Source organism: Hevea brasiliensis, chromosome 15 (genome assembly GCF_030052815.1).
Source record: "Hevea brasiliensis isolate MT/VB/25A 57/8 chromosome 15, ASM3005281v1, whole genome shotgun sequence".
Classification (NCBI taxonomy): Eukaryota; Viridiplantae; Streptophyta; class Magnoliopsida; order Malpighiales; family Euphorbiaceae; genus Hevea; species Hevea brasiliensis.
In genome coordinates this window covers 49039887-49111975 of record NC_079507.1, presented here as the reverse complement: position 1 = coordinate 49111975, position 72089 = coordinate 49039887, and the positions used below count along the sequence as shown (strand labels likewise).

The 72089-nt window shown below is 34.0% G+C and overlaps 2 protein-coding genes across 6 annotated transcripts in view; one reads left to right on the top strand and one right to left on the bottom strand.

Moving 5' to 3' along the window:
• The window catches only part of LOC110649278 (regulator of nonsense transcripts 1 homolog), a 14688-nt gene extending 3246 nt beyond the window's left edge, over positions 1-11442 (bottom strand). Inside the window, exons 1-24 of one of the 3 annotated variants that reach the window (XM_058136948.1) lie at positions 10729-11442; positions 9310-9561; positions 9061-9231; positions 8905-8955; positions 8620-8712; positions 8348-8443; positions 8142-8192; positions 7908-8026; positions 7202-7310; positions 6573-6695; positions 6420-6491; positions 5301-5372; positions 5140-5218; positions 4520-4662; positions 4371-4442; positions 4162-4290; positions 3199-3354; positions 2684-2797; positions 2505-2603; positions 2347-2424; positions 1168-1302; positions 540-614; positions 263-380; positions 1-43 (exon numbers count right to left, since the gene is read on the bottom strand). The exon at positions 1-43 is cut by the window's left edge and continues 328 nt beyond it. In XM_058136948.1, the coding sequence (XP_057992931.1) occupies positions 1-43; positions 263-380; positions 540-614; positions 1168-1302; positions 2347-2424; positions 2505-2603; positions 2684-2797; positions 3199-3354; positions 4162-4290; positions 4371-4442; positions 4520-4662; positions 5140-5218; positions 5301-5372; positions 6420-6491; positions 6573-6695; positions 7202-7310; positions 7908-8026; positions 8142-8192; positions 8348-8443; positions 8620-8712; positions 8905-8955; positions 9061-9231; positions 9310-9561; positions 10729-11244 (2966 nt within the window). In that variant the 5' untranslated portion in view covers positions 11245-11442. The remainder of the gene's footprint in view (positions 44-262; positions 381-539; positions 615-1167; positions 1303-2346; positions 2425-2504; positions 2604-2683; positions 2798-3198; positions 3355-4161; positions 4291-4370; positions 4443-4519; positions 4663-5139; positions 5219-5300; positions 5373-6419; positions 6492-6572; positions 6696-7201; positions 7311-7907; positions 8027-8141; positions 8193-8347; positions 8444-8619; positions 8713-8904; positions 8956-9060; positions 9232-9309; positions 9562-10728) is intronic. The other 2 variants (XM_058136945.1, XM_058136947.1) reach the window with 2 other exon arrangements.
• An 18512-nt stretch (positions 11443-29954) lies between these two features.
• Positions 29955-55766, top strand: LOC110645205 (uncharacterized). Of its 3 annotated transcripts, XM_058137233.1 has the most exons (24): positions 29994-30107; positions 30833-30959; positions 31409-32436; positions 36239-36354; positions 36996-37204; positions 39705-39824; positions 40337-40465; positions 40591-40716; positions 41621-41676; positions 41781-41880; positions 45550-45667; positions 45839-46048; positions 46329-46653; positions 47054-47147; positions 47700-47808; positions 47930-48195; positions 48294-48418; positions 49013-49247; positions 51453-51641; positions 51709-51995; positions 52834-53041; positions 53128-53367; positions 53612-53697; positions 55296-55766. In XM_058137233.1, exons 3-24 carry the CDS (start codon positions 31595-31597, stop codon positions 55453-55455), a joined length of 4350 nt encoding a protein of 1449 aa, XP_057993216.1. In that variant the 5' UTR covers positions 29994-30107; positions 30833-30959; positions 31409-31594; the 3' UTR covers positions 55456-55766. The 3 variants fall into 3 exon arrangements, with proteins under 3 accessions (XP_057993215.1, XP_057993216.1, XP_057993217.1); XM_058137232.1 differs by lacking the exon at positions 30833-30959 and having other exon boundaries at positions 29955-30107; XM_058137234.1 differs by lacking the exons at positions 29994-30107; positions 30833-30959; positions 31409-32436 and adding an exon at positions 36012-36109.
• Positions 55767-72089: the final 16323 nt, after the last annotated feature.

Sequence of the window (72089 nt, the reverse complement as noted above, 5' to 3'; positions counted from 1 at the left end):
GGCTTATGGGTACCATTAGGCGGCCCAGGTGGCATATATGAACCTGTATTTGGGACAACAAAAGCTGGTTCATATACTAATAGAAGTCAACAGAACATCAATGGTGCAGATAAACATGTCAATACTGAATTAATGATTGTCCCCATGTCATACCCTATTGTAATTTTCCTATACAGTGCAATCCTGGGACTCAATTTACAACAATGCTGTTATGGAAAAAAAAACTTGGAGCTTCTAACAAAATAGGCCAGCTAAAGCATACCCCTGCCACGAGAGCTTCTTCTATCAGCATTTGGGCTGGATGAGGCAACAGAACCAAAACTGTCATTAGATACAATTCCTGGTCCACCACCAAAGAAGAGCCTCCTATCATTATAGATCTGTGTCAAAATATTAACAACCAGATGAGTTCACATTTGTGCTCAAGCACGTTTTAGCTGAGAACCACAAAAGAAAAACAAAAAACTAGCAAAATCAAAACATAAATAAGAATTATCACAGGTCAACCACTGCTGCTGTTCTCTCCATGAAAACCATACCTTCCTGGGCTTCTGAAATTGAACCATACTCTGCTTCAAGTTATTTAGAGGTCCTTCAACCAAGCATTCATGTTCCTGATGAAACATTTATGGAAAAGAAAAGCAGGCACATAAGAATTAAGAAGTACTAAGCAGCAAATATAAGTTAAAATTGAGAAAGAAATAACAGAATTTTGTTTTAGCAGCTTCCACCACATAATTACCAACATTAGTGCATTCCACCAAACAATGCAGATTTTGGGTTAAAATCATTCAAAGTCACTAAACATGCCAAAGAATTTCATCAGTCAATTTTAATCACTCACAAAAATACTCAACTTTAGTTAGTGTTTCATAAGGTGACCTTGCCAAATTTATATAGAAATTTGTCTAGATTATGATGTAGTGAATACAAAAGAATCTAATCGCCCATGTTAACAGTAGAATTGGATAAAATAATATTATTGAATTATCATGTTCAAACTTCAAGTGAATTGTTGTCAAAATCCAATAATAATGACCTTATTATGAACATATATGGCATTATGCTTAGCAATGGCATTGAAATTCAGTAATAAGTACAGCTACCATGGATGAAATTAAGCAATTTTAGTAAAATGCCTAAATTCAATAGATAATAGAGACATACCTTGTAGTGTGTCAATAAGCTATTCCACAGAGGTTGTTTGCTCAGAACTTTAGGATTACCAAGGATGACAATCCCGTATCTAGCTCGTGTTAGAGCAACATTAAGCCTTCGAGGATCATTTAGAAATCCAATACCCTGAAAATAAGAGGTCCAGAAGTGAAGCAGAAGGTGTTATCATAAAAAAGAACCCTGGAAGCATATAAATGAGTAAAAGCTAAAACTACAGTCTCAGAATTTCTATGACCTTGAAAAGTTTTATACCAAAATTGAATAGAACTAGAATCGTAGAATTCTCTTATCGTCTATTTGATAGTGTTGTTGAGAAAAACACCCTCTAAAATATGCTGACTGAAAGCAATTAAAATATGCTTTTTAAGGTATTTTTGGAATGGCCATAAAAAAATCTTGAACAGCTCAAAAACAATTAAAAGATGCTTTTTGGAAAAGCATCTACAATGGTGCTTCAAATGCTTTTCAGAAGCAATGCCATTTAGACCATTAGAGCAACAACTTGACACTTCCATGCATAACATGAACTGTAAAAAATAGTTGTACAGAACAAGAACTATCATGCCAGAGCTTCTAATAATAAATGAGATAAATAACAGAACAAAGACTTGAAGGTAAATGATAAACAAAGAATCTTGGAAATACATAGTGTAAAACCACATGGCTTCAAAGTTAACTATGAACAGTCAAAATGTTACACTCTAGCTCTCAAAGCATTAATCATGAGTAAATTCAACAGGCCCAGTAAATTTTTGTTTCCTTAATTTTATGATCCTTTGAAGTACGTCTAAGTGGAATGAAAAAAAAAAAGGATCTATTTAGCAGACTCTAACTAGAAAGGGATTAGTACTCAATTGCGTTATTCTTTACGTATACCAATAATGTATCTGACACTAATCATGAATATTCTTTTTCGCCATTGCCTTGACACTAATCATGCATAGTAGTGTCAAGACAATGGCGAAAAAGAATCCATATAGCCGACCCCAACTAATTTGAGATTAAGGCTTAGTTGTTGTTGTTCCCAGTATCAAAATGAAAACAAAAAACAAGACTATTTAATGCTCAGGCTCTGGGCTGAATAAATATTCAGACTTGCTGTTAAAGCCAATCATATATTTTCAATTTTCTATTTCATCAATTTTTTTTAAACAAGCATGTGAAACAAACCTGATGTTCATTGCTCCTAACACAAGACAAAATAATGTAATCTTTTTCCCTCCCTTGAAATGAATCAACACTTGCAACCTGTGACAAACTTAAACCATGAATTAATGTAAACAAAGATCAAATAGAATCCACATTCAGATAATCAAATCTATAAATACCTCAATTTCCTTGTACAGTTGCTGTCTGAGAGCACCATTTCTTGACATATAGTTCACGATATATGCTCGCTGCCCCTCATATGGTGTTATTACCCCAATCTACAAAATGCTTAACTACATTAAAACACATAGATCATAAAACAGAACAGCAATGATAGAAAAAGTGGACAACAAAGTACCTGACCAGGGACCACACCACTCCTCAAGAAAGTAGTTACAATTTTTTCAACATTTGCTGCCTCTGTACGGTTTAGATAGGATGTCCCACTGGCACTTATTTCTTCTTGTCCCATCTAAAGAACACCCATCTAGTTACAAAAGATGCCTTCAAAAATATAAGAAAAGTACAACAGAAAATGACAGCTTAACTGGTAGCGCAAAAAAAGCAATTACTGGTACATTCTTTAAGTTGTTTTTGTATTTCTGAAAACATCAGAATAATTACTTTCTAATGATACTTGGCTAGCAAATCGTAGACCATTTTCTTGATCTATTAGGAGACCAGCAGGCCTGGGCTACAGAATGGGGCACTTGAAGTACTAAGCCAATATCTAAGTTCAGAGAAATGTAATTTTACACAAAAGAAAAACTAAACAAGCTTAATGCATAGCAGTGAAAGTGACAGGGATTTTATTCCAAAGGTTCAGATCAACCATGACATAACAATTACATAGATCATAGTCAGATACGGTACCTGGACATAAAAGAACATGGGACGATTAGGCACAGGCCAGGGGAAATCGATTCCTGATGACTGCCTCTCATTCACAGTCACACCATTTTGCAGGGTACCTTCATAAAAGTTGTTAGATGGAAATTCCGAGAGAGATGGATGCATGCGGTATTGAACCTGAAATTTCACAGGAGAAAACATGACACATCACGTTTGCAACATTCTTCAACAAACAAGTTTAAGAAATAAAAGTTGACAAAAAAAACTGCAGAATATTTTGACCTTCAAAGATTCTATGCACATCAGTATTAACAAAGTAAAAATAACTGGCATCATTAATAATATGTTTACATATCTCTGACAAAAAAAATCACCACCACAACTAGCAGAGGATAACATAAATGTTATGATTTTTTTTTTTTTATCATCAAGATTAACATCTATATCAGAACTAAAAATGTATCAATGACCCATTCATGCTTAAGGAAAGCAGACAATTACAAATGCTAACATTTGCATCATAACTATCTTAAATATGCACCAACATCTAATCTGAACTGTCTTATCAATATCAACATTTACATCAGCATCTAAATTGAACTATACAGAACAATATTGCACACGCTTTAGAAGCATTTTAACCTAGACATCACACAAAGTATATCTATAGACTAGAGACCATGATCAAATCAATATCTCAAGATTTTTCACCTCAATAACAAATTCTTACCTAAAGAAATATAAAAACTGCCATCTCATCAACGTCTATGCTGAATAAAGAAACATAACACTCTTACAGATAGTTCAGATGTATTTCTCCCACACATCAAACAAGAGTAGATTTACATACCAGAAACCATGACCAATATCTAAGATGCACACACACACACACGCACGCACACAAATGCACATAAGGAAAGCCAAAAGCGAGAGAGAGAGAGAGAGAGAGAGAGAGGAGGGAGGGGGGGGGGGAGGGAGCAGTACCTGCAATCTAATAGGTTTCACACCAAGCAAAACAAGTCGTTCAAAAAGAGACTGAGCTAGCCCAGCACGAGCTGCTTTCTTGCACATAATGACTGGACCAAGCTGACAATGATCACCAACAAGAACAACCTAATAGAGAAATTTGCATTAGGAAAAAAGAGAATGTGATGGTCATGCAAGCTAGCATGTTCAAGTGTTATCTCGAGTACCTGCTTTGCCCCAAGAACTAAAGGAATAAGACACTCAGGTTCTGTTGCCTGAGTAGACTCGTCAATAAGCACCTAAAAACAGGATAAAAGGTATAAAAACTTCTGAATGCTCAACAATAACCAAAGGTTCACAAAAGATGCATTTCAACCTGGCGAAACCTAAAATTTGCCAGTCGAGGATCTCCAGCACCAACACAAGTGCAACAAATTACATCAGCACTTTGAGAAATCTCCCTCTCTGTCGCTCGCTTCAGTGCTTTGTATTTTTTCTCATCACTGCTGGATAGTTCTCCTGTTAATATGGTCAGTGAAGACCGAGAAAAGGTAAAAAGTAAACAGAACTTCGTTAGAACAGATCAAAACTCCACATTAGAACTTTCAATTGAAAATCAGATTTCCAACAAAACTAAAGTCAAATCTAGAACACCAATTGCAATGGAAAGTATAGCATCTCCAGACAAGGAGTGAAATTTTTAAAAGCACTACTACTCTAAAAGCAAATAAAAATTTTTATTGAAGTTTTCCAAATAATTAGTGAGAAATGATTAAAACAAATCAACAAAGAAACAAGCCAACAATCTCCCACATCAGGATTTTTATCCAGTCCATTGCAATTAATGTCCCAACCAAGCTAACAAATTCTCCAATGAAACAGGTCTGATTAACAAGCTGTAAATAATGACAACAAAGATTTTAATATTATGAAGACCAAAATCACAAATACAAAAAAAGAATTTCAAAAAAAAAAAAAAAAAGAATAAAGACACACCTTGTTCATCTTTCAATTGTTGTAACTTGTGAAGTTCACTCTTCTCAGAAGTGTCGAGATGCCTAACCTGAAAAAACCACTACTGACGTGAACCATTGCAGAAAAAACATAAACATAAGAGCAAATATTAAAATCAGTAAGATGCCTACAAATCAGCAAACCTGATAGTGAAGGGTTAGATGCTCAACAGGGGAACTCACAGCTTCCCTTGATTTAGCACAAAGGCGAACAACCTTAGTTGAGGGAAAAAGAAATGAAGATCAAGAAAAACTGATGTGATGTTTAAAACACTCATTAATTTTTAACTAATAAGGCTTAAGCACACTTTGGTGTTACACTACTATAGGAAGTGGAAATAAATATGAAGCATAAAATAGTACATCTAAGAATATAAATCCGTTAAAACTAGAAGATATATATGATTATAAAATAAATATAAGGACTACTTACCACGAGCATATTGCTATGAACAAACCGCAAACCAGAGACTTTCAGCAAATCTATAATTAAGAGGTTCTCCCATAGGAAAAAGAAGGCACAAAACTGATTTGCATAAAATTGATTTCTTTCCTTAGTTATTCAGATTTCTGTCCTTTCCTTAGTTTATACGGATTTCTGTCTTTTCCTTATCTAGTTTTCCAAATTCAAGTAGTATTTGATTTTCCTAGTTATGGTAGTATTAGTTGCCCAGGAAAAAAAACTTGTTTAGGGCATATACTTGTAATTGATAAATGAGTATATTCTTGTTTAGACGCCAGTTAGGAATCAGTGTTTTTAAGCACTTTATTCAGAAATAAAATTTATTAAGTCTGGTCTTATTCAAGTTTGAGTTCCTAAATGCTCAGTCGGAAGGTTCTCTCTAACAAGCCTTCATTTTTCATTCACAATAGATAACAAAGGGAAAGGTCGCAAAACTAACAAACTGCAATCCAGCAATTTCTTATTAGATTTATCTGTGAATCATCTGTGTAGTTGATTTCAAACTAAACACAGTAACACATATGAGAAGGATATTTTACAAGTTGCCAGTGATATCAATGAATACAAGAAATTCATACTCAGAAAGGGCAGCATCAGGTCCTCTCACACGAAAGAAATATTAGCATTTCAGAGAAAATTGCATGTAAAAGATCATCCCACGAGCATATTTTAACGTCGATTATATAATCTAGGCAACAACATTAAGACAAATTATTATGATTGGGTTAAAAATAACGTAACAAGCCTTCACAAGCCACTCTACTACTTTCACTTCATAAGCAAGTGCTTTGCACTTTTACCTTTAAGCCAGTGGCACTTATCTTCTCAGCTAGTTGATCTACAGCCACATTACTTGGTGCACATACCAAAACCTGATATGAGAATGCAAGTAACGTAAGGAAGTGCGATCAAATATTAGGACATGAATTACAAAAAACATTTCAGAGAACTACCTGTCCCTGGCCCTGTTTGGCCATGTGATAAACAATGGCAGCAGAAGTGACAGTTTTTCCAGTGCCAGGTGGACCTTGAATCAAGCTTATAGGTCTTTGAAGAACACTTTTTACAGCAAAAACCTATCAACAGAGGAAGGCAAGAATTACTCATGGCAATACCACTTAACAAGGGATTTCTATTCAAATTTGAAATTACAGAATATTACTAAAAACATTACTGTCGCAAAGAAACATAAACAACTCCAACAGGGTCGTTCATGCACTGAACTTGAATGGTTAGGAAAACCAAAAACATGTCATTATTTTCATACTCAAGGCAAAAAATATTTCAAATTTGTTCGCAATAAGGAAATGATACATGGGCAAGAACATTTTCATGCGGCTGCAATTGAATAGCATAAGCCAAGGGAATGCAGGTTTAAATAAGATGCAATTTAAAGTACAAGATATGAAGATTATAAACATGTTTGTATGACTTCCCCTCTAAAAGTGCTAAGATTTTTAGGTGTTCAAGAATAAAAGTATTTGGGCATAATCAAGTCACAAAGAAAGAAGTTTGATTAACTCCATCTTCAGAACCAGAATGAGTCAGAACAACACAATCACAGCCAAAGAAGATAGCATACTTGAGATGCATTCAGCTCTGGAAGACCAGGTGCACCAAAACGACGCGGGAGTGTATTACGAACATTTTGACTCTCAACCTCATGGCCCAACAAATGGTGATATATATATCTACATCGAGAGCAGAAATATTATATATATATATAAAAAAAAAAATAAAAAGCATTGTCCAAATTCATGACAAGTAAAAACTCTATAATGAACTTCCCACATTAATGAGAGAAAAACAAAACATATTGGCCCAGAGTTAGCCAGCAGTAGAAAGCATAAGGGAAGGTTGAGCTCAGTCTCAGATCCAAAGTCAAGTTTAATTTTAAAATACCATACATAAAATGAGAATTGAAAAGACAGGCTGACAAATATATTGTTGTTCACATTTGTGATAATTCAAGCAATGACATTATAAATAAATCATAATTGCACTTTAATCATTTGCTTGCACATGATGGTCAGTTTGATTATGGCAAGGAATTTGTGCCTCGTCTGAAAATAAACAGTAACAGATGGCACTGACATCAACATTATGGGCATGTGAGATACAGTTGTGTGCATCCTTACTATTCACATTCTCTTCTTATTGTCCTAAATCTAGCAAGTATAGATAGGTGCAAACAAGACTAAAATAGTCAACACAAGACAATAAATTTCTGCCAAGAATCTGAATCATGTATTAAGAGGCACAAAGCAGGTCTGAAGCAGCCAACCTACCCACTAACACTTGTTTCATCCACTGCAAAAGTTTTCATTGCCCCTTGCATCCGATCAAAGCTTGTACTTTTCCACACAAAATCAACACTGATGCCATGGTTTACATCAACAGGAACCCCCTGCATACAACAGTAGTGTTTGGCAGTGGTATCAACTCACTTCCTGAAAGCCAGAAGTAAACAAATAAAAAATAATAACAATAATAATAATAAATAAGCATGCTAAAATAACTACCTGACTAGCACGAAGCTCAAGTGCTACTTCCTCCTGTGCAGTTAACTTGATCTGAAATAATAGAAAAGTAACTTAAGCATATGGCTATTTGCATTTTGCAATGTATAAGTTGTAGAAAAGAGAAAAACACTTAACTCTGAATTAACAACAATATTGAATTCAAAAAGAACGAAACATCAAATTTAAGAGAGGAAGCGAGGACATACCACATGCCCAACTGACTGCCAAGCTGGATGAGCAGCATCTCCAGAATAACGCAGTCGCAACTCATCACCAGGTACAAGACGTAGCTCATTGTCCTCCTACAATGTCAGAATAACCAGTTCAGCGTTCAAGAATAAACATGTAATCAACAAAATTGAACAGCAACTGGAAAATAACAAAACAAAATTGAACAGAAACCGGAAAATAACAAAGCGCCGACATTATTAACCAATAAAAAATTAAAAACCGAATAACAGAAGCAAGAGTAAAGCACCTTTGGAAAAACAAAATATGCAATGCGCTTCTTGTTAAGACCAATATCCCATCGAATAGTGACATTGTCCTTGCTTTGAGACTCTTTCATCATCTATAAGAAATTAAAGTGATGAGATGATGGCATGGCTCACAATATTTAAAGAGGAAGGAACATAAAAAATGCATGATTTACAGGAGAGAGACAAATGGCTTACTCTATCAAAGACACTAAAACATTATCATAAATAAATAAAGCCCTAGAGAAGGGTTATGAAGAGAAGAACTGCAAAGATACGATGCATACTTTATCATAATCTGCCTCAAGCTTAATTAGTGGAGCAAACACATTTTGATACTGCAAGAGAAGAAATCACCATTATTTCCACAGAACAACAGTTATGTCATCTACAATACATTTTATAATCATACTAAATTTGGCAATAGTCATTACAACAGGTACCTGATATGCATCTTCATACTTCAGTGCTACAGGCTGAGGCTCATCATCAACACCGGGCTTCTCAAGATCTTCAAGGGTAGCATCAGGATTTGTTTTCCAAAGTTCTTCTACTTTATTTATCTGCTGAGCACTTATTTGACGTGCCCTCAGCTGCTCCTGTTCAGAAGGGATCTACAACATACAATTGTCCAACAAATTAAAAAATTCAGAAAACTTAAAAATTGTAATAATAATAATAATGCCACCAACCTTGACAAGCCACTGTAGAAAGCACCTATCATCGATAAGGGGACACCATTGAGTCAGATCCCAGTTCATGTCCTTCAATGCATTAACATTTAAGCAAGGTTCCCTACACAGGAGAACAACAACACTTTCTGTCTTGGCGGATATAAATCCAAGAAGGAATACATTTCGACATCCACAGTTGTAGCATTCAAGTATCGTTTCCCCTAGAGGACTGTCTTTATGGAGACAGACTTCCTTATGTTTTGCACGAACCTACAAAAGTTCCAACAAAATGAGCATTTCTTGTAATGCTATGAAAAATTGACTACATCAGATCCAGCCAGAAAGTAGATTAAAAAGAAAATTGCTACTACATCATGCATTCAGTCATTCTAATATACATTAAGAAATTGTTGCAAACACGAAATTAAATCCCTGCATTATAGGGATTATATTTATTCCTTTTTTGTATATCTTGTTTCCTATTTGTATTAGTTTCCTATTGATTTAGGCTTCGTTATATAGTTAGGATTCTTGTGTATAAATAGCAGAATATACAAAGTATTCTTACATTGAGAAATATACTAGAAAATTCCCTCCAAAACCTCTGATTTCATCAGAAACTGACAACATATATTTCCGTATCAGGAGAGTAAAATTAAAACATGGATGGGCATGAGATGACCCATAGAATTGGCAAGTTGGAATTGTATTGCAATTGTTTTATTAGGATACATTAATAACCACGCTGCAGTCAATCCAAACAGGGTGTAAAATTTTCCCTCTTTGTTTGTTGTATTTCCACTATACTTTTTCTCAGATTAGCACTTCCATAGATGCTTCATAAAAAAAACTCAACCACATAAACATTACAGTGCAACATTATATCCACAATAAGCAAAACCCAATAAATTTCCTAAATCTACTTGCCAAAAAAAATTCCCCAAAAACAAAAGCAGAAACTTCAGACTAAATAATGCAAAAAATTCCAAATGAATTTGCCAGTTGTTTCCCTCCGCATTTGCATTTAACCATTTTTCACAATCATGCATCCATCCCAACTAGAGTGCAGCTAATATAGGCGGGGGCTAATCTGAGAAAGAGCTTAACAAGATTAAATTTTTGTATCTAGATGTAGAATTAATTAAAATGTGTATATAGAGTGCACTAATCCACATGCAAATATTTAATTTTACTGTTGATGAGTTCATTCTCATTCTCATGTAGCTCGAGCTCAGTATAGCAGCGCCCTCCCAACTATTCAACCATTGCGAACTAGTCGCTTCAATTCTAATTACACACGTTCTTCAAAAAGCCATTAAAATAATCAATACTCCCTCACCCTTCAGAATAATTAAAAAAAAAAAAATCAAGATACATACACATACAGCAGAATAAGGAACCCCATACCAAAACAAACAAACAAGATGAAATACATACCAGGTGATTGACGATATGCGACCCGGACGTGTTCCCTCTAGAATTACAAAACCATTTCCTACACGAAGGAACATTACACCTCACAACACAAGCCGGGTTCGAAACCCCACAGTACCTACACGCATGTTCCGTAAAATCCCCTTTCCCGAACTCATATGCATCCTCGTCCCCCGTCTCCTCGAAATTCAACCCTCCCATACCAGCCACTATCCCATCGACCCCCTGACTGTTGCTTCCAACCCCTCTGCGCGACACAGGAGAGACCGCAGGGGAATCAGAGTGATGATCAGAGGAGGAAGCAGCGGCACGGTGGTCTGAAGTGGCGGGGTCAACAGCTGATAAGGAGGAAGTGGGCGCAAGAGAATCGGAGGGGGTCGGCCAAGCCACGGGTGAGCGGAATTCGGGATATTCAAAGTCAGATTCGCCTTGGGTGTTGAATTCTAGGAAGGTATAGGCGTCAGTCGCCGTGTCGGGCTGCGACGCCGTTTCATAGAGGTTGCTCTGCTCCGAATCCATGATTTTTAGGGCAAACAGGTTTCGTGGAGTTAATTTTCCGTCGAATTGCAGATTATGGAATAGGTTTGCAGGTGTTTTGAGATTGGAAGAGAAGAACCAAAAAGCAGAAGGTTAGGGTTAGGGTTAGGGTTTGGCGAGCGAAACGAAGGAAGTAGAGGGAGAGTAATTGGTGCGAGAATGTAAGATGTCAAGAAGGAAAAGAAAGTGACGGAACGCGCTGCAAGCGCGATGATGATTCGGTGAAGGTCTTTGGTCATAGCACGTGAGACACAAGGTTTTGTAAGATGAACAGGCACGTGAGAATGCGAGGGATATTTGGATATGCGGTAAGTTGTTGTGGGCGCGTGAGACACGTGCTTTGCCAATGTAATTATAATTATTGTCTATTTAGACTACAATTATATTTTTTTATTTTAAGCTCAAGTTTACCTAATTGCTTAAAAAATTTAAAATTTATTTTTATTACTAATAAATAAATAAATTATTTGTAATTAGAAACCAACAAGAAAATCATAATGCTTTAAAACTAATTGTGTTATTTTTTAAAATTAAGATTTTATAAAAAATAATTTATATATAAAAAATATATTTTATGAAAAAAAAAATTTTAAAATTATTAAAATATTTTTTATTATTTAATTATAATATTAAATTAATAATTTATGTTTTATATTATATATATAATTATTTATATATTTTAATAAGGTTATTAAAGTTTAAAAAATAAAAATAATAATTTTTTTTAAATAAAATTATTTTTTAAAAATAATTTATCTTTTAATTAAAAAATATTTTTAACTAATTTATTTTAATGAATATTTAAATATTATAAAATATAATAAATATTTTTTAAAAAATATATTTTCGATATAACAAATGAAACCTAAAAATAAGCGAAAGAAGCAAAATCCTAACAACTCAAGCACCAAAGTACAGTGATAGAGCTAACAAACAAACCATATCAGTACACGTTAAGTCTATTTAATATTGTTATTAAAAAATTTATTTTTTAAAAATATATTAATTAAAAAATATTATTATAAAAATATTAAAATAATAAAATAATTTTTATCAAATTATTTTTATTAACAGCATTTAAAATAATATTTTTATTCAAAAAAATAATTTTAAACTCTAAAATTCAATACAAATAAAATTTCAACTGTTTTTAAGTCCAATAAAAACTTGTTTAAAAATAAAAAATAAAATTTAAAAAGTACAGTGGAAAAATGGTTGTCTCAATGTTAGGCAATATAAGGTGAACATCGCTCCATTTGGCTCGATTTAGAAAATTAAAAATTACATAAGTTAGAGTTTTTAATAGATTAATTAAATTAAATTAAATTAAATTTAAAAAAATTAAATTAAATACATCAAAATTTTTAATATACCAAATTAAAAACGAATCAAATAGAATTACTTTGGTTCGGATTCATTTAAACTTTATGTTAGACTTCTTTAAATTTTTTTATTCAGTTCAAGCTCGATTGTAATTATATTTTTTATTCATAACTCTAATTTAAAACTTAATAATAATTAATTAAAATAAATAAATTATTTGATTCGATTAGGTTCAATTGAGTTTTCTTAAAAAATGAATCAAACCAAATAAACTAAATTTCTTAAAATCAAAAATTGAATTAAACTAAATTATTGAAAAATCAAACATAATTTCTAAATTAAATAGGTTCAGCTAAATTTTTTCGGTTTGAGCTAAATTTTACTCACCCTATGGCAACCTACATATGTTTATTTTTATAAATTTTATGTTTCAAATGTTTAATACTAAGTATAAGAGAAGTGTATTATCCCAAATAAATCAAGTACACGACAATTATGTTTTATATAGAATTTGATTAATCTTTCCTTCAAAGAGTATTTTTAAAGATGGAATTAAGTTGGATTTATTTCATCATCAACATGATTCAAATGAATGAATGGTGAAATAGAGGCAGTGGGTTGCTTTAATCAATAATAAGAGAAAGGAAAATTTTATATTAGAGAGAGGCGAGGCATGATGTGAAATGATAAAAACAAAAAATACAAGCGGAAAATGAATAAAGGAAAAAAATGGTTATTTTCACTGAAAAAGTAGAAAATAAAAGGCAATTATGATAGGATTTTACTACTCTTAAATGTTATATATATATAATTTTTTTAATTTATAAATAAATTATTTTTAATAATATTTTATTGATAACATTAATTACCCTAAAAGATAATAAATTTATTTTAGACGATGTTTGACTTAATTTATAAAAATCAACTTGTAAGTACATAATGTTTATAAAGTTAATTTGAACTTATAAGCATTTAAAATTTTAAATAATTATGCGTTTAGTTAAAGTACTTATAAATGACTGATAAAAAGTTAATGTGTTTGATAAAAAGTAGCTTATAAATATATCTATTATTAGATAGACTAAAAATGATATGCTGAAATTTTAAAAATTAAATTAGAATAATATAATAAAATATTTAGTTAAAGTATCTTATAAGCACAAAAATGAAAAGCTGGATCCTCTATTTTTTTTTTTTAAACTTATAAGCCAAAAAATTGTTATAAATGAATAAATCAGCATATTTTTAGAGCTTATAAATACCCCTTTAACTGGACACCAAAGTTGATTTTAGCCGAACTTAACTAATAAGAAAGATTATAGCCAACTTAAATTTTATGTTGATATAGGAAATTCTTGCTCATTTATGATACATTAATAGACATATTATATACGAGATTTACTAATTTTATAGGCCAAGCTCATTTTCTTTATATCTTAATCTTTTATAAATTAATACAAACAAAAATAGAAATAAAATAATATTTAGTCTATGAATTATGTCAAAATTAAGGATTTGATTATTATATTTTTAAAAATACACTATTGAGTCATTTACATTTAATTTATTTTGTTTAACTAATTGATCCGTCTATCTATTTTAAATGAGACGTTTTGTTAGTCAATAGGTATGTGGACCGATCAAAGATGAGAGATTTTTTTTTAAATACCAAAACCACCTTAACCATGTTTTCCTTTCTATTTCCCTCTCTTCCTCTCTTCCTTTTGGTTATTGTCTATCTCCCTCCCCCGCCCCCCCCCCCTTGTGCCCACCCTTTTTTCTCTTGGTCTCCCCCTCTCTTTTCCTCTCCCTTCTCTTTATCCTTTTGTCCATGTTTATGTCTCTTGCTTGTCCCCCTCTCTTTATCCCTTTGTCCATGTTTATCTCCATGTTTAAATTAAATAATTATTTTATGTAAAAATTATAATATTTTAATGTATTAAATAATATAATATTTAATTTGAATTTTTTGAGTTTTCAAAATCTGGTTTTCATTTTTCGAGACAATTAATTTGGATGATTTTTATTAATTAATTTAAAGACCATATGACAAATCTAAAAATATATTTGAACTCCACAAATTTTTTTTTAGTTTTCTATAATTTTTTCAAAATTTTCGAATCTCGTTTTGGATTCCAAGATAGAGCAAAAATTTAATTTCAGGTACTTATTGGACCAGCCGAATCGAATAGGAATGAATTAGACCGTTTGAATCAAACTGCCCTTTTCTTTTTCTTCCCTCCCCTTTCCCCTGTCGCACCACCACCCTCTCTTCTCTTCTTTTTCTCTCTCTCCTCCCCTCCCCACCGCCGGTCGCCCCTTCCCCCAGCTCCCCCACACGCCAACGCACCTCCGGCCACCCTCCCCTGCCGGTGCCGTGGCCCCCAGCCGGCCAAAAAATTACCCCAAAGTTCTCTCTTTTCCCACGTGCTGTTTCATCTTCCTAGGTCGATTCTGGCCGATCCGGCCATCAATTGGATCGGATCCAGTTCTCTTCATGTTATACTCCTCGAGAGCTTTCCATAGACATCTATTTCATCCATTTTTATTGGGCGGTTTGTGCAAATTAAACCCGAAAAGTTTTAGTCTATTTCAATTTTTGGGCTAGATTTCTTCCAAACCGTAAACCCTAATGAGATTTTGAAACCACCAGCATGCTCCACTCGTTGAGAGTTTTGTAATGACACAAATTTCAAATTTTCCTAACACTAAAAATCTAATGGGTCCCATGATCTTAACAGTAATTTTTCAAATTTTTAATGAATTTGTTTAATTAAATAAAAATTATATTCTAACTCCTGGTAGTGGATCAATATTACAGTGCTTCCCACTATTTTCAAATGTCCCAGACGCTTTCCAGGAGTCAGAATTAGCGTAAGTGAGCCCGAACTCCAATTTGCTTTTTTATCCTAATGCTAGCTTTAGAATAAAATTCATAAAATATTCGTGAGTAACCAGAAAATTGTAATTCCTTTTGCAATAGTATAACAATATTGTTAAAGACTGTGAGGCATGTTTATAAAATTTTTGGGGTTAATTTGGTTGGTTTTTGCAGAATATTAGTGTAACACTCCTACATGCATAGTCATGTACAAATCACTGTTCTGGTGACCGATGTCGGTTCGGACAATTAAGAGGATTAGAATCATATTTAAGTCACTGAGAAAAGCTCTGAATGAAAATAAATAGTGATTACCAGAAGGTCAAGTATAAATAAGAAAAACAGAGCATAAAAAGTTAAATGAGCCGGAGGTCACAACGATGGGTGACCGCATCGGAAAGTGACTGCGAGATCAGTCAAAACCCTAATTTCGTACTGGGCATTGTGACACCATAGGCCTAAGAAAAATTACGAAGTTAGGGGAAATGTGAAAATCACAGAAAAAAGTTGATAAGTAGGTCAAATAATTAGGTTAGAGTTCCGAAAGAAATATAGCGTTATTGAAAAATCGGATCAGACCGGTGAAGGGCAAATTGGTCAATTCACCCTAGAGGTGACTCATGACCTAACTGTCCAACAAAATCTGAGAAATGAAATTTTTGAAATATAGATTTAAATTAAAGAACTATGGAAAAAAAAAAAGAAAAGAAATTAAATAAAGGAATTATGACATCATTAAAATGAGGTAAGCATGACACCATTAAACATTTTAATTTCCAATTATCTAAATTATGGGATAATTACAAATTAAACAAAAAATAATAATGATATAAAAAGTGGTCTTCTTTCCCATGTTGTCATCCTTGTCCCTCTCTCTCATTTCTTTCTTTTTCTTTCAAAACCTCCATGTAAGCTTATCACCAAGCTTTCTAACCTCAAATTTCACCATAAATTTCTTGGAAAAAATAGCATAAAATTCAAATTGAACCTCAAGAGTAAGATTGAAGAAGGAAGAAGAAGGAAAAAGTGAGGAATTAAGGAACTAGAAAAATCTTCAATTGAGGTAAGTGTAATTTAATTTCAAATTAATTGTTTGATTTGTGAGAACAAGTTGAAGTTAGTTGAAATTATGAAGAAAAAATTAAAGAAAACATGCCTAAAGGTTAAGAAGCAAATTTGGCCAGCCTAGTTTGAAGGAAAAATTGATGTATTTTGTTAGATTAAAACTTGAATGTAAGTTTGGATATTGATATGTATATGATTGGTCACTTTGGTTGACATGTACTGTATGTAGCATGAATTAGAAATTGAGAATTAGGGTTATGACCATTGAAAATTAGGGGAAAGATTAGGGCTTTTTGATATTGAATGAGTTTAGTTTTGGAAAATGAAATTAATTATCATTTTATTTTGTTATGAATTGAATGAAACTGGTTTCGGAAAAATTTTGATTGAAATACGTTTACATGTACAAGGAAAATTTGATTTGAAAAACTGTTTATACTTAACATAGGAAATGAATTAAATATGTTTTGAATTGTGATGGGCATAAAAAAATTATTAGATATTGGAATTGACTTTGAATTTAATTGTGTTGTGATTTATGTTCACAAAAAGGACAAAAAGATTCATGATATATTTTATATCTCACTATAGATGCTTGACTAGGTTATTACCCGTCTCTCTCATTTATTGAGGAGACAATGGAGTTAGCTTTGTTTTGATTACCATAGTACGAGCACAGGCTCAGATTTTCCTCTTATTAGAGGTTAGATCTAAGTTTTTCATTGGCTCTTTCTGAAGTTTCATTACTATGGTGTGTATTGTGCACAATGATTCGACCTCCCGACCATAGGGAGTTAGAATCCCAATTCGATCTCCCCAACCATACGGAGTTAGAATCGCTCCGAAGATAGCTCTTACGAATTAGTCTTGCATAGTTAGTAAGATAAAGAATGAGTTTTGAATAGTAAGAATTGTGATTTCAAATGGGATTTACGCATAATTGATTTTATTGAAATTAAGATTTATTTTCATAAATTACTGGAATTACTTTAAATGTTCAGTTATGATTTGATAAATTGAAATTCTTGAGCAGAGTCATTTTAACAAATGATTTATTCTATTGGCAACAAATATTTTGATTTTTGGAATTTTGATTGAATTTCAGGATTTCCAAATTATTTGCTAAAATTTTGGCAAGGTATTGTATATTATGTTTTAAATTATAGTTATGCACTACTGAGTTCACCACTAAGTGATAGCTTTGTATGTTGTCACAGGTGAAAGTAAAGATAGAGCAGCCGAGTGAAATTTCCAGTAGCTGCGCCTTGAAGACTAATTGGGATTAGCTTCGGGTATATTAGAAGTATACCCATGTACATTAGATTTTGATGTATGCATGTAATTATATGTATGTAAATTATTCGAGTAGTTGTACAAGAACTTTTGTAATATTATTTTGAGTATGTAATTAAAATGCAAATTATTGTAATATTCAAATTTATTTCTGAGTTTTGTAATTAATGTACATAATTAAATTTTTATATTTTGTGAATGATAAATTATTTCCTTTTCTGAAATGAGATATTCAGTGTTGGTTTAAAAATGTGCTGAGTTGATTGCTGCAAATGATTTATTCATTGTTGGGATTAAATTGTGTGGAGAAATGAATTTTATTGGAGTTGTGGTTGAGTAAAAATATTGGGAGTGTGTTTCTTTTCAGGTTTTGAAGAACTGTTTTCTCAAAATATTATTGGAAACTCTTTTCAGGTTTCCGTACATTCTACTGTTCTGATAATTAATGTCTGTCCGGACAATCAGAATGTCTAGAACTATATTTAAACTAAAGTGAGAAGTCATAAATAACCCAAATAATGATAAGAAAAATTAAGAAAAAATTTAAAAAATAAAATACAATAAGGTTAAATGAGCCGGGGCTACAGCGATGGATAACCCTAACGGGAAGCGGCTGTGAAGACAATTAGTAACCCTAAATCCATGGAGAACTCTATGAAATAATTTTTGGGACTCAAGTAAAGAATTTTTGAGGCTTAAATGATAATAGAATATCAAGAAAATGCTAGAAAAAATTTATAAATCGGTACAGATAATTTTAACTTGGTAAGTAAAACGAAGGGCATTTTGGTCATTTTACCTTCAGAGATAAATTTTGACCAACTTGTCCATTTTAGTAAGTGAGATCCATGTCTTAAAATATGAATAAATATTGCTAAAAATTTAATTAAAAATGAGTACAAAAAAAAAGAAAGAAGAAAGAAAGATAAATCGAAAACTCGGTAAGAACAAAATTTAGTCAATAAAATTTAAAGGTACCACATTGACAAAAAATAAAATTTGTTAAGTTAACAAAACTAAATTAGTTTAATTAATTGAAATTATAAAAATTAAATATAATTATTTAATTAGTCAAACCAAAATGATTAGGAATTTCAATTTAATTACAAAAGTGCCATTTAACAATATTTATAAGTTTACCATTATAATTATTAAATAATTATAAATAAATTTAAGAGATTAAAAAGACAAAAAAAGTGGTCTATTCCAGTACTTTCAGCTGGCACTTCTCTTTTCCTTCTCTCTTTCTCTCATTTCTTCCATTGAAGCTTAGGAATAAGCTCTCAAACACCCAAAGTTTCCATAGATTTAATAGGAATTGCAAGAAAAGGTTGTGTTAAGCCTTGGATTGAAGAAACCAAGCAAGAAAATAAAGGAATTTGAGAGATTTTGTAAAGATAAAATTCTACTAGAAAGGCGAAAAAGAAGGGATTTAAGTTTGGATTGATGGAAAAAGCGATTGGAGGCTAAGGGAAGCAAGAAACTAAGGTTAGTGCTATCAAATCCCTTAGATTTTGAAGTTGCACCAAATTGATTTAGGGTCTGTTAAATTTGGAAATTTTAATTGTTGTATTCTAAATGATGTAATTATGTTTAAATTAAGTTAATTTGACACCCAATTGTTGATATGAATTGATGAGATGACCAAACTATTGAGTGGGTGTGATGTTGTGTGTTGAGACAGAATCTGGACTCTTGAGTTCAGCAGGTTTGGATGGTCATAAGTAGAGCTAGACAGTTCTAATTGGTGTGAGACTAATTGGAGGTAAAACTTAGGACATAATACCACATTTTTCATGTAGAGACCCTGCTCAGAAAACTAACCTAAAGTGACATAAAAATTGCCTAAATCCGGGTAACTAAAATCTAGACCTGGAAAATGACCAAATGAACAGTGTTTATTCAAATGGCCATAACTTTGTATAGAGAGTTCCAAATGACCTAATTCTTTAACCCATAAAAAGCTTAGACATAGTAGAACAATTTTTATGAAGAATAAAAACTCAAATTATGACCATAACCTATTCAAATTGCTAACCAAATTTAACTCACAAAAACTGCCAGAATCAAATTTGCCCAGAAAATCTGGACATTGACTAATCCAGCCAGTTATAGTAAAAATGTCATAACTTGAGCTACAAAACTCCAAATGGAGTAATTCAAAAAGAAAATTAAAGAAGACACATTAAAGAACAACTTTGATGAAGAAAGTTTAGCCAAATTCTCACTATAGATTAGTCCAATAGAACAGTAAACCTAAGTGACCAAATTTGAAAATTTGAAATAACTTCCAATGAGTTTTGAATTGAAATTGGCAACCAATGCCAACATATGTAAAACCCAAAATGTGGTATTCTAGTACAATTAGAACTTGCCTACCTATTAATTATGAAAAAGTCAATATTTTTGCATAAATAGTAAGATGAATAGTAACCACCAAACCTTAAATGCAAAGAAGTAAGCAATTAACTTTGTAATATACCCTAGTATGCCTAGTATGATTGGTTTGGATAGGTTGGTATGCCAATAGGGTTCCGATAGCAGTACTGCATATGGCTTCGTGCCATTCCGTGATTTATGGCATTTCGTGCCATTTTGTGATATTATGGCCTATGGCCATTTTGCTATGCTTGACACACTTTGCCTTGTGTTCGATGGTTATTATGACTTATTAGCCATTCTATTGCACACCAGGTGTACACTTGTGACCGATGGTGTGATGACCCGAGGTACTTGGTACCTAGTGCCAGTTTACCTATTTATTCAATCCAGTCAATTTGTATAGGTCACTTGGGCATTGAAATGAGAGGTTGAAAAGTAAATCAAAATGAAATCAATGAAAGGATTAACAAATCAAAGTAATCCAAATATTTATTACAAAAAAAAATATATATTGAAATAAGGTAATGAAATGGAATAATAATAAGAATAGGTAAAGAAAATAAAAGAAAGATCCCAAAAGAATAAAGGTTCCCAAAGATCAGTAAAATGTAAAATGAGGTTCAAGATCACTATAGGATCGACCAATAAGATGCTAGAAATAATTGATATCATAAATCTTAATTAGCCTTAAATAAATTCATAGTTTATTAATTATGCATTTTTCTCATAAGTACTACAACCATGAAATTATTACTTTTACTTGTATATTATATTTTCATTGTATTATTGTCATGACCCAATATGCATATAAAATAATTTAAATCAAACTGTTATAGTTTCATTTCGGGCCAACTTAATCTAGTAATTATCAGAAACTGAAATTATGGAAGTCCAGCTCAACCCTGTTACATCATTTACAAACTATTTAAAACTCATAAAAAATTTTCATTTATTAATACAAAAACTTAAATTCACGCAGTCCCTGACAGGATTAATACTACTACTAGTACATGCGGAGTCATAAATTACAAATTTGGAGAATAATAATACAATTAAGTAGTCTTTCCATAACCTGAGAGGAAAGGGACAGGTTATTCTGAAAAATGTCTCCTCCTGTAGCCTGGAAAAATATGGTGAACAGGAGTAAGCATTCGACTCAAAGAGTAAAATATCAATTTTAACCATAATCTCTATAACTATCTAAAACTAATGCACCCTGTAGAGTGAAATGCAACACCAGCAATAATTTCACATCATAACATCAAAAAGGTAATTTGGAGCACTCACACACCCAGTAATATCAATCATAATATATGGGAGCTGATCTCTATCTGACTCTCTTAAATCCAACTCGTGCAAATAAGAACTCAAGCCGGACTTTCGCTTAATAAAGCAAATCGGGGTCCCAACGAAGAACTCAAGCCGTGACTACCCCGAAGGACTGGGTCCCAGCGAAGATATTAAGCCGTGACTACCCATCCTATCCATAGCCAACACCACATCACACGCACGCCAACGCACGCACACTGCTTTAAATTACCACAACAACATCCATGGCACTTTAACAGTTGTGAATGCAACATAAAACGTGCCTAAAATTTAACTACATAGATATATACATATAAGTGATGCATGGGCATGCTTGAACATATAATAATATCGAAATTACAATTAAAATTAATATTTTACTCACAGTACACCGATGACTATTGTGGCTGCTGGATGCAGAAAAATAGCTGACCTCGATCACCTAATAATTAAATTACAAATTTATTAGTACTAAGTTAAGATAAAACTCTAAAGAGGCAACAAACAGCCTAATTCATGCCGAAAATCCGGCAGAGTTTTCCCTATACCTGGGACCTACCCAACCTGCAAGAAGGCTCAAATAACACTTCTAAATTCAACTCATATCTCATCATCATTATATGGCCCCTCCAAACCAAGCAATACTCACAATCTTAAAAATTACATTTTAGTCCCTATAATTGACATTTTGCAAAAATCCACTCAAACAAGCTCTAAAAATTCTAAAATTTTGCCTCGCGGTCCTTAACAATATTATAAGGCTATTGCAAAAGGAATTGTAATTTTCTAATTACCCATGAATATTTTATTCAAGAATATTACTCAACTTCATAAGTTTCCAACAGCTAACATATTCTTAATTCAACCCAATTCAATATTCACATATTTAAACCTCCATCCTCAAACTTCAACCAATCATATAGAATTTAAATATCATAATTTCAAATAATCTTATATGCCCATATGCTAAGAATCTAACTAAAATCCATCTATATTTTTCAAAAATATTCTACAATCGCTCAAAAATTCAACAAACACCATAGAATATCTCCAAATAATTTTACTTTCATCATATATTTTTCTTAGAATTTTTCTCTAATTTTTCTTGTTTAAGAAACACTGTATTTATGCTCCATAGATAGAGAAATAATGAAAATAGTCTTACCCGAAGCTTGTCTGTGTCTCAAAAATTCCAAAAATTTATGAGAAAGCCTCTGGAAGTTGAATCATCTCCAAAGCCCACCGGAGCCACAGCTGGAACCACCGCGCACGGTGGCCGGCCGCCGGTCGCCGGCGACATTTGCCGGATCTAATCATACCATCATGTTCCTCTCCTCTTTCTCAGTCCATAGGTGGTCTCGAATCGTCGATCCAACAGTCAGATCGTCCTAGATCTGAAGAAAAAGCTTGAAAAACCCGAAACTTCTCTCCTCCATATCTCACTCATCCGACCTCCATTTGCTGTAAAATTGGTATCAAAAGAAAGCTCTCGGAACATGCTTTCCAACGCCACCTGAATCGCCTCGATCGGACATCGGATGAAGCCGGAATCGCGCCGGAAAGCCGCTGCCCACTGTACGTGCATTTTCTCTCTCTTCTCCCTCTCTCGCCGCCATTTCTGGTGGTTTCTGGCCGTCGCTGGAGGGTCGCCGGCCGGGTGGGGAGCCGCTTGGGAGGTCGTCGGCCGGTCACCGGAGAAGGAAAGAAGAAGAAGAGAGGGGAGGAGAGGAGAGAAGAGAAATTGGGGGGGGGGGGATCCTCCTCCCGATTTTTGAACTTTTTTTTTTATAAAAAGCTGGCAGTGATAGTGGAAATCCACTGTCACACGCCAAAGTCCCATCTTCTTTTTTTTTTTTTTTTTTTTTTCTGGTTGTTACAATTATTGCACCACTAAGCAAAAATGCTTAGCGCGTTGGATTTTGCTCAACGCGTAGGTTTTGGAAATAAAGATAAGGCCCAATAGACACTCGACTGGGATTATTTTGATCGGATCTGCATCAGTGTCAGATAGTGTCACCTCCTCAGCAGTGCATTTTGATAGAGTCCACCAGCTTGTATTTTTATTTTTAGTCTGTATAATTAAATTTTGGACATGTATTGTATATTATCAAAATTAGTATATGTATATTATTGTAATTTAATAAAGTTTGTAATTTCATTTATAAATTGTGTATGAATGGAAATATGATATAAATTCCATATGGATTCTTGTGAGTGAAATTTATTGATGGTCTGAATGAGAAAATGAGTTTGGGAATATATATAGTAATAATTGTTTCTCACAGGTGGGAAAACGTCACATATTAATAAATTTAGGGGAAAGTCCGTCAGTTTCTCCGATTTATAAATTGACTCCAAATTAAAAGAATTGAATATGATTATTAAGAATGTAATAAGATCAGTTAAGGCGCTCCGGCATCGAGGGTGACATGCCTTGCGCAGCTACACTGTAGACGGTAAGGGGTGTCATAAATATTGTTATGATGTGGACCTAAGGTCATTAAATTAGGAAGTGTTGTTTGAGTTACTTTGTAGGTCGAGTATGTCTTAGGTACAAGAAAAACTCTGCAGGATTTTTTGTATAAATTTAGGATGATGCCTTTGACCCTTTAAATTATTATTTTGTTTTAATATTGATAGATTTATGAATATAATTGTTTAGGTGTTCCGAGTCAATCATCCTCCTCTGCCCGACTGCAAAAGTGATATTCGGTTGTTCTATGAGTAGATATTGATTTTATTTATAATTTCAATTTTATTATATATTCAATGTATATTTATGCATTCACTTATATATATATATATATATATATATATAGTTAAATGCTAGGCACACCTTGTAGTGTATATTTTATTGATGATATTATTGTAGATGTTGCCTTAAGATAATTTAGAGCTTTGTGTGTGTCGGCTTGTGTATCGTGTGGATATGGATATGGGTAAGACGGGTAGTTGCAGCTGGAACTTGACTTGCTGAGACCCGATCCTTATATGTGGATAAGTCAGGATGAGTAGGATTTTGAGTTGATCTCGCTGACCCCCGCACTTGAATTATTAAGAGAAAGTCCGGGTTGAGTTGACATCGTTGGCAGGTATTGAAATTAAGAGAGCTGTATACGGAATCGGCTCTCATATATATATATATATATATATTGATGTGACACACCGGTGTATACATGCTCCGAATTATCTTCTGTGTGAATATTACTTGAATTATTTAATACTATGTGACTAGATGCATTTCATATCCAAATAATGCCTTAGTTCTAGATAGTAATAGAAATTATATTTAAAATCAATATCTTACTCTCTGAGTCGAACGCTGGCCCTTATTCAACTATTTTTCCTCAGGTGACAGGTGGACTTTTTGAGAATAACTTGCTTGATTTCTCACAAGTTTATCAGAAAAGGCTTAATTGTGTTTTTATTTTCCTTGTTTCAAATTTTAGAGCTCTGCATACACTAGTAGTGTAGTAATTTTGTCTAGAATTATAATAACTTAATCTTTTGGTATTATAAACTTATTATGTGAATATGCTTGGGTGCATGAGATGATTATTTCTTTGGATGACGGCGCCGAGCTCCTATTTGATTATTCATCTATTTTGAGGTTTGTGAGGGTGAGCTGAGCTCCCCATATTGTTGTTGTACTAATTTATAGGTCCGGCGAGTTTAGGCTCCTTGTTGGATAGTTCAATTTATGATCGGAGTCTCTCCATTTGATTTCTTAAAATTGGACTACATTTATGAGCTTTATGGTTAGACTAGGAATAGTTAGACTTACTACGGGTTTTGAGGGCCTAATGCTGACCCAAATTCTAGTGCCGGTCTGGCCTATAATTCAGGTCATGACAGAGAAGAAGAAGAAGTAGTAGAAGAAGCGAGAAGGAGAAAAAGAAAAAGGAGAAGGAGAAGAAGAATGGTGGGGCGTTGGTGTTGCTTAAGTGTGCAGGGGCTTTCAGTTGGTGTTGGTGAATGGCATGGTGTCAGAAATATTGCATTACTCACCTAACTGTCAACCATAAGTTGTGGCTCAACCCGGGCAAATGCTTAGCATATCAGCATCCTTGAAAACAAATCAAAATAAATTGATGTCCAATTATTAGATGATTTGATGTCTTTTCTTGGAAGCCAAACATAACAAAATTAAAATCTAAATTCGTTTGGTAATGCATAGAACAATTGGCGATGAAATAGATGTATAGAGAAAATATTAAAAGAAAATGGACTGATACTGAGATCAGGAAGGAGATTGAAAACGATGGTGCCCTTGGTGGTGCCCTTTCATCGTCATACACCATTTATAAATAGTGTACATATATTTTTTAAAATAAGGTAAGATAATAAAAGATAAGGTATTAAAATTTTCCCAATTTACTAATTTAGTGGGTTGAAAAAGTGAAATTTTTAAAATTTCTAAAACCTTATTTTCTTTAAAAAAACTTTCCTCCCAAGCAAACTTATTACTTTAAAAACCCATATCTATTTCCTCTCAAACATAATATAAGGGTTTGAATTTGGAAATGAGCCTTAAATCTTGGATTTTTGACAGGAAGGGAGGAGAAGGCTAGAGTTAATATAATTGAACCCAATTAGAAGCAAAATGGTATTTTAGTCTTTTCATATCACATTAATGACTCTTATGGACGAGGGGACCAATTAGTTGATAAAATCAAATGTGATGGACTAAATAGTGTGTTTTGAAAAATTAAGGATCAAATCATTAATTTTGACATAACTTAAGGACTAAAAAATAATTTACTTGAATATAACTCATATGATATATGACTTAAAGGAAAGTAGTACAACATGACCTAAAAACATTATACATTTTCGAGGATTTAATTCAAAATCATTTAGAGTGGAGAAAGATAATCCATATAGCCGATCTTAATAAATTTTTGAGTTAAAGACTTAATTGAGTTGCGTTTTATAACTCATATGATATAAAGTATCATATACCCACATTTAATTATTAAAAAATATTTTTATTTTCAAGTATAAAAATTGTGATCACTTGAAATACATAAAAATAAATTTCTTCTTCTTAGATTTTTTTTTTGATAAATTCTTCATAGAAAAATTAACCCATTTAGACTAACAAAACCCTAAACACAATCCCCTTTATTTATAATCTAAGCATTAATAATTACCACATCAATTGATCAATAATAGAAAGAGGGGAAAAATTCTAATATTGGAACAAGAGATTAAAATTTTGATTAATACGTTGATTTGATTGTTTGAATCCATGATTTAGGTGTTCAAATACAATAATGACTCATATCACTTTCATATTATCGCATATTTTATCCATTTGCTTCTTTCCCTTATTTTTGACTAAGTCTAATAAACTACAGAGATGTAACAATTATGTTTTTATAGTGTTAAATGTGAAATGCAAGGCATAGCACATTGTGCTCCACAATTTTATTACCTTACCTCAAAATTGCACCAACTTTTACATCACCATTATTGTATAATGGGGTAGTACCACAAATAGATAAAGTGGGGTTAAGTGACCCATTATTGTTTTTTCATATATATTATATGTTATTCACTTATTTTGACCCCATAAAATATAAATAAAAATTTCAAAAGAAGTGTGTAAAAGAAACTAAATGGGAAAAATATATTATATCTATGTCCAGCGTCTAACATTTCTCCTTTGTAACTCATCCACTATTCTATCACTTTCTCCCCTTTTATTCATCCTTTTAATAAGTTAATCTCCTCATTTCTACTTGGTTATTGTTGTTCCACTATCAAGCCCATTAAAGGTTGTTGGTTTTTCTTGAAAAATTGAACAACAAAAGGCATTATTTTAGTTTTATTAATTTCAATTAATAATTAATGGCTAAAATTGTATAGTCAGTATCTCAAGTTAGAATATATAATAGCAAAGTACCTAAACTTTAATTTATAACATAAAATCCTCTTATTATTAATTTAAGCAATATAAGACACCTTAATCATTAATTTAAGTAATATAAAATCTCTTATCATTAATTTAAATAACATAAAACCTTATATAGCATTCAATAATCGATTTTTAAGTTATTTTTGCTAACGTGACACTTGTTAGATTAACCTATTATATTCTCTCTATTAATTTGAGACTTATTAAGAAAAAAAATTTTAATTGTTCTCTCTCTACCCATAATTTCAATAATCCAATTTGCACAAATCAACCATTCAACAACTAAGAACCTTTTTAATTGAAGCTATCAATCCATGAATATATATATATATTAATTTTATAAATGATAAGTCAACATAAATAATTTAGAGATCGGCTATTGAAGGTCAAAAGGGTTTTATGTTACTTAAACTAAATATTAGGGGGTTTTATGTTACAAACTCAAATTTATGTACCTTACTAGTATAAAACTTTACGTTAAGCTTCTATCTGTAAAATTTACTCAAAATTAATGTGTAATTCATGAGTTGGGTAAATGTATATTGTTTTGTTTCCTTGATTTAATTAGCATAAATTTTAATAAATTAATTGTATAGAAATTATTTCAATCCATTTAGTTTGATATCGATCTAATATGTATCAAATTTTTTATTTTGTTTCAACGAAATTAATCTGATACCATCGTAACGCAATCGTATTTACCTTTTTTGTTAATATTAAATTTAATTATGAAATATATTTTGCTTTTTAGACAAGGAATAAATTTTTTATAAAAAGAAAACTCTTAAAGCAATTACAAATTATGAAGGAAACCAATAGAAAAAAACATGAGCAAAAATCTTCAAGCCAAATTTACTTGCTTATAAAATTAGCATTGACTTTGTTGATTATAATTATAAGTGTAGAAAGGACATTATCCTCAATTAAAATTGTGAAGAATCAATTACATAACAATTGGTTAATGAACAATTATTTAATTACTTACATTGAGAAAAATATATTTAATAATGTTATAATGAAATGATTATTGAATATTTCCTAAATATGAAAACTGGACTATGATAATTATATATTTTTTAAATTATATATGTATTTATATTTAAAAGAAATTGACCACTAAACAAAGTTTCTAAATCTGCCACTGTGTAAAATCCATTGTAATTACCTTTCTCCAATATATTTATAATTTTTAATTGGATTAAAAACTAATTTGGCTTTTATATTCAACTTGGAGGTTCTATTAAATACTGAATTTGACAAATGGAATCATTTTGACATAAATCTGGACAAATGCAAAACACGCGTCGCAATTTAAATTTAGGATTTTACAATTTGTTCCTTGAAATTTGTAAAACTTACAATTTGATCACTTTCTCTACGCTCTTTATCTCTCAACTTTTTCTCCTTTGTCAATTTTGTCTCTATGCTTTCACTTCAAAAAAAAAAAAAAAAAAAAGAAAAAAAAATACAGCACATGATAATTTTTAAAATATTATTATTAAAATTCTTAGACTTTAAATATGATAAATGTTTTTAAATATATATTTAAATTTTATAAATAATTTTATAGTGAATAATTATTGTAAATATATATTAATATATATTTTTTAAAATAATAATTTATCATTTTTCTTAATCTAACTAAAAGTATATACAAAAATTATTTTTTTGAGATACATAATTAATATGATGAGCATAATTTTATAATGCATTAAAAGAATTTTATATAATTTTTTTTGTATGAGATAAGATTTTAATAGTTGAAGTTTGAAAGCATTTAAATAAAAGTAGAAGTTAATTTTTTATTAAAAAATATATAAACCTTCTAATTAATAAAGTGACATATTATTATGAAGCCATTTTTGACTTTAGCTTTAATATATTATTACTAAGATAAGGGACTAATAAAATTTAATTAAAAAAATACTTTGCAATGTTGTAGAAGATATTCATTGAAAAAAAATACATACATTGTAATAAAGAAACATAAAAAATTGAATGCCAAAAATAAATAATTAATATTGAAAATTATAGGTTTTTTTTGTCTTATTATATTTATTATTATCGTTAGAGTTGTTTTTCTATAATTTAGGAAAATTATAAGTTTGTAATTGAATTCAATATAATTTAATTTTTACAATAAAATTTAAATATTAGCAAATTTTAATACTTTTTATAATTATCATAAAGTTTTTTTTTTGGCAAAGGTAATTATCATAAAGTTAGGTAAATTAAAGATAATTATATTCAAAAAATTATAAATTAAAAAGGATAAAAACGCATTAGTCATTAAAACCGCAATTTAGAAGAGCTATTTTATATTTTATAAATTATTTTTAATATTTTTTAATTAATAATATTTTAATATCAAGTATATTTTCTCCAAAGCAAATACCAAACGCAACATAAAATCTCTGTCACGGTCCGGTAAAATAAAGCAATGCAGAAACGTAGCTTGGACTCGTAAGCGACTTCTATTACCTCACTCTAAGCTCACTGTAACAAAATTAATAATTAATTAATAATATTTAGAAAAATAACAAATCATTGAATAAACAGAAGGAAAGCGAAAGAAAGCAAGAGACAAAGCAGAAAGTAGAAACCGTTTGGAAAAAGCGAAGCTTCGTCCCTGAGATTCACTAGAATTTCCACTACTTTCTCTCTCGCCAAACGGTACTCTCTCTCTCTCTCTCTCTCTCTCTCTCTCTCTCTGTTTCTCTATCTGAGTTCGACTTCGCTTTGAGCTTTGAGTATTGTGCGCGAGATTTAGCTGAGATTTTGCCGTTTCGGTTTTGATTTTGGCTTTGTGTTGTTTGATTTTTCCTTGTGGAAATTTGAATTTCGTACTTGAAATGACAAGATCGATTGCGTTTTGAGTAGAACTGTAGTTATCTGACATGCTTTATTTTGAGTGAGAATTACATATAAATCAGTATATGCTTGCATATTGAATGTGTAATTGTTATGTATACGTTGTATTTGTATGTATGAGCTTGTTTATTTAGGCATAGATTTGTAGAATTTGAATGTGCGATCTTCGTTGTCTGAGTGATTGAATTTGCATGATCGATCAGTTTTTTTTTTTTGGGCAATGTTGTAAAATATATAGTGTTAATTATACAACCAAAAATTGAAAAATGGATTAATGCTTATTTTATTGTGGTTCAAAAATTGTGTAAATTAATTACATGATTGTGTATTGTTAAAAATTATATTGTGGAGTTAAATGGTTGTAATATTTGAATTACCATCTGTGTTGTACATTGCCAGGTGAATATAATTTATGAATTATGAGTGAAAACATGTAACTGAACTCATGTATACTATTTGGATGCTGATATTGATGCAAGAATTTCTTAATGAGCTTTTGTCACCTTCATCTGATTTTGTTAAACAAGGCACTGGAGATGACATACAGAACATTCAAGATGAATGATGTAAATTCTCAACTATGTAATAATGATTAAGGATGCAGAATAGTTATTAGACAGGTGGAAATCAGTGTAATAAAGCTGAATGACAGAGGTATTATTTTGATGCCATAGTAGTTGCAATGCACAAGATCTGTAGTTCCTGTTTAATACATTGCTGACGTTTTGATGGGGTGGAAATTTTCTTATAATATGGTCAGGGATATTGTTTCTTACAGTGGAATTTAACTGCCATGTACCAAATTTCACTGATCAGAGGAAAAGAGAAAGAAACAAAGTATATGACATGTGGCTTATGATAGTTTATCCAATTACTTGCATCATTGCTTTTATGATAAGATTTTGTGCTTTTCATTAGGGTTAGTGATTTCTCTGGCTGAAAAATTGATATTTGTTCCAAATATCATAATCATTGTTGAAGTTTTTTTAATTCATCCTCCGATTTTCTAAGTAGAAAATTACATTCTCTCGAAGAAATTTTTTCTTTCTTTTGATGTTTCATTTTCACATTTTTTAACCATAAACTGATGGCCTTCTTGGCAGGTTAAGATTCACCTGAAGTAGGCTGTAGGAGTGCTTTGCTACGCGATCAATTGTATCTCTGGACAGCTGGGTTATTAATGACTGTACTAGACAAGTTTATGACCATCCTGAGCTGCTTGAGGCTTTGTAACCTACAATTTGCGTGCATGTGATAAGAGTCTTGTACTTGGGTTGTTGTGGGCGGTAATGTGTCCTTTTTTGGTGCAAGGATATCTTTGCTGGTGCATTCTTTTGGGCAGTCTTTGTACGTCTACTCTTTCTCATAGTTCAGGGCAGTATAGAGGTGGGGGTTGGTCAGGGAATTGGCTGCATAATTCTGGTTCAATTTTAAGCAATGATTCTAGAAATGGCATGTCGAACTATGGCAAATTGAAGGAATTTTCTTTCCCATTAAACAATTCTGTATCTTGTGAGGACCTACAAGGAGTTGGATCATTTAATACCACCTGCTTGCTAAATTCAAACTTGTATTTGGATTCTGATCTTTACATATATGGTACAGGAAACCTGGAGATACTCCCCCATATTTCAATTGTGTGTCCCTTGGAAGGCTGTATGATTATTTTTAATATGACTGGCAATGTTAACATTGGTCAATACGCAACTATTGTTGCTGGTTCAGTTGTTTTTGCTGCTGCCAACTTGACCATGGGACATGATTCTTCTATAAATACAACTGCCTTAGGGGGATTGCCACCTCCTCAAACTAGTGGTACACCAGTTGGGTATGATGGAGCTGGTGGAGGTCATGGTGGTCGAGGTGCTTCCTGTCTGAAAAAGAATAAGACAAATAATTGGGGTGGTGATGTTTATGCTTGGTCAACTTTAGCTGAGCCATGGAGCTATGGGAGTAAGGGTGGTGGCTCCTCTCCTGATAATAAGTTTGGAGGGAATGGTGGAGGACGTGTCAAGCTTCAAGTGAAGGACCTACTATACTTGAATGGATCTGTCACTGCAGAAGGTGGGGATGGCGGAGTGAACAGGGGAGGTGGTTCTGGTGGAAGTATCTTTATACATGCTGTAAAGTTGTGAGTACATACACCCTGATAAATTACATACTTGTGCTTTTTTCCTTTCTCTTTGGGTAATTTATGTAGCTGTTGATTGTTATGCCTACCAATAGAACAAATAGGCAAGAATAACTAACAGGGGCTACCAGCTCTTCCACTATCAAAACACAACCTTTTGCACAAATTACCCAAATAGTGTTGTCAAAATAGAGTTCAGGATCATTAGATTGAAGTGTATACTGACACCATGTTGCTTTTAAAATCGATTGGTGGCATTGTTCTTTGTCAAATGAATCTCATCGACTTTCACCCATAGTTGTTCATCAATTTATTTTTTATTATTTGAATATAAAAACTTATTTGATGCAAGAAATTAAGTTCGTGCCTCAAATCTAGGTTGTCCCCTCAACCTCAAATACATGCATGACCATGAAAGTGTGTGCGTATAAGTAATTGAAATTCAACTGCTATGCAAGAAAAATGGAAGACTTGTTCTCTGTAGGTCTTGGAAGCCATTGTACAATTTCAAAATGGACAAAAGACAAAAATAGTACCATCAACTTAGTGCTTGGGTTGCTCCTCCTCTACACTTAAGTGAATCGGTTTCTGCCAAATTAATCTCAGAAAGAAGCCTCTCATCCGAAAAAAAAAAAACTATCTTTTTTGATGAAAATATTCGTTGTAATTGACAAGGAAAATCTGGTAGCACACATTCAACCTCACACCTGGTACATATCAAGCTCTATAGTCATTAAGTGATTGAGCAGTGTTATAAAAATGGTTCATGTATGGCGTCGAATGAATTTTTAGGTCTCTTGAAGTGAGTTTTTTTTTTTTTTCTCTTCAACATTGGATAATTTTCATTAGAATGGGGACCCAATCATAGAAGAACACTCATCCCAAAAAACTATCTTTTTTGATGAAAATATTCATTGTAATTGACAAGGAAGATCTGGTAGGACACATTCAACCTCAAACCTGGTACATATCAAGCTCTATAGTCATTAAGTGATTGAGCAGTGTTATAAAAATGGTTCGTGTAGGGTGTCTAATGAATTTTTAGGTCTCTTGAAGTGTGTTTTTTTTTTTCAAAGATCCTCATTGGACAATTTTCATTAGAATGGGGACCCAATCATAGAAGAACATTGAAGAGTCTGAAAGTTTATAATTAATGATGTACTCTTAAAAGACTGACCAGTGTTAAAGTAAATGAGGTTTTAATTTTCTTGAGTTGACTTCTGATTTCTAAGCATGTTTCCCATGGTGTTTTTCTTCTCTCTTTTTCTGTTTTTCTCATTAACTTTGCATAGCTTTTCAATTGCCTTTATGGCCAGTCTCAAACTCCCAATCACATTCTTGGGTATAAGCTTGCAGTGGCATCTTCTACCATGATTCTTCTTCAATCATCTTTTGACTACGTTCTTTTTGGGTAAACTTCATTGTTTATTTGTGTGTCACTTGATACTTGATAGCCATTTCTTTTTCTTTCTAATGATCAGTGAAAGGAGTCTATAAGTAGGACAAATAGGCCCTTCACTGTGTGATGGCTACTGCTTATTCTTTTTAGGTGCTGCTTTAAGGTAAGGGCTTAAGAGGATAGCAAATTACCAATGAGTTGCTTGGTCTGCAATTCTCAATAAACTGAATACTGATGACTTGTAGCAAAAAGGGCAGCTGACTAAGGCTTTATTTTCCAATGTATGCATCATATGTTGTAGGTATAGTGTGTCTTGTTCATGCTTATTCTTATATCATGAGGTGGCTTGGGCCATATGAAATGGGTATGTTTGGACTGGATTCTTCAGAGATTTTTGGTAGTAGAAAAGATGTTCAAATTCTTTGGATTTTTTTGGGTTATTTTGGAGCAGTTTGGATGGAGATGAATGCTTGCATTTTCAAACACCAGACTATTGTTTATGGGACTAAGACTTAGTAGTTTTCTTATGTTCTTTGTGGGTTCACATCTCAGGGGTTTCACAGGAGCTGTTGTCTTTTTTTTTTTTTTTTTTTTGCTATTTTATGTTGAGTAGGATTCAAGGAACCTTATTCTCTAATCTTTCTTTCTTTCTTTCTTAACAATATTTCTGTTCTTATAAAAAAAAAGTATTATTGTTGTAGTACAATCCAGAGGATGGGAAGTGTTGACCATTTTATGTTCCTTGCAAGATTAGAAAGCTGAACAATGAAATACTTGAATCAGACAATTTATCATTGGAACAAAGCACAAATAAGCCCCTATATTTTTGACCAATGCCCAAACAAGCGTAAAATGAGCTTTTTGGCCTTATAAATCCGGACCTTTTTATTGAAGCCCGTTTAGGCCCAAAGTTTGACAAGAAAATGGCACTTGTAGTATTTGCTTTAGAAACTTGCGTTTGATCCATTATTTGTGACTAAAATAAATGGAAGGTGAGAGAAAATAAATTTAAAAATTATAATAGTTAAATGGGCAGGAATTGCCACACTTGTTGAATATGTAGGTGGAGGTGAGAGAAAGGGGCTAGTTAGGCAATCTGCAAATCCATAATTTGCGTTTGTGCTCCCTTTCAATTCCTTTGCTTTTGTGCTTCCAATCAGTTTTTTCATCTGCTACTAATAGTCACACAAAATGGAGTCTCTTCTCCTTTTCAATTTGTTAGTCTATGTTCAAACCAATTTTCTGCTACTTAAAGTCGGTGAAAAAGGAGTTGCAAATTGCGATGTTTTCTGCTGCTTCTCTTCCACAGCAGTGTACTCTGCCAATGAGCCAAATTGTTTAGGCCCTTCCAATGCTTTCTCATTTATGTCACCATAAACTTCATCCCCTTACTTTAGTCCCTTCATTTGACTACCAACTTTTATTACCACACCAGCAACATCATATCCTGGAATAGTCTATGGGGAAAAATTTTAAATCCTTTTAGCCACTTCACTAGAAATCCATCTCAATTAAAAATTGGAAAACCAAAAGATTGTAGTCCAATAAAAAAAATTCATTACCACCCACTTATCTGCTAAGAAACCAGAGGGAAACAAAAAAAAAGTTTAGTCATAGTTTCTTAGAACAAAACAGATACAAGAAAAATAAAGAAAAGAAAGTGATGTACAGGAAGAGGAGAATCAGTGGCCTTGAACTTGCCCTGTCTTCTTTTGTCATCAACCTGGGTAAAAGCAGTGGCAGCAACAAACTTGATCAAAATCTGGTCCTCTTTACTTCAGGTACAAAAACTTTATCGGCAAACTTCATAACATTGACACCTCCACATTCCTTATATACCCAGGCCTTCATTTTAGAGGTTATGGAGGAGACTTTGGTGGATTGGGTTGAATCAGGGCCCGCTTGGGAATTTGCAGGCACTCCTAGGGTAATGTGAGAGAGTGAAGAAAGAGAAGAAGTTTGCCTAAGAGAGGTGGATTTCTTTCTTTTACTTTTTGGAAAAGTGAGGGAAAATCTGAGAGAAAATGGTGGTGAGAGGTTGGAGGAGAGAGAATGAAATGCTCTAAATTTGGGTTTTGTGAATGGGGATTTCACAACAATAAATATTTTAATCAAATAAAAAATAATATTTTCCTCAATTTTTTATGATTTTCTGGTGTGCCATCTACAAATGTTTACAACCTGTCAGAAAATGGTTTTAAACAGGCTTAACAGGAAGGTGCTGATCAAGTGGGCAAAAAGCTCAATTTGGGCTTATTTATACATCAAGCAAAAGTAAAGAGACAAATATGATCTTTGTTCCATTTATTATTTTCTGCCCATTATTTCTAGTGCACATTTTATGCATGCATGTTACCTTGGGAGAATCATGATTGGACTTTTTTATAATGTTGAATTGCATAGGAAGGGATATGGTATCATAAGCGCAGCAGGTGGGAGGGGAAGGGGTGGAGGTGGTGGCGGAAGAATTTCTCTTGATTGTTACAGCATACAGGAAGATGTGAAAGTTGCTGTTCATGGTTTGTACTGAACTTCTGTATCTCGTAGTAGAAACAGTTTTCGGCCATTTAGTCAACTGCTAAATAATTCTTTCTTACGTAAAGAAATTTTATATGCTATATAATCTTAAGAAGTAATTATTGAAAGATTTTGTTAATGGAAACAATTCATTTAATCACAAAATAGAAGGGTTAATATATTGACTAAAGTCCTGGAGCCAGTAATTGGGGCTAAAAGATATCCTTTAGTAATTTAATAAACACAGACTAAGGTTGTTTTATTCATTGCAACTTACATGGAATATATTATGTATCACATATCTTGGTCATGGGGCGTGCAATTTGACTTTGGACTTGTCATATTTTATTTTAGCTGTGGTATCTTTTTGACGTGAGAGCAAAGCCTATTATGAAACCTCACCAAGGGCTGTACTCTAAATTGTGTTGAAAGTGAGCTGAATAATCTAGTCTCAGTTTGCTTTTCTTATTTTTTTTTCCCTTTCTTCTTGGGATTCATAAAGAACATGCTTATGGATGTGGAATCATCATTTTTATCAACAGCTAATTTATTTATTATTCTATGCCATTTTGTAGAGATTTCTTGCAGAACTGGTACTTTTATGGCTGTCTCTTGATGTTAATTTTATGCTTTCATGGGGCAGGTGGCCTGAGTATTGGTTGTCGTACAAATGCTGGTGCAGCTGGTACATTCTTTAATGCAGATTTACTGAGTTTAAGAGTGGGCAATGACAATGTGACAACAGAAACAGAAACCCCTTTGCTAGATTTCCCTACTACACCTCTGTGGTCAAATGTTTTCGTGGAGAATAATGCAAAAGTTTTGGTTCCACTGCTTTGGACTAGAGTGCAGGTTTCCTGATCTTTTCCTTTATCAAGTTTAATACCATTTTCATGAATTGATCTATTATTATTTATCAATCGGTAGTTAAAGAGTGTTAATATGAATATTGTCTAGTATCTGAATATGTCTTCTCTGGAAGCTTATACTTCTCTTTGAATAATACTTGTAATCTCTCAAATGAAGATGGAAGCAAAAATGTAACTCTTGGTTATATTAGTGTTTGCCAGGTTCCTCTTATTGGCATATGTTCCTGTTGACAGATGATATCCCAGTGTAATAATTGTTAGTCTGACTTGCACCATGGATGAAGAATGGATTCAAGTGTGCATGAAACATTTCCACCTTGACATCTCATGCAATCCAACCTTGTACACGCCTTATGCTTGATTTAGACTTAAAGATAGGTTTCTTTTGTGGAGTTTAATTTTGTCTATACCAACTGGTGTTCTTTTACCATTCTTCTCACTCCACTTTCATTGCATTCTCTAAACAAGCTAAATGCTTGTGCTTTTGCATGTGGATTTATTAATTTTTAATTTTTAATATTGAAATTGCTAATATATTTATATTTATAATTAATATTAATCAATTATAATACAATAATATAAATTTAATATTATATAAATTATTAAAAGACTTATCTCTAATTGTTAGTATAAACTTGCATTAATATCCTAAATAATTAAAAAAAATTAAATAAAAAGCAATATAAAACATAAAAAATATACTTCCATTGAAAAAATTACAATCAATTCATTTTAAATATAATATTATCAATTAATACATTTTATTATTTTTTGATTTGTAATATTTAAAGTTGATTGTAAAAATTTTGAGAGTTGAATATGCAATTAAATAATATTTTTCGAATGCAATAATATGATACTATTTAAATAATATTATGTAAATTATACATTAATTATATGTAAATAAGTTTAATATAGGAGATATTTAAGGAGATAATATTGTAATAATGATGCAAAATTCTCTCCAAAAGTGAAGATAGGTTTGAAATGGTAAAAACAATATAAAGTTCATATTTATTATTTAATCAATATGAAATAAATTACTATAATTTATTTTTATATAAAAAGAAAAGATATTTCATTAATTAAAAATAAAATAAAAAATTGAAGTATAAATTAACGTATAATATTTTTATATAAATAAATTTATTAAAAAAAGCAATATAATTTTTTTTAATAATGTATTTATCGCAAAGGCCTTAATTTTTTTAAAATCAATTTTTAAAGAAAATAATAATTTCAATCATAAAAATTAAAATAGTAATGTTAATAATAATGATAATTAAAAGAAAAATAAAAAAGAATCAAATAATTAGCATAAAAGAGAGTTATACAAATTTTTTGTGGAGGGTGACATGTGGCAAATAATGTTTTTGCATAAATAAATTTATTAAAAAAAGCAATATAAAAATTTTTAAATAATGCATTTAATCACAAAGGTTTAATTTTTATAAATCAAAATTTTTAAAAAGTAATAATTTAAATCATAAAAATTAATGTAATACTGTCAATAATAATTCTAATTAAAAGAAAAATAAAAAAAAATCAAATAACTAGCATAAAAGAGAGTTATACACTCATTCTTTATAAAGAGTAACATGTGACAAATAATGTTTTTGTATAAATAAATTTATAAAAAAAAAGTAAAATAAAAAAATTTTAAATAATGCATTTCGTTGCAAAGGTCTTAATTTATGAAATTTTAAAGAAAATAATAATTTAAATCATAAAAATTAATGTAGAAATGTCAATAATAATGATAATTAAAAGAAAAATAAAAAATGATTAAATAATTAGCATAAAAGAGAGTTATATACTCGTTTATGGAGGGTGACATGTGGTAAACTTTTTAATAATTAAAAAAAAAGAATTAAATAATTACATTAAAAGAAAGTTATACACTCATTTATATAGGGTGACATGTGGCAAATTCTTTAAATAAAGTGACACATGGCAGCACCATGGAAATACTTTCCTGCTTTATATATATGGATAGATAGATGTGACACTAGCATGAGTTTTATTTCTGTTGTAGATTGTGAAGCCTGTTAACTGAGCTAGCACAATACGTTTCCTTTTTGGATCCAGGGATGTTGAGAGCACAACCTTTGTGATTTTGGAGCATGGTTTAATGAATTAAAGCATGATTTTAAGTCTATTTTATAATTCAGTTAAGAGGATAGAGATTTATGAGATGTCTTCACTGTCAGAGAGTTTATATACTGTCCCCAGTTGATGCATCATTTTTAGATGGTGGGGGGCATATGATTCTTGGATATTTATGCTTCCATGCTTTCCCATGGATGCAGTTGTTGCTACTGGTTTTTATATTATTATATTTTGTATCTGAGCCGCTTCTGGATGAAATATCCTCATTTATCTTTCCTTCTTTGTTACTTTTGTTCTCTGCTGTAGAGGTCTTTTTTTTTTTTGCCCTCAGCCTGAAGCATGGTATTAAAAAGATTTAGTCTTTGAATGTGAAGGTCAGAGGCCAACTCGGTGTATATCGTGGAGGCAGTATTGCCTTTGGATTGTCTGCATACCCAGTATCAGAATTTGAGCTGGTGGCAGAAGAACTTCTGATGAGCGATTCAATAATAAAGGCATGTTTGCTGGAGAACTGTGATGTTTCTTCTAATTGTTTGTTAATACAAGTAATTTATTGATATTTCTTTGCTACTTATCACCAATTCTAGGGAGGCAAATTGATATTTGATACATTAGGATACAAATCTGACAAAATACCGATCGTAAAATGGAAATGAAATAAATATAATTAGTGGGACAAACCTAACTGAGGTTACACACACATGCCAGATCCTCATGCACATAGAGATAGCACATTGCATATACAAATATTATATATTTCAAAATAGATATGCAATAATGTCTTACCAGATTACAGCATAATACTTCCGTAATTATTAAGAGTAGGAACCAAGTTTGAGTTTGTGACAAGAAAATTTGCTAATCATTTCTTGTAGTCATAGTGAGCATTTCTAAAAGATTGCATTTACTTTATTTATGCATGGGATGAGTTCTATTCTTCAAGACTTTGCAAAGTTTTATGCTATTTTCCATTCATGGTCTACAATTTCCAATTCCCAAAATGAAGGTGTTTGGTGCATTTAGAGTTGCTGTCAAAATGTTACTCATGTGGAACTCCAAAATTGAAATTGATGGAGGTGGAAACACTTTTGTTATTGCTTCCATCCTTGAAGTCAGGAATCTGATTGTTCTACGGGTATGGTGGCTTCCATAGCTTCCTTATAGTTTGATTACTCTCTCTCTCTTTCTCTCTCTCATAAAAATATAAATCATGTCTGTCTGTATTTATTTGAGGCTGCTATTTTGGTTTCATCTCTGCAGGCTAATTCTGTCATTAGCTCAAATGCAAATTTGGGGGTATATGGGCAGGGGCTACTGAGGTTGACAGGTCATGGTGATGCAATCAAAGGCCAGCGACTCTCCCTTTCTCTCTTCTACAATATAACTGTAAGCCATTAGTGTATAGAGGTGTTTCATTATTTTTTCTTTAAAATTCATTTCCCATTAGTGTTACTTTTTTTTGTAATTGCTGTAAATTGATGGATTCATTTTCTCAATCCCCAAATTCAATTCAAGAACAGAATGAGTCCAGTAGTGGTCCAAAAACCAGCTGCATATCGACTTCTATTCCAGGCTCAAAGAACCTCCAAAATCTTAAAACCATTAATCAGCCCAACAGCACTGTAGGCTAACTGGTCCACCTTTGCCAAAAGTAAAGAAGGGTAGCCTTAGAACTCCTCTTTTTCTTTTCCTCTCAATGTGGCAATTCTGTCTCTTTCCATTTTCTGCCATAGTAGCTGTGTTCTGGGGGTACAAAACTTTTCATGTCCTAATGGATAAAAATAAATCCTTAATTGCTAATAATTAGAACAAACATATAAAAGGGGAGATTCGTATTGAAATATGGATTTATCACTTAAAAATCTCAAAATTTATATAAGCACAGATATGTTCACATGCATTCAGGTAATTTCGTTCCATATTTAAAATTGATGATCTGTCTTTATTGGAGTCAGAAATCTATGAGAAGGTTTTGTTACTTTTCTCTCGATGAAAGGCATATGAGTAAGTTATGGATGTTGAATGGAATTTCTATATAGTGTAAGAAAACAATGATAGTCTTAGTAATGTACCTTTGGATTTCTGGGAATAAGGACATAATTCATATAGGTAACCAATAGCAAGTTCATGATTCGTTATGCAGCATTTATGGACCTTTCTTTAAGCCTAATTCCCCTCTCCCCCCTGTTTTACTATTCTTCCTTTACTGGCATTGCCAATTATGGCATTACATTCTTGCCTTTCAGGTTTGTTTTGCAAATAATTAATTACAGCTCACTTTGCTTCACAGGTTGGACCAGGTTCATTACTACAGGCTCCATTGGGTGATGATGCTGGCAGAAGTGTGTGAGTATGAGCTACTTTTGGGGGCTTTAGGATATTTTGTGCTTTTCATAAGTAAAGGGTTATGACAATTCCTTTATGTTTGGATTCTGATTCTTTTGCTGTAGGGTTACACAATCACTCTGTCAGAGTCAGACATGCCCAGTAGATTTGATAACTCCTCCAGATGACTGCCATGTTAATTATACACTTTCCTTTTCTCTTCAAGTAAGAGTTTCATTTAAAGTATATTTATGATTCTAATACATGTTTGTCTCAATCAATAAAATGGTAAATATATGTGGGATGCTAACCTTGCTTATAGTCAATCATATAGGTGATAAGGATCTTTAGGCAAGGATTTGAGCGCACTAGAATGATACATGAACCCTTTGCGTGACTTCTTACATCTTTAACTGCAATAATTTCCTCTTGCATTGTTAGAATTTGCCCTCAAAACATTGATTTTTTGTCATTCCTAATAAGCATGAAGACAATGAAGCCATTTATCTCTCTCTCTCTTTCTCTCTTGTTCTGAAAGCCCTGAACAGAGATGCATGATAGCATACCCAAAAGCCAGGGAAAAACTGAAACTCAAATTTTTGCATTAATTCCAATAATTTTAAGAGAGGGACGATGTGTGGTTGTGAACTTCAATTGGAGGTTCTGCATGGTGAAAAAAATGAGTTGCTCCCTCAAATCCTCCTCATCACTCCCTCTTTTCTTGAGTTAAAATGGAGATTTTGTATGGTAGTGAAGAAGAGGTGTTGCATGCTAGGACTAAAGCACATGTTTATCCTTGGTTGGGAGGAGTTTAATTGTTGTCAAATAAGGTTTCATTTCTAGTAATTCTTGACTAATAGATTTGGCGAGTAAACAACATAAGGCAAAGGGATGATTACCAAGAAAAACCTTTTGAAATTAGGCCATACTTGCCAGTCTTCCATTTTTTAAACAATAAAAATTGTTGTCCCTTCTCTTGATGTCTACTTGACAAGAGGATGTATGAAGAAAGCACATCTAAATTTCAAGTATGAATCTATATCAAAACCAACCACCGGGACTTTTTTTTAATTGTTTAACTAAAAGCAAGAAACCTTTGGCTTTAACCTACATGCCTATTTTGAGATGATAATTCATTAATGTTTACTTAGTGGCAGGTATGAAGCTAGGTTTTCTAGTGAAAAGGGGCAATGCCCAAATATGTTTGTGATAGTTAGATAATTACTGTGTACATATTCATTCTCATTCTCCATTCAAATTAGTTTGGAACGAAATTCAAAATTAGAATGCAGAGTACACAAACTAACAATGGTGAATGATAGATGTATGTAACCTATTTTGAGCCGCCAAAAAGCAATGTGCGTTTAGCATACGATAATAAGAAACAATATCTAACAAAAAAGGGAAAGAAAAGCATATTCATTGGTCCAATGATTTAAAATCAACATCAATAAAGTAGCATGCAAATTTGAGTGAACAGAAACTGTTAATACAAAATAAAGAGAATAAAATAATTAGTGAATTACTTACTAAACTCCATAGCATAAATCTTGGAAAATTCCTGTACTTCTTTCCCTTTCTTGCTTTCTCACACTTAGACTATCTCTGTCATCCACATCAAGCTTCTTTTTCTCTTCGTCTAACTTTTGATATAAGCTAATGTAAATGGTAAGGTTTCAAATATCTTTTCCGTATATAAGCAATATTAAATGTTTAATATATGTCATATCATCAATATCTATATTTTTCTTTTAACCAGAAACTAAGAGGGGCAATTGCCCTCTTCTCTACAATGTGACTTTGTGATTACTTAATGGAAGGGTGAACTAATTGGCACATTTAAACCTTATGGGGTCTATTGCAAGTTTTGTAAAGAAAGGAGGATGAAATTGTATTGTACTTATTCTGTGGTCATTATTTGTAATTTTTCCATGGATAGATATGGATCATGGTGTTTCTTTTGTGCCGATAAGTTTGCTTTTTTTATTAATTGTGGGGTAGTGTCAAGGTTTTTCCTGAGTGTCTGTATGTAGGGCATTCCTTTATGAATTGCTTCCCTGCTTTGGTCTTATTGTACAAGTCATACATTTTACTGATGCTGGTGTCTTAGACCAAGAGTTCTACTATTATTTGGTGGATTGGCTTTTGATGGAGCTATCTATTAGGATGTGTTTGGTAAAAGGTTAAAAAATCAAGGGTTAAATATTACCTTTGTAAGTTTAAATGTTTAAAGAGGGTAATTATTAATTTAGTCTCCCAAGGTTAACATTTAACCCCTCAAAAAGGCATAACTATTAATGAGGTGAAAATTTAACCCAATCTCCATGAGTATCCAAATAACATTAACAAGGGATTAAAAGTTACAAGGGTAAAAATTACCCTTGTTAACCTCGTACCAAACGTCCCCTTAAAGTATTAATTGTTTATTTTGGTTAATCTGGTGCACACACTCCAATTGTTTTAGCCCATTTATCTGCTGTTGGATTTTAGTTTTAGATTGTGTTGGACTGATTGAAGTTACTGATGCAAACTGGATGTCAAGATCTGGCTTGTAGACAAGTAATGATTAATAAATCAAAATATCTTAAGAATCCAAATTTCTCTATGGAATGAACTCTTTTCTTGTTATCCAACTTGCCTCAGTCTTTTCATAATTATTGCCAGCATGTTGAGTTTTTGTCTTTGGCAAAGTTGTAGGGATCTTATATGATGCCACTTCTAGTACTGGTTCTGGGACTGGGCTTATTTGACTTAAGCTCTTCTACTATATCCAGTTTAAGGAAAAATTGTGTGGTTAGGAATCTGCTTACTGAACTTAGTCATGAGGGAAAAATTTCAGCGAAGCATACAGCATTATCAGTGACCTACAAAGGACTGTTTTAGTAGTTTGCAGTACTGGTGTTGGGTTCTTTTTGTCTGGGATAAATTGATGCTTTCTAAGGTCTTTATCCTTTTATTGGGTATACCTTTTTCATCATGTGACTATTTGTGAGGCCTCTTTTTTCTTGGAAAAGCAATTGTTGAAAGAGCCAAAGAGGAAATATTACTTTGAATTTATTTATTTTTATCATTAGAGTAGCAAATGTTCAATGCTTTCAGGGATTGCATGGTCAAACATAAAATTGAACTAAACTACTGCATTTTCTGTTAAGCAAATTACTATTCGCTCTCTATGTTAGCATAAATTGAATCCTATGCAGCATTATCTGTGACCTACAAAGGACTGTTTTAGTAGTTTGCAGTACTGGTATTGGGTTCTTTTTGTCTGGGATAAATCGATGCTTTCTAAGGTCTTTATCCGTTATTGGATATACTTTTTTCTCTATGTGACTATTTGTGATGCCTCTTTTTCTTGGAAAAACAATTGTTGAAAGAGCCAAAGAGGAAATATTACTTTGAATTTACTATATTTATTTTTATCTTTAGAGTAGCAAATGTTCAAAGCTTTCAGGGATTGCATGGTCAAACATAAAATTGAAGTAAACTACAGCATTTTCTGTCAAACAAATTACTTTTCGCTCCTATGTTAGAATAAATTGAATCCATTTCTCATTTAGTGTGTTAATAACATCTTCAGAGTATGGTGCTTGGAAATTTTCTTAGTTTTAGAAACTTGAGGAAATTTTCCATTATGTCTGAGAAACGTACACCATTATGAGTGTTTGTACAGTAGTATTTTCAACAAAGTAGACAGCATTAGTCATGTTATGATACAGGTTTTGTGCTTTCTTTTTGTTTATGGGTCATCTTTGAACTTTTCATCTTCATTTGTTCCTTCGTAACCTTAAATTGGTATGCTTCAACCACTCTTCGGATGTAGCTTCTTCCACTGTTGAATTTTTTATTTTATTGCATATCCTTATGGTATTGTTAAGTTCACTTTATTTTTGGCAGATTTGTCGTGTTGAGGATCTCCTTGTGAGTGGCATTGTCAAGGGGAGTATTATTCACATCCACAGGGCAAGAACAATCATTGTTGATACTAGTGGCTTGATTACTGCATCAGGATTAGGTAGGGAGTGTTTTCCTAGGATTACTTTCTCTTGTTTTTCTTCCTTTTTCGTCTCTTATTGCTCTTGTATTCTTGGATTGGTTGAAGGTCATTATGCTAACTTCTCCTTTTTTAGGGAAAATTGATGTTACATTTTTATGCTTCTAACCATCCAAAGATCTCCTTTCTCAGGTTGTAGTGAAGGTGTTGGAAAAGGAAACTATTCTAATGGGGCTGGCAGTGGAGCTGGGCATGGGGGACGAGGGGGCTCAGGATACTTTAATGGCATTATGAGCGATGGTGGTAATAAGTATGGTGATGCTTCTCTTCCTTGTGAGTTGGGAAGTGGAACTGAGGGTCCTGATCAGTCATACGGGAATGTGGTTGGAGGAGGAATGATTGGTAATATTTCCTTAGATGACATGTTTCATAAAAAAATCTCCCTTCTATCCTTATCATGCTTTTCTTGTTTCATAAAAAAATCTCCCTTCTATCCTTATTATGCTTTTCTTCTCTTCTTTGCACACGATTATGATCTTGGATGTTTCTGAACTAGAGTTGACATCTCTACGAATATTTTTATACCACTTGCCTTTTTGCTTCAAGAATTTTCTCCAAAAAGCATAATTTATGAAATTATTGTCAGATCATGGCTACCAATCTTATTTTTCATTCTTGCTAGTGATGGGTTCCATCCAGTGGCCACTTCTAAGGCTCGATCTTCATGGATCTTTGAAGGCTGATGGTCAAAGCTTTGATAAAACATCAACTAATAGTAATCATTCTTTGGTTGGTGGACTTGGTGGAGGTTCTGGTGGGACAATCCTTCTTTTCCTTCAGGAGCTTGTGCTTGCAGAGAATTCTTGTTTATCTGTCCTTGGGGGGAGTGGTGGCCCTCTTGGTGGTGGTGGAGGTGGGGGTGGGAGGGTTCATTTTCATTGGTCTAAGATAGAGAGTGGGGATGAATACATTCCAGTTGCAAGTATAGGTGGTTCAATCAACAGTAGGTATGTCTCTGAAATATGAATTGTTTGAATTTTTAAATACAGGTATAATTTTAGAACAAGGACCTCTGAGAACAATGTTAAGTTTTAACTTCTGATATTCTTGATTGTGATATTTAAGCAACTGATGTGATAGACCTTTTCTACACCTAATGTTCTGTGAATTTGCTTTAAATTTATGTAGGACTAGGTCTTGAATTGTATTATTCTTCCACCCAATTATATGTATATGCAAAATGGTACCCCATATTATTTAATATGAGATCCCATGGTGCATTGTAGCAACAAATGTATGTGGACTTCCTTGCATGTTCAAAATGCTTTCAACTTTTTCTATCTTCTTATGCATTATCTGTGTATAAGTGCCTTCAAATGTTTCATAGAACAGTCATGTTGTTGACAGTGGAGGTGCTGGCGATAATGGTGGTCTTTTTGGGGAGGAAGGCACTGTTACTGGCAAAAAATGTCCAAAAGGTCTCTATGGTACATTTTGCAAGGTGCCTACTTTGTTTGCTCATATTGGATTGATATGATTATTTGCCCTTATTGTTAAAATTAACGGATTATGAGCTATCATGTAAACAGAGGTAGATCTGCAATTCTCCTATTCATTTATATTTTTATACTATTTTGGTGGTTAGTTTAGTCCAGAAACTTCTTGAAATGTCTAAGAGTTAGGGAAGGAAGAGCCTGATAATCTCCATAAATACCTAAATGATATACTTTTTGTAGTTTTTTCACTTGTGCCGAATAACTTAATTATGAGTGTTTTGTTTATTGAAGGCATATTTATTTGGTTTTCTTCTCTCTCTCTCTCTCTCTCTCTCTCTCTCTCTTCGTAGCTGGCTCACTTTTTCTTTCTGCAAACTTCATCTGTGTGCTCTGCAATATATTTCAAATTTGCTGTGCCATATATGATGTGAAAAATTACATCCTTCTTAGATTGTGAAATTTGAGTTTTCTTCTTTTCCCCCTTTCTTATACTCATTGTCTACATTGTGAACTATATTTATCATCCTGAATAAATGTCTTTGTGCGCTTATCCATAGGAATGCCCTGTTGGCACTTACAAAGAAGTCGAAGGCTCTGATGAAAGTCTTTGCACTCCTTGCTCTTTTGAGCACCTCCCTAATCGTGCGAATTTCATTTATGTGCGAGGTGCATTGTCATACTACTTTTAATCTCTCTCTCTCTCTCTCTCTCTCTCTCTCTCTCTCTCTCTCTCTCTTTCTCTCTCTCCATTTTGTGCTTATTTTATCTGAAGTAGAACCTATTGCAGGAGGAGTTAGTGGGCCACCTTGTCCCTACAAATGCATATCTGACAAATACAGGATGCCAAATTGCTATACTCCTCTTGAGGAGCTGATATATACATTTGGAGGCCCTTGGCCATTTGCCCTTCTTCTGTCCTGCCTCTTGGTGCTTCTAGCTCTATTGTTGAGTACGCTGAGAATAAAATTGGTTGGATCAGGATCTTCTTATGGTGTACACTCAATTGACCACCAAAGTCATCACCATTTTCCACATTTGCTTTCCTTGTCAGAGGTATGGTATCAATAACAAATATTACTTGTCTCAAGTTCAGTTGTTTGTGGCTAGAGCAGCACTTTCAACTTTTCACTTATACTTTTTTCCAACTTTAGGTGAGGGGAACTAGAGCTGAAGAAACCCAGAGCCATGTCTACAGGATGTACTTTATGGGTCCAAATACTTTTAGGGAGCCCTGGCATCTTCCTTACTCTCCACCCAATGCAATTATTGAGATTGTGTAAGTAAACTTCAACCTCATGAAGAGCATCAGGTGATAACATTATCAATTATTGTCATATTTCAATCTAGGTTAATAGTATGTTTCTCAGTGAAGTGGTGTCAGTTGAAACATCACATTTCACTAAAAACCCTTGACCCTAATAAACTCAATCCACTTCTTGATACTATCTAAAACATGGTTTTAAAAATGGACATTTTATAATATAATAGATTTCATAATGCTTTTTTGGCTGATCATTTCATTGCTTCAATTATGAACATTACACCAATTATGGATGGTTAATTTTTGCCTTGCCCCTTATTTTAGCAAGCTACTTCTCTCTAAAAAAGTTTTAAGTGCTGGCCACAACCATTGCACTTCTGGCTGCAACAGTCTGGTATTGAAATTACAATTTAAAGCCTTGATCTGAAGTTCACATCCTTTTCTCTTTCTCTCTCTCTTTTTTTTTTTGGATCTGCGGTTTTTTCAACCCCTGCCCTGATATTTTTTTCCTATACGCCACCCATTAGAAGCACAAAAATATGTTACATTTGCTGGTTTTGTGCTCTATCTTTAATTTCATCCATAATCGCCAGCCTTTTTGATCTGCAGGTATGAAGATGCTTTTAACAGATTCATTGATGAGATAAACTCTGTTGCTGCATACGATTGGTGGGAAGGTTCAGTCCATAGCATACTTTCAGTGCTTGCCTATCCTTGTGCCTGGTCCTGGAAACAGTGGCGCCAGAGGAATAAAATTCATCGACTTCAGGAATATGTCAAGTCTGAATATGACCATTCTTGTCTCCGCTCTTGCCGATCACGAGCACTGTATAAAGGGATGAAGGTCGGACTTCTTTGCTTTCTTACTTTTAGCTGTCATTTCATTAACATGCACCAAACTTCACATTGAGGGGGGGGGGGGGGGGGGGGGTACGCCACTTAAAACCCCCATTAAAGATTTCCATCTAAAAAACCATCAAATCAAATTTATCCCTTATACCTGAAAACTGAATTAACCCAATATTTTAAATCTCACTTAACTCCTTTAAATAATTTACTTAATAGACTTATAATTTCAATTTATTTACAAATTATTAAAAAAAATTCTTATATAGATATATGTAGGGGTCTGTGCAAATGGTTGGTTCGGTCTAAATTTATTTTATGAGAAACCAAACTGAAATAAATTAGTTTGGTGCAGTTCAGTTGATCAATTCTTCTTCCAATCTCTCATTATTGAATCTGAACCAAATATGAAAAAATGGCAAAGAAGAGTAAGAAAGAGAGTGAAGGGAAAAAAATTTGAACCATGGCTACCATGTTGCAATGGATGTGTGTGAGAGAGGGTTGTGACCTGTGGGCTGTGGCTGTGACTGCGAGAGGGAGACCGAGAGAGTTGTGATGACCTGCTTGTAGTATATGTTGAGAAACCAGGAGCAGTTACCAAAATTGAGAGAGAAAAAGTAATCTCAGTTGTATTGAATTGAATGGAAAAGAACAGTGTTCAGTTTATATACAAAATGAGTAGAGTGCCAACTACAGCTGTAAATACATGTGATACCAACAAAGTCAAAGTACAGCACAGCATCAAACTAACAAACTAATAAGTTAAAAGAAGCTTCCCTCCAAATACTGCAACATAGGTCATGAGCAATGTGATGAAAGGGAGGCGAAGGTGAGTGAGGTTGTGAACTGTGGGCTGTGGCTGTGAGTGCGAAAGGTGAGACTGCGAGAGTTATGATGACCTGCTTGAGACGTAGGTTGAGAAACCAGGGGCGGTTACCAAAATTGAGAGGAAAAATAATCTCAGTTGTATTGAATTGAATGGAAAAGAACAGTGTTCAGCTTATATACAAAATGAGTAAAGTGCTAACTAACTACAGCTGTGAATACACGTGACACCAACAAAGCCAAAGTACCGTGCAGCAAAAACTAACAAACTAATAAGTTAAAAGAAGCTTCCGTCCAAATACTGCAACATAGGTCATGAGCGATGTGATGAAAGGGAGGCGAAGGTGAGTGACAAGCCATGAGGGTGGGAAGTGAAATTGAGAGAGGTAGCATGCGAACGTACATGGAGCGGAGAGGGAAGAGGGGCACACAGAAAGCAGCGTGAAAGAGAGTTTATGTTTATGTAACATAGGTTATATATAGGTTCAATTCAGTTCTGTTATTTAGAGTTTTTTACTCTTTCTTCCCCTTCTGAATCTAACCAAACAGAAACAACCAATTCAGTTCAGGTTTTTCTTTTTTTTTTTTTCTTTTTTTATAACTGATTATTGATCGACCCTAAATATATATACACCAACATCCAACTCTTCAATTTTCTCATACCTTCCCACTCATGGCATATTTTGAATTTTGTTTGTGCTAAATAGCTATTATATATCAAAAGTGTCTATAACGTTATTTCCATTTGAAAAAAAAAAAGAAAAACAACTTAAAAGGATTATTAATTGTTTGTAACCTGAAGGGTATTTTGTCCAATGAGTTAAATCACATGAGGGTGTCAAATGGAATTTAAAGGATTGAGAACTTTGGCATGAACTAAATTTTGATATGAGGCATAGAAATATAGCCTGATGGTTTTTTCAGATAGCAATGTTCTTTTGTAAAGGTGTTTTTAGTTTTTATCCATTTTTTTCCCTGCAGTAACTTAAAGTAAGCTTTTGAAGTTTCATAGTGCTATCAAATCTTTTTAAAACAATGCTATCCTCTCTTACCACTATTACTGGATTAATGGTAGGTACAACTGTCAAATGAAAACGCCTAATTTTATTTTTTCCCTTTAATCTTGTCACAAGCTCAAGCTTTATATGAAGGATAAAACGAGAGATCCATCTTCTGTTAGAACTAGGCAGATAGCACTTCTACAGTAATAAATTTCTTGCATGGGCTTGGATCCTCTTATTCCTTTATATTTACCTGTAAAATATTTCTATTCTCTTGCTGCAGAATCTTTTTTTTTTAGGACTTCTTATTTTGTCTTTTTTCCAGTATGGGAAGATCTACTTTCTCATTGCCTTTATATGTGTGGCAATTGATGCAGGTTGGAGCAACACCAGACTTGATGGTTGCATATATTGATTTTTTCCTTGGTGGTGATGAGAAGCGCTTAGATATTGTATCTATAATAAAAAAGAGATTCCCTATGTGCATAATTTTTGGTGGGGATGGGAGCTATATGTCACCTTATAGTCTTCATAGTGACTCATTGCTGACCAATCTTCTTGGACAGGTATGATTTCACATAATTTTATCACTCTCTCTAAAATTCATCTGACGTACAGAAATGTTATTTCCAGCATGTCCCACCATCTGTCTGGAATCGTTTGGTGGCTGGTTTAAATGCTCAGTTGAGGACTGTGAGGCATGGGTCTATCCGCTCTGCACTGCTCCCAGTGATTGATTGGATCAATAGTCATGCAAATCCCCAACTTGATTTCCATGGGGTTAAGATAGAGCTTGGATGGTTCCAAGCTACTGCCTCTGGTTACTATCAGTTGGGTATCTTGGTAATGGTTGGTGAATATTCTTTCTACAGTATGCACCAGTCTGATTTGTTAGATAGAATCAACAGTGAATGTGCAAGGTAAATAACGGGCGTCTATGAGATTATTTTAGAAGGATAGTTCATAAAAATCTTTTTGCAACTTTTAGAAATATAAATATGAATATAATATGTCATGAATTGTTTATTTTATAGTGGGATTTAGTCTTAGTAAACTAAACAAGTTACAAACTCAAATATCAAGCAACAGAAAGTGTCCATTCATTTTGTCCACAACTTTCCTGTGATTAGTTTTGTTGGATTTTACCTCTTTTTCTTGGCTATATAACCATTTCTGGGGATTTGATGAATTATCTTGACTCAATTTTTGTGTCTTTGTTCTCAGGTCTCTGATTTGCTATAGGCAAAAACTGAACAAAATATAAGCTAGCTGGAAAAGTCTAGTAGTAGAATTATTTTTTTTTTTAATTTCTTGTTTGAGATCATTGTTTGGTTCAAAAATTTGGCATAGGTTTACAGCTGGTACCAAGATCAAGTACCAAAACCGACCAATACCATAGTGAACCCAACTCTACATAACAAAGTTGGGTTGGTTTGGTCAGTTTCTCTTGGGTTGGTTGGTTGACCAAATTTTTGAACAGCCCTATTTTAGTCTTCAATGGAGATGATTTGGAGAGGGCAACTTTCAAGTAACAGTCACAGTATCTGATGTTTCAAAAATTTTTTGTAAACCCTTAATTGTTGGGATAACATAATAATATCTGTAAAGATATTATAGCTATCAATTTATGCTTCTTCATAGAACTCTTATGGGCTTGTAACAAATTTCAACATCTTAGCCTGTTTCTGAAGTTCAGTTATGTTAATTAAGTTATAAGTTGTTTCAACTTATTTTGGTCTTCTATTTGCCATTTTCTAGGAAGAGTGCCTCTTGCACAAGCAGAAGTCTTAAGCAGCTGCAACAGGATCGTCCATACATGAGTCAAGTTTTATCTCGTAAAAAGATGACTGGAGGAATTAATGGAGGTCTGATAAATGATGCTACCTTGAAATCTTTGGAGTATAAAAGAGACTTTCTCTTTCCATTTTCACTCTTATTGCACAATACAAGACCTGTTGGGCGACAGGTACTTGGACGATGACATTTAGATCTTCTTACCAGGATGATTATCTTGATATTGTTATCATCTAATACTTAAATGTTTTGTTTCAGGACACACTTCAGCTTTTCATAACTATCATGCTTTTGGCAGATCTTTCCATCACTCTCCTTGCTTTGCTTCAGTTCTATTGGATTTCTCTTGGCGCTTTCCTTGCAGTCCTGCTTATTCTTCCTCTATCCTTGCTTTCTCCATTTCCCGCTGGTTTGAATGCCTTATTCAGCAGAGAACCTAGAAGAGCTTCACTTGCTCGTATATATGCATTGTGGAATGCCACATCTCTGTCTAACATTGTAAGTTATACTAACAGTGCAGTATGGTTTTCAAGTTATGTTCATTTTGAGCTCAGTCTACATTTGGCAAGGCATTATCATATTCATAAAATTGAAGACGGAAGCCAGCAATCTGATCATGCACATAACCTATTATTGTAATTTGGAGAAAGAACCTGGCACAAACTCAGAGTTACATGGTTGTTTCATGAATTATGCGTCCCGCTGACTTCATAAGCAGTGACCCTTGAGTTGCTTTTTGCAGGCTGTGGCTTTCATCTGTGGCATAGTTCATTATGGATTTTCTTCTTTCCAGCCACCAGACAAGGAAAACACATTGAACATTAGAAGGTGAGATTTATAATTTAGTTATCTTATAACACATAATCGAGCTGTGAATGACAAACCAAGACTAATAGTTGAAGTCTCACTTGTACTTGATTTTACTTGTGAGCCAATTGAAATCAAAACATGGTAATTTACAAAAATTCAACTTGAATTGTTTAGGGAGCAGAAAAAGGTTAAAACTGAAAAAACGAACCGAACCGATCTGGTTCGGTCATTAATTTTAGAAAAATTAAGTTTTTAGATCGGTTCGGTTATTTTCACCAAAAAACTGAAAATAAACCAAACTAACTGAAATGGGCTGCTTCTCTTTTATGTTATAGAACTCATGTCCATTAAATAAAAGCCCAGCCCATTCCTGCCCCCTTAAGGCCTAAACGTAAAACTTCCTTAATTCCTTCTCCTCTGCACTGCATTCATCTTCTCCTCTGCCCAAGTCTGAAAACCCAACTTCCCAGTGATCCCTTGATCCCTTCTCTCTTTCTTTCTTTCCCTGCATCACTCTTCTCTCTCTTTATGCGCAACTGCACCTCAGCCTCCAGCCTGCAACAGCCCTTTACTTGCCACAACTCTGTGCTTTTGTGCCTACTTGCGGTGCCTCCTCAGCCCTTGTTGCTCTATTGTGCTTGTTCCTTATCTCGTTGAGTCAAGACTCAAGAAGTATCATTCATCCAAGGCTTTATGACTGTCAGTGTTTCAATTTTTGAACCAGAATTGCGTCTTTCGTGGCTATGGGTTTTCCTGATTTTGTGCTTGATTATGGGTTTCCTTTTATTGCATTTATTATTATTATTATTATTATTATTATTATTATTATTATTATTATCAAATTGTAATTTTGATTGTTGAGATTTGAGAGCTGTTGCTTTTTTATTTTGTTATTGCTTTTGTATTTTTTTTTTTTAATTCTGCATTGTATTTTTTCTTTTTAGAGCTGAATTGATCCATGGAGTTGGAGATTTGAGACTGTATTGTTTTGTTTTTCTTCTTCTTCTTCTTCTTCTTCTTCTTCTTCTTCTTCTTCTTCTTCTTCTATTGAGTCTGTTTTGCTTCTGTATTATCCATTGATGAGTTTTTTGCATATGGAAATTGAGATTTGAGAAAATTCTTATTGAGAACTGGTGAACCAAATCAATTCAGTTTCTTTTATAGTTTGGTTCTTATAATTTTAATTTTTGGTTAGTGCGGTTTGGTTTGGTTTGAAACCGAATCGGCTGATTACACACCCCTAGACTTGTTATTGAGCTACTTGTGTTCAGGCTCATTTAAAGTGAAGTCAAATTTGAATGTCTACTGATCCAGATAGCTTGACTCATTAATGAGATAGCATCTTTGAGCAAATTTGATCTTCCCTTCCCAGTCCCCACTTACTTCATTAGTGCAGGAAATGACCTAATCTGTCAACGTAGTTCATAATTCTTGTTTCCATGACTTTGCCATATAAAGTTTAACTGAATTCCATTTTGTCGCCTATGCGTGCTATATCGAATAGTTAGTTTATCCATGCTGATCGGGAAATTTAGCCTTTCTTAATTTTTCTTTAGAAGTTTATCTCATTTATGCTTAATCAAACTTAAAGGCCTTAGAAATATGTTTGCCAACAGGGAGGATGATAAATGGTGGTTGTTGCCAATGATCCTTCTGCTATTGAAGTCGATTCAAGCTCGTTTTGTCGATTGGCACATTGCTAATCTAGAAATGCAAGACTTCTCTTTGTTCTGCCCAGATCCAGACACTTTTTGGGCCCATGAATCTAGTTCTTGATTCCATGTTCAACACATCAGAATGAACTGTATCTCTGGACTTCTCTATCAATGTTGAAACAGACCAAGAAAGAAGAGTCTTTTATCTTCTGCTTCATCCCAGGTGAGATTGTGTCTTGCTGTGTAAATTTTTTCCCACTGGTGTAAAGCATTGATTATAGCTTGTGCAGTTTTCCTCCTCCTGTAAGTATGGTCGTGTGCAGGATCCATTCGAATTAGGATCAGTCTTAGCGAATTTCGCAGTTCATTGTTTATAGTACCTACACTAGATTGAAATTATTAATGTAAGATGAAAAAATTTTGGTGTTCGCTTGTCCTACTCTCACTTTTTGCAAAAATTCTATTGCCAATAGTCAAACTTTCATGATGTTGCTTGATCATCGAGACTTTTTTCAAACTTGGTTAAAGCAGGCGGCTACGTATTTTGTAGTCATAGATTGCGGATTTGGTTTTTACCAATAGCTTAGCTTTTTTAAAGGAGTGATTTGCAATGAGCTCTAAAAGCATCATAACTCAAATCAATTAAAGGTGGCAAATGTGTCACGTAGGTTCAAGTCTTCGATGTTGTTTGTTTGCTTCTTTTGGACGAGTTTATTTCGAGTCATTTGGGTCATCTTTGATCTTGTTTGTTTGTTTTTGATTCCAATTTGAGTCATTTAGAGTTGTACAGGTTGATTTAGAATATCCATTAGATCAATATAGGGAAAGAATTTTGAATTAATTTGGAGATTGCACGTTGAAATTATAATTTAAAAAAAAGTTCAAAAAAAAATCCTATTTATTTTATTTTTAGATCAAATTTAAGCTTATCGGATCAAATTTACATGTTATTTTTTTTGATAAAATTATATGGATCGTCAGGTTAGATCAGGTTAAATGTTTACAAAATTATAATTTCCAAACAGAAGATCAAGAGAAAATCAATAGAGAATTTACCCTCAAATCCAAAGAAAAAAGTAATTATAAAAAGAACAAAAAAGGAGAGGGAGAGGCTTGTTGTCTAATAAAATTATGTTGAGGAAAAAAAAAATATGAATACCTAGAAGGATATGCTTTTAGACTTCCATTTTCAACTTGCTAACTTTATAATCTTAAAAAAAAAAAAAAAAAAAATTGTATCTGCAATTGAAATTGAATTTTAATCGGGTCAACGAGTTACTAAAAAATTAAAGAGATACCACTTTCTTCGATAAATAATTCTTTAGTACATTACAAATCAATCGGTGTTTTTCTCCAATTTAAGCTGCGAATTGAATCTAATAATGTATTTTGATATGGAACTGTCATCTAATCAGGTCAATGATTTACCGTAAGATAAGAGAAGAAAATTTATCTTTTTTCTCAAATGATTTTATGATGCATTACCAACTTGAGCTCATCTCCAATTAAGTAATTTTTAAGATAAAACTCTTTTCTGTAAGATTTTAAAGTAAGCAAAGTTGTTTATATAGAATACGATATTGATGCTATTTACATTTGTAATCTGATTATGCTCATATTATATTTAAATTGATCATGTGCCTTTCTATTTAACTAGGATTTAAAAAAAAAAAACATATAACACAGGGAATAGAGATAGTATATACATTTTCATAAAATTATGATAATTTTTTTGAAACATATTAAATTATATATTTTGTAAATACACATTCTTTCTTCACAAGCAATGCGGGATTTTGAAAGACTAACAAACAAGCATAGTTTTTGGCTCTTTTTTTTTTGTTAACAAAAAATAGGACAAGAATATGACATATCCCTTGTAAAATCATGATAATTTGTTAAGATATGTAAGCTATATATTTTATACACACTCTCTATGAGTAATGTGAATTTTCGAAGGACTTTTATTTAAATAATTATAATTAAGAATCAGTTTTTAACTTTTAGACTCTCAATCACTAATTTGTAAGTGTTTAGGAAACCCAACATTTAATTTTTTTTTTCTTTCAGAAGTCAGTGGTTTGAAAAAATTTTACATCGCAAAAAAACTAAGATTTCCAACTATTTTCAAATATTAAATGCCAATAACTTATCATAGTTGTTGAGCCAAACAATTAGAGGTTACAATTTATTACCTATTCGAAAATTGTTCTATTCGACATGATATGTAACTCGCTTAAACCAATAATCTTAAAATGTGCCACAAAATTGAGGTCAACTCAACTACTTATACGAAAGTTAACCCATTTGGATTTGAATAAAAAATTAAATGAATAAAATTAATAACATTTTAACCAGAAATGACCCAAACTCACCTTAACTTGACTCGATTTCCACCTCTATAAATAAGCCTTATATTTTTCATTCACATAAAAGTCTCCATTGTAAATACTACCTTTTAAATAACTTTATTTATTTTCTTCTATCATAAAAGATTACAATGTCTCATTTTCTATCTTCTTCATGGTGCCTTTCATTAGGGATCCAGTATTTCTTTTTTGAAAAGCAAGGCTCCAAAAGGAGAAAAGAAAAACATATGCAGAAACATACAAGAAGAGAAAACTAGAAAGTTGTAGCTTTAAGCATAAATCCAAGCTAAATCTAAACAAATAATCATATTCAAAACAGTAAAGTCAACTTAATACAAGATGTGGATACAATCCATAATCTTTTGAATGCGTTCAAAGGTAGAGATCAAACTCTTTTTTTTTTTTGTTTTTTTTTAATGAATGAGTTGCGCCCAACTCAAATGGCACTGAGCCTATATTATAATCACATAAGAGACCCAACTAAGTGCTAGTTCAAATTGTTAATCAGAACGGCCCGGATGAAACATAGGACCAAACTAAACTGGGTCAGCTATTTGTCGGTCCAAGCTAGCCTTGGACCGGGAATTGGTGGCCTCGGTTAGGGGTTCCTGAACCCTTAACCCTGTGGCTCAAAACTAACAATATCGGGCCAATTCTAGTTCCAACTCATCTGTTTTAAAGATGTGGTTGTAGAAGAGAGTGCTTCCCCCTTCATTTGGCTTTGTTGCCAAATGGTAACAAATTTAACCATTTGGCAACAATTTTTTCTTTTATTCTTTATTTTTTTTATTAGTGTGAAATGTCAATTTTGCCCCTACAATAGCTATATTTTTTGACATTTTAGGAAAATGAAAAATTTTCTTGTAAATACCTCAACTCCTAATAACTTTACATTTAGCCATTCTCACAATTTCTCAAAAGTTTCCAATTCTATTGACTCTCTACTCTCCAATTCTCTAATTAAATTTCCTCTCAACTCTATTCCATAAGGGTTTCGATTCCTCTAACCCAAGAGGAAACAAAGGTATCTTAATATAACAGCCCAAAACTGGACCACTACTGGTATTAAAGCACTGGAAGGTATAAGGTCACTAGAACTTGTAGCAAACCTATTATATATATATATATATATATATATATATATATATATATATATATGAGAGAGAGAGAGAGAGTGGAAACTCATTGGCATTCTATTCAAAAATGTTCTTTCATTTATTATTCCCCAATTTACTAAGTAATTTCATTTTCATTTTATATAGCTCATCTCATAGGGCTTGGGCAAGGCATTACTATCACATTCATATAAATTCTTTCCTTAATGTTGGAATCTGCGTAAAAGGGATCGTTCCATTTTCTCATGCTTTCATACTTACTTTGAAAATAATGTACTTACTCATAAAGTTTATAAATATCTTAAATATACTTTAGTTATAGAATTACAATAGTAAGCATAGTGCTAAAATAGTCCAAAAATATCTTAAAATAGCTCCACAAATGGTACAAAATACAATAGCTTGTTTACATCAAACCTTGGAGCATAATAAAGACAAAATTTGCTAACTGTTGCCTTACTCATATCCCTGAAAGGGATAGACAAAAGAAGGAGAGTGAATATACAAATCCAATGAATATATAATTACAAGGAAAGGAAATATATTAATAAAATACGATTCAAGCACATAAATTCATCACCCTTATGAATGATTACACCTCACAAACAAGTCACAGCAAGGTAGCGATATCACTAAAGATTCCCCCTCCCATAATCATAATATATGTCCAATATGCTCGGCCCATTAAAAGAGCTCCTTAAGACTTCCTCCTAACTTTCATACACATAATGGAAACCAAGGACATAGAAGTCTTGACTTACCTGAGGTGGATCCTATAATCCTTGGTACCTTGATATTAGAGACACAAAATTGCCTTACTCAGCATTCCTTTCCTTTACTTTTCATATATAAGCTCATATTGCATGCATGCGTTTCCTTTTCCTTTTCTTTTTCCTTTATCTTTCCCATTAGGAACCATTGGATCATACATAGCTACCATACACAGTTCAATTAGAATATGCAACATCTTCGTGAGTTAAACACAAGCATTCCTATATGCAGTATATCTAATCAAAAAATAGTTGAATGATGCATGAGTGCAAATGCATAGAAAACATACTATAAGAAAGTATTTTGTAATTTCTACTCACTTAGACAATAATCTCTTTACCCCCAACACTTATTGCTAATTAGGTATCTTCACTCTTCTTTTAGGTTTAGTCCTTGAAATTCACTTCACCAAGTCTATAATTAGAATTACACAAGACATATTTAGTTAACTGTTTCATTTAAACTAATTTATACTTTATATTTTGAGTTGCGGGCAACTTGGGTAGCGAATCCTATGCATCTTCAGCACCTGAAGTTGCATGCTTGAGGCCCATATTATTTATGTTACTATTTACGTAGTTTAGCTTTCAACATTACTGTTTTGATTGCCGAGCCTACATTTTCCAGAAACCTTATTTTAGGTTTATTCCCTTATTTCTTATATATTACTATCCCATTACTTATTCTCAGAGTAATAGTTAACACTTCCCTATTCCAAGAAAGTTTCTTGCAATTGTTAATCATTTTCCTATAACAAATCATTTTATTCCTTCCTAATATAATCTAACCCATTCAACCCCAAAACAACTACTTTAAAATAACCCTACATACTTTTGTTATTATTTAAATCTTCTAATTAATGAGTTAGAGTATTAAGGATAGTTACTTAAGGACATTCCTAGGGTTCCTTATTTTTGTGTCTCCCCTAGTCCTCTTCTTGAAATTCCCTTTTCTAGTTCCCTCGGGTAATCTTTTATGTTACGGTGTTTTCTGGGTTTCTCTTATTTTACAAGGCTTAGAGAGGAAGAGAGAAAGGATTTTAGAAAAGAAAGAAGAGTCCTAGGGTGATAAGGTTTAGATAACTTAAACAATTGGGATCAGAAAATTTGGGTGAGACTGAGATATAGGTGAGGTGTTTCAACCAATAGGAAGAGAGGGAAAGGGGGCAGCACCAATAAGGAATGAGGAAGAGAGTGGGCTGAGTGAGAGAGAGGGAAAGGTCGGGTGAGAGAGGGAGAAAGGAAAATGATATTTTCTTATTTTAATTTTTAGGAAAAAAAATTAAATGGGCTTTATTTAAAATTTTTAACTAGGCTTTCTTAGGCCCATGAAGCCCAATTAAACTTAATTAGGTCTATTTAAGAACTACCCATATTAAATTTAAACAAAACAAAATTTTATTTAAATTTAATTAAAATAATTTCCCAATATATATATATATATATATATATATATATATATATATATATATATATTTCAAGATCATGCAACGGAATTAATAAATCAGCTCCATGCCTCTAATTACATCTTATAGTCATATAATTTTTTTTTTCATCATCGAGTTTCCCACGGCTTCAATGCACATACTCATAATAAATTACAAAATAAGGGTCTACAGTTTGCTCCTCACTTTGGCAAAAGTTGAAATTAATGTGAAAGCATTGCTCAAGTTTCATCAAAGTGAAACTTAATCTCCTAATAACTATAAAACATTGGCTATGAGGATCGAGTATATCTCGCTCGGTCCATACTTTATGTTATGAGACTAGATATGGTCTCATAACAATAATAACTGTGTTATGTGAAAATTGAGTGTATCTTGCTCTGTCGATACACTCTACATCATGAGACTAGCTACGGTCTCATGATAATGGCAACTGTGTGATTTGAAATATTGTGAATTCGTATTTAGGCAGTCCTAAACTACCTACGTATCTCCCTTGCTATCTTGAGGAAGAATCAGACCCCTTTATAATTTGACACTTAAAATTATGGTGATGTATGTTCTTCTACGCCTTACACAACAATGTGTGTGCCCTAAACAACGTCTAAGGACTTACCAAAATACATTTGTTTAGAAATGTTGTGGGTTCGAATTTAGGACTACAGTCCTAAACTACCTATGTTTCCCCTTTATTATCCTGAGACAGAATTAAACCCTCTCGTAGTTCGATACTTGAAACTGTGGTGATGGATGTTCTTTTATGCCTTACACACCTACAGGTGACACATTAGTGTATATTCTTTTATACCTTACACAACTATGTCATGCACCATAAACAACGTCTAGGGACTTACTACAAAATATCTAATTCATGATTTGAAAAAAATTGGGATGACTGGGTCTCGAAACTCTCTCTGTGATTTTTGTGCTTCCTATATGCTACTTCCTATCATGGGTACGTTGATTTTACTGGAGATTCTAAAAAAAACTTAGTCATTTGAGGGACCTCTTTTTGCAAAAACTTTCTTTTAACTTCAAAATTTTTGAGGAAAATTGTTCACCAAAAAGACTTTTTTAAGGTCACAATACAATTTTCCTCTGATTTTTCTTTTTCTTCTCTCCCCCCATGCTTCATTATTCAAAAGCTATTTCAAAATCTTGTTTTTCCTTGACTCATTTCTCTTCTATGAACTCCATACTTTATATCCTAACTTTTTCCTGAAATGCCCTTTCGGGTTTTTATCTTAGCAGGCTTGCTCTAATGTTTGCCTAAGTGGCCCTTTCGGCTTTTTCACCTAGCGAGCTCTCCTTTTTTTTTTTTTTTGGGAATTAGACAATCACCAGGGCATTCATATCAAGCACCTATTCTATTATGCTCATAAGATATAGATTAAATCAAAATAATGCAGTTTAATTTTTTAATCATTTGATATATCCCTCAAGACATAAACATTCACAATCATAATTAAATAAAATATATTCCTAGTTAATGTAATAAAAATGTCTTTATTATTTTAGGTACATCATTACTCTCTCTTATATTTAGTTTTGCCAAATTTTTAACCTTCTAGAGTTAGAAATAGGCTTTATAACCTGCCGAATGGCCTTTTCAGGTTTTCCATCCAAATCTTCTCTCATCTCTCCTTTTGCCTAGACCGCCTTTTGTAGGTTTTCAATCTAGCATTTTTTTTTCTTTGATTCTTACTTTTGCCTAGATTACCTTTTGCAGGTTTTTAGCCTAGTGGGCCTATCTTGCACAAAGTACCATTTGAGCCTATTTAAGTTGATTGATTCTTAAAATTCATTCCCATCCAAATCTGATATTCTTATAGCACCTCTGGCAAAATGTTTTTGACTATATATGGACCATCTCAGTTTGGCTTAAACTTATCTCTTGGATCAAAAGGGATGGGCCAGGCTTGTTTCAAAACCACTTCTTCCTCTTTGATCTTTCTTGGCTTCACCTTTTTGTTAAAAGCCCTGGCTATCTTCCTCTGATAAGCGTGCATATGATATAAGGCTTGCATTCTTTTCTCATCAATCAAAACTAGTTCTTCATATCTCTTCTTAGCCCACTTATTTTTTGGGATCTTAGCTTTTAGCATCACTCTCAATGATTTGACCACTAGCTCAATGGGTAGCACTGCTTTACCCCATACACTAAAGAGAATGGGTTACCCCATGGATGTTCTTGCAGTCATGCGATAACCTCAAAGAGCATAAGAGAGTTTCTTAAGCTAATCCTTATAAGTTTAAACCATTTTTCTCAGAATGGTTTTCACATTCTTATTTGCTGCTTCTACTGCTCCATTTGTCTATGGCCTGTATGGTGAGGACTAATAATGTTTAATCTTGAATTCAGCAATTAATTCTAAGAAATCACCTTTGAACTGGGTGTCATTATTTGATACTATCTCAAGGGGTACCTCATACTGGCATATCAAATTCTTTCGCAAAAATTTGCTCATCTACTTGGCCTCTACTACTTTATAAGATTCAGCTTTAACCCACTTAGTGAAATAGTCAATTGCCACAATGATAAATCTATGGCCACTAGAAGCCATGGGAGAACTCTTCTTAATAATGTCTATGCCCCATATTGAGAATGGCAACAGTGAAGTTATACTGTAGAGTTTACTAGGAGATAGGTGATTCAAATTCCCAGTGATTTAGCACTCATGGAATGTCTTAATGAATTTAGTGCAGTCAGTATCCATGGTAGACCAGTAATAGCCTAATCTTAAAATTTTGATAGTTAACGCCCTTCTGTTTATGTGAGGACCACACATTCCCGTATGTACTTCTTCCATTATCTGCTTAGCCTATTTTTCTATTGCACACAAGAGCAACAGTCCTTCAAAGAACCTTTTGTAGAGTTGCCCCCTAGTCAAAGTGAACTGAGTAGCTAATCTACGGATTGTAGCTCTATCTCTGCCATTGGCTGATTGTAGGTATTCTCTTACCTCTAAGTATCTTCTTATGTTCTCATACCATTTCCCCTCATCTTTTAGATTTAAATGTGCTATTACTAACCCTTCATAGCACGAGATTCTACTCCTTATCAGGATAACTGGCTGAGTCTGTAACACCCTCCCGATAACCACTCCGTACATCCTACTGTTCCGGTGACCGGTGTCGGTCCGGACAGCTAGAACGTCCGGAAAAATATTTAAACTAAAGTCAGGAACCCTAATTAACTCAAATATTAATAAGAAAAATTTAGTAAAAATTTTAGAAATAAAATACAACTGAGTCAAACGAGCCGGTGCCCAAGCGATGGGTCACCGGAGGGAAGTTACGGTTCTCGCAACGAGGAGCCCTAGACCCGGGGGAAAAATTATAAAATAATTTTTGGGACTCCAGAGAAGGGTAATTGAGGTTCCCATGGCATTAGAATGCCAAGAAAATACCTAGAAAAATTTTTCAATCGGTACAGACGATTTTGACCCGTTAAGCCAAACGGAGGGCATTTTGGTCATTTCGCCTTCCGAGGTGATTTTTGGCCGAATTGTCCAGTTGAGTAAATAATTAATATGACATAAAATATGAAGAAATATTGCTAGAAATTAAATTGAAAATGAGTAGTGGAGGAAAGAAAAGAAAAATGTAACAAATGCAAATTATGACCTCAAAGTGATGTCATTAAGGAAATGTGGACCAATCACAAATAAGCCATCCTTTGACTAACAAGTTAAAGAGATAAATGAAGACTAATGAGGACCAAAAATCAGCTGCTCTTCTTCTCCTTCTTCTCCACCAAAAACGTGAACCCTTCCTTCCACCCTCCATTGGAGCTCAATCAAGCAAGCTTGATTTCCTACCTTGTCTCACCATAAAATCCTAACCTAGCTTCACTAAAACTTGCCCTAGCACCTTGCTAAAGCCTTTGGCAGCCAAGAAAAGCCAAGAAAGTGAAGGAATTGCTTGGGAAAATTCTGCCCAAACAAGGTTAGTGCATATATACAATTAAAGCTTTTTAAATTCTATGTTAGAGACTTGGAATAAGTAGGAATTTATAACTAAAATGAATGAAATCTATGTCTATCCATGCCCTAAGTTTTGGCAGCCCTATTGAATGAAAAGGTATGAGTGTTTTGATGGACTTAAAGTGGACTAGATATCAAGATTAAACCATGTATGCATGTGATTATTGAAAGAGATAGTTAATTAAAGCATGTTGTGAAAAATTCATATGGAAATTAGGGTTTGGAAAGGTGAAAGTGTGAATTGGCTTAGGAAATTGTTAGGGCACATTGTAATGGTCAATTAGTGACCATTTTAGATATGTTGACCATAAATGGGACTGAAAAATGCTATGGCAAAGTGAGGTGAAATCTGCCCTATGGACAGCAGCATAGGGACTGAAATTTCAGTCCCTTTGCACTGCCATAACTTGGGCTGTGCTTGTCCAATTGATGTTTGGCCAATTGGACATGAAACTAGGCTTATAATGGCACATTTTTGCTGAAGAAACCATGCCCGAAAGACCAAAGCAAAAGGGTCAAAACTCAGCCACAATCCGGAACCCTGAAACTGCCTCTGCAGAATTTGACCAAATGAACAGTAACTGTTCATTTGGCCATAAGTCACTGTATATCTGGTCAATTGGTCTGAAATTTTTACAGCAACAAGTTAAGACATAGACAAACAACTTTCATGAAGGAACCTACCCCAAATTATGGCCAGAACCCAGTCAACCAAGTGACTCAAGTCACTGTTCATGCACTGTAGATATGGTAAAATTCTGCAGACTGCATATCCGGACAGCTTGGGATTTTGAGCCATATCTGGAGCTACAAAACTCCAAATGGAGTGATTCAAAAAAGGAAATTCAACTAGACAAAATAAGGAACAACTTTTATGTTTTACATTTCTTTAAATTCCAACAGTAACAGTGTCCAATGGAACAGTGAAGTTATGGTACAAAATCTGAAAAATCTGCTCCTTTGGTTTAATGCTTAGAAATGGTAAAAACACTTAATGCCAACAAGTTTTAAACACCAAATGTGGTATGTTGGGAGTGCCAAAGTTGATGTACACATTTTTATTCTAAAAGTCAACATTTTTGTTGACCAATGATGAATAGTAACACCAAAAAATTGAAATTCACAATTGACAAATTTAAGAGTTTCAAATGCCCTAGTATACCTAACAAGATTGGTTTGGATAGTTTGGCATGCCAATAGGGTTCAGTTAGCGATCGCACATGGCAAAAATGCCATTCTGTGATTTCATGGCTTTTAGCCATTCTGACTTTGTATTGAGACTTGGCCTTGTGCCGGATATTATTTACAACTTGTTAGCTGTTCTGTTGCACACCGGGAGATACGTATGTGACCGATGGTGTGACGGCCCGAGGTACTAGGTACCCAGTGCCAGTTTACCCATTATCCATCGATCGTCTAGTGTAGGTTACTTGGGGCAACCAAATGAATAAAAGTGAATAGAGTTAATGAATTAATGAATATACCAAAATCAAACAAAGAAAGCATACACTTTGCATACACATTTATTTTCTTGCCAATTTCTTCTATTATATTATTGCACCACTAGGCATTATTGCTTAGCGCGTTGCTTTTGCCACGCGTAGGTACTGGAGATTCCGATCGTGAGCCCGGTAGACCACGGTGGGTGAGTCCATCCGATTACGCTCGATTATCTGTGTCACCTCACTACTGCGATTGCATCGGTAGGGCACTAGGTGTCATTTTGTCATTTTGATATTTTGTAGCGATTTGTTTTTTCTCATAAGTATTTGAACTCATGTAATATATTTTGATGTTTATGTAAATAATGAAAGTTATGACTATGAATGCAAGATTTGAGCATGTATTTATTGCTTGTATATGAGAAATGGATGTTGAGAAATGAAAAGGTTGTTGAAACACAGCGAAAAATTGTTGAAACCTTGATATTGAGTTTTGTGATGATATTGAAGTTGAGAATGAATGAATTTGTCTATTGGAAGTGTTTTTAACGAGTTCAAGAACAGTTTTCTCCATTTTTAGCAGGTACTCATGGATTTTCTTTAAAATTTTGGAACCTTAAATGAATGATACTTTTGATGAATGGTTTAAATAAATTGTATTTCATAAATTATATGCAAAAGCATTGTCTAAATTAATTGAGGAATATTAGAGTGTGCGGTACACGGTGGCATTACTTACTCGGGTATCTTTGTACGGGTAAGGGGTGTCACATTTAGTGGTATCGAGATCACGGTTTAGGCGTTTACGGGCCTAGATTGAGTCCATACCATGCATTGCATATGTAAGAGTCGAGGTGACACTAACACGGATCTGTTTATCTTTCTTATTTTGAATAGGATATGGATCCTTCATCTCGAGAGCCGTTGAGGAGGAAGTGGAGAGTCATGCTCCACTGCAGCGGTGAGGCTGGGGCATGAGAGAATGCGCTCGCCCGACTCAAGCGAGCACCTCGGCCTCCCGAGCCATGTTCCAACAAATGGCCGACTTCTTTAGACAGATGGTGAGGTAATGCCGGCACCACCACCACCACCACCGGCTCCACAGAAGTCACACTGGAAAGGTTAAGAAAATTTGGGGCGGTGGATTTCTATGGCAAGAGAGAAGATGACTGCTGTTGCGGTAGAATTGGTTGAGCAGGCAGGCGAGTCTTGAAACAACTTCACTGCACTCGAGCAAAACACGGAAGCTGCCATCTCTTTCTTGCAAGATGATGCTTATGAGTGGTGGGACACGATTGTCGATGAAGTGCGACGGAAGTGTAACTTGGGATTTCTTTCTCTCGAATTCAAGAAGAAGTATGTAGTCTTGTATACCTAGAAGAGAGAAGAAGGGAATTTATTAACACGAGGCGAGAGACAAATGTCGGTGGCGAATATGAGAAAGAATTCGTCCGATTAAGCCGCTACGGAACGGAGATAGTCCCAAATCAAGCTGAAAGTTCCCAGAGAGGTGAAGAGGGACTATATGATAACATCAATATCCAGCTCCCTGCCATGGGAATCACCGAATTTAACATGTTCGTGGAAGTTGCCATAAAGGTTGATAAAGTGAGAATTAGTGAGTGGACTAGAAGAGAGAGACAGCGAAGAGGGGACCGGGTCGGTCTAGTTCGGCTCTGCATCGAGGAAGAAGTTCAAGGGTCCTCTGCACAAAGTTCAGCTCGACCACGGGGCGAGTCGGTCTCGGGGGCCCAGCCACGATTCACCCTAGGAGAGGTCGGTCCACACCATCGGTGGGCGGCTCTCGAGGATGGGGTTCGAGGACCAGCCCGGCATCTTACGCCTATCCACCTTGTCAAAGATGGCATAAGGAGTGTTGGAGAGTGGCGGTGCCTGCTTGAGGTGTGGGTCAGCGAGCATCGGTTGAGGAAGCGCCCACGCAGAACTACTCTGGCTACTCAGACACAAGCGAGCGGACTGCTCTGCCCCACCAAGGGGTAGAAGGTGCAGTAAATCAGCGGTGGGACCATCACGAGGCACATCGAGCCACAGAGAGGCGGATAACGTGCCACTGCCGGAAATTATGCCACGAGAGCTCGGGAGGAGCAAGATGCCGGGCGTCATCGAGTGCGTTCTCCCTCTACAATACTCCTGTGCATGCATTGGTGGATCCAGATCCACTCATTCATACATCTGCATCAATCTACGTAGAAAGGGGGATACTGGTAGGGAAAAGTGACCAAGACATTCTGGTCACTAATCCATTAGGCCACAGTGTAGTGGTGAACAAAGTATACAAAGGTTGCCCGTTGAGGATTCAGGGGTATGAATTCTTGGCAGACTTGATTGAGTTGCCCTTCCATGAGTTTGACGTGATTTTGGGAATGGACTGGTTGTCACGTCATCAGGCAATAGTTGATTGCAAATTGAAGAGGATTTCTCTAAAAACTCCGGAGGGTAATGAGATCAACATTGTGGGTGAAAGGACGATTTCTTGTCCAATGTCATCTCGACCACGATTGCAAGAAGAATGATGAGAAAAGGCTGTGAAGCCTACCTAGCACATGTGGTGGATACTAGGCAGGCTAAGCCAAACTTGAGTGACATACCCACAGTGAGAGACTTCCTAGAAGTATTTCCTGAAGAGTTGCCTGGTTTGCCACCAGAAAGGGAAGTCGAGTTTGCTATTGAGACACTGCCGGGTACAGTACCCATTTCCATTGCTCCTTATAGGATGGCACCCACTGAATTGAGGGAGTTGAAAACTCGGTTGCAAGGATTCTTTGGATAAAGGGTTCATACGCCCAGATGTGTCAACATGGGGAGCTCCAGTCTTGTTTGTAAAGAAGAAGGATGGGACTTTGAGGCTATGTATTGATTACCTGGCGATTGAATAAAGTGGTATGAAGAACAAGTATCCGTTGCCTAGAATTGATGATCTGTTTGATCGGTGAAGGAAGCGGAGTATTTTCTAAGATTGATCTCGGATCGGGTATCATCGGTGAGGGTGAAAGATGTAGATGTGCCCAAGGCGCATTCGGGACCGGTATGGGCATTATGAGTTTACGGTGATGCCCTTTGGCCTAACAAATGCACCAAGGCGTTCATGGACCTTATGAACCGTATCTTCCATCCATACCTAGATCGGTTCGTAGTGGTTTTATTGATGACATTACGGTGTACTCCAAGACCGGGGAAGAACATGATGAACATTTGAGGATTGTTCTACAAACCTGCGGGAAAAGAAGTCAGTATGCTAAATTGTCCAAGTGTGACTTTTGGTGAATGAGATTGCATTCCTTGGACACATAGTGTCGGTGATGGGATTAGGTGGATCCCAAGAAAATAGAAGCGATGATGGAATGGAAGCCTCCCGAAATACAAGCGAGGTCGAAGCTTCTTGGGGCTAGCTGGGTATTCTGAAGATTTGTGAAGGATTTTCCCTAATAAGCGCTCCAATGACCAAGTTGTTACACAAGAATGTCGATTTGTTGGAATGACAAGTGTCGGACCAGTTTTGAGAAATTGAAGGCTATGTTGTGAGGCACCGGTGTTAACGGCCGGTGTCAGGAAAGGACTTTGTGGTCTATAGTGATGCCTCACGTAATGGGCTAGGGTGTGTATTGATGCAAGAGGGAAGGTGGTCGCCTATGCTTCCGGCGATTAAGGCCACATGAGCAGAACTACCCTACCCATGATCTAGAGCTTGCGGCACTTATCTTCGCCATGAAGATATGGAGGCATTACTTGTATGGTGAAAAGTGCTATATTTACACCGACCACAAAAGCTGAAATATTTGCCAACCTGAAGGAGCTCAACCTTAGACAGAGCGATGGATTGAGTTCTGAAGGATTATATTGTGTAATTGACTACCATCACAGGAAGGCAAATGTAGTTCTTGATGCTTTGAGCGAGAAAGTCCATCACGACTTTGAGATCATTGAATGCCGTCTATCCTTGGTTCGAGATGGAGCTATTTTGGCTGAGTTGCAAGTGAGGCCAAACACTGCTCTGAGATATTAGATGGGCAAAAGGTAGATGAGAAGCTAATGGCTATTGTGAGCAAGATTTGAGAGGGAAAAGCAAGCGATTATGAGGTGAAAGCGGATGGGTGTCTGTATTATAAAGGAAGACGTGTGTACCGGATGATGGGGAATTGAAGGCCATATTCTAAAAGAGGCACACACCGGTGTATATGCTATGCACCCGGGAAGTACAAAGATGTACCATGATCGAAACTCCAGTATTGGTGGCACAGTATGAAGAGGGATATAGGTGACTATGTAACTAAATGTTTGACATGTCAGCAAGTCAAGGCGAACACCAAGTTCCATCGGGTTTGCTCTGACCTATACGCATACGAATGGAAATGGGATCGGGTCACCATGGATTTTGTAAGTGGGCTACCTCTCACCGGAAGAAACATGATGCGGCATGGGTGATAGTTGATAGATTGACAAAGTCAAGACACTTCTCGCGATTAGGGTGACTACTCACCGGAGAAGTTAGCGGTGTATATCGGTGAGATAGTTAGACTGCATGGAATTCCACTTTCCATCATATCTGACCGAGACCCAAGGTTTACATCGAGATTCTGGAAGAAGTTGCATGAATCCTTAGGTACACAACTCCATTTCAGCACAGCTTTCCATCCTCAGACGGATAGGCAATCAGAAAGAGTAATCCAGGTAAGCAATTGAAACCCATGAAATTGATACAAATGTTGAACTGAAATGATAATAATAACATGAAATATATGTCAGGTCCTTGAGGATATGCTGAGGAGTTGTGTCATTGAGTTTGAGGGAAGTTGGGATAGATACCTCCCATCGCGAATTTGCATACAACAATAGCTACCAAGCTAGCATTCAAATGGCCCCATATGAAGCTGTATGGGAGAAAATGTAGAACTCAGGTGTCTTTGGACTGAATTGGGAGAAGACAAGCGGTAGGACCGGACACAGTGAAAGCAGTGAGGAGAAAGTGAAATTGATCAAAACCAACTTGAAGGTTGCCTCGGACAGACAGAAATCTTATGCCGACCTGAAGAGAAAAGAAATAGAATATGCGGTTGGCGACAAAGTGTTCCTCAAGGTGTCACCGTGGAAGAAAGTGTTGAGGTTTGGAAGAAAAGGTAAGTTGAGCCCTAGGTTTATTGGCCCATATGAAGTTATTGAACGTGTGGGTCCAGTGGCCTATAGGCTAGCTTTACCACCAGAGCTGGACAAGATCCACAATGTGTTCCACGTGTCTATGCTCAGAAGATATCGCTCAGATCCTTCACATGTCATCTCCAGAGAAGAAATTGAAATACGGCCGGATTTGACATATGAAGAAGAACCTCTACGGATCTTGGCTCGGGAAGTGAAAGAGTTGAGAAACAAGCAAATTCCATTGGTGAAAGTGCTTTGGAGGCACCACAACACCGAGGAGGCAACTTGGGAAAGTGAAGAGTCGATGAGGCAACAGTTCCCTCAACTGTTTGCATCAGGTAAATTTCGAGGACGAAATTTAAATTAGAGGGGAAGAGTTGTAACACCCTCCCGATAACCACTCCGTACATCCTACTGTTCCGGTGACCGGTGTCGGTCCCATTTAGAACGTCGTCCGGAAAAATATTTAAACTA

Bases quoted from the DNA above. Each gene is read 5' to 3' on its own strand.
- LOC110645205 (XM_058137232.1), top strand. From the start codon at position 31,595: ATGTGTCCTTTTTTGGTGCAAGGATATCTTTGCTGGTGCATTCTTTTG. The intron at 40,466-40,590 runs GTATGGTGGCTT...TCATCTCTGCAG, and splicing joins GGAATCTGATTGTTCTACGG to GCTAATTCTGTCATTAGCTC. The intron at 51,996-52,833 runs GTAAATAACGGG...GCCATTTTCTAG, and splicing joins ATCAACAGTGAATGTGCAAG to GAAGAGTGCCTCTTGCACAA.